This window comes from Rutidosis leptorrhynchoides, chromosome 4 (assembly GCF_046630445.1).
Source record: "Rutidosis leptorrhynchoides isolate AG116_Rl617_1_P2 chromosome 4, CSIRO_AGI_Rlap_v1, whole genome shotgun sequence".
Classification (NCBI taxonomy): domain Eukaryota; kingdom Viridiplantae; phylum Streptophyta; class Magnoliopsida; order Asterales; family Asteraceae; genus Rutidosis; species Rutidosis leptorrhynchoides.
This window is the reverse complement of record NC_092336.1, coordinates 530,148,247-530,220,335: the sequence shown is the minus strand read 5'-3', so window position 1 is coordinate 530,220,335 and position 72,089 is coordinate 530,148,247. Positions and strand designations below refer to the sequence as shown.

General features: G+C 33.5%; 3 protein-coding genes across 3 annotated transcripts; 2 read left to right on the top strand and 1 right to left on the bottom strand.

The window, feature by feature from the left end:
- The first annotated feature begins 12,878 nt into the window (after positions 1-12,878).
- LOC139845008 (nicotianamine aminotransferase 1-like) lies at positions 12,879-36,303 on the top strand. Its single transcript, XM_071835228.1, has 7 exons — positions 12,879-13,144; positions 30,031-30,370; positions 35,190-35,408; positions 35,536-35,595; positions 35,704-35,859; positions 35,942-36,035; positions 36,128-36,303. Exons 1-7 carry the CDS (start codon positions 12,879-12,881, stop codon positions 36,241-36,243), a joined length of 1,251 nt encoding a protein of 416 aa, XP_071691329.1. The 3' UTR covers positions 36,244-36,303.
- A 1,681-nt stretch (positions 36,304-37,984) lies between these two features.
- Positions 37,985-40,177, top strand: LOC139845007 (nicotianamine aminotransferase 1-like). The gene is made up of 7 exons (XM_071835227.1): positions 37,985-38,250; positions 38,391-38,730; positions 38,823-39,041; positions 39,141-39,200; positions 39,282-39,437; positions 39,859-39,952; positions 40,062-40,177. The coding sequence occupies exons 1-7, from the start codon at positions 37,985-37,987 to the stop codon at positions 40,175-40,177; spliced, it is 1,251 nt and encodes a 416-aa protein (XP_071691328.1).
- Positions 40,178-41,366: 1,189 nt separating this feature from the next.
- Positions 41,367-57,157, bottom strand: LOC139845006 (uncharacterized). The gene is made up of 8 exons (XM_071835226.1): positions 56,766-57,157; positions 56,079-56,214; positions 55,913-55,982; positions 50,275-50,368; positions 43,096-43,309; positions 42,764-42,905; positions 41,947-42,117; positions 41,367-41,723 (listed from the first exon to the last, which is right to left on the bottom strand). The coding sequence occupies exons 1-8, from the start codon at positions 57,088-57,090 to the stop codon at positions 41,532-41,534; spliced, it is 1,344 nt and encodes a 447-aa protein (XP_071691327.1). The 5' UTR covers positions 57,091-57,157; the 3' UTR covers positions 41,367-41,531.
- Positions 57,158-72,089: the final 14,932 nt, after the last annotated feature.

Below are 72,089 nucleotides of genomic sequence, written 5' to 3'. Positions count from 1 at the left end.
ATTTATTGTCATTTTAAATATTGTTATTTATTTTACGCATTTTAATTATCGTCATTTATCTTTACGCTTTATTTAAAATCGACAAACCGGTCATTAAACGGTAAAACCCCCCTTTTATAATATTACTACTTATATATATATATATATATATATATATATATATATATATATATATATATATATATATATATATATATATATATATATATATATATATATATATATATATATATATATATATATAGTTGCTAAAAATATAGTACGTATCACTAGCTCCCTGTGGAACGAACCGGACTTACTAAAAACTACCTGACTCTCTATAAGTGTTGTAGCAAGGTTTAGGTATATCCCAATCTATATAAATAAATAATAAAACTTGTGTAATTTTGTCGTATTCCATAGTAAACAATAATAGTATTTCGTATACCTCCGCTCGCACATCATGAGTCTCGTGTAGTTCGGATTCACGATGACACGTGTAGTTCGGTCATCTTATTAAGGTAGTGATCTCGTGTGGTTGCGGATTCACTAAGGCTCGTGTAGTTCGGCCAACCTCGATGTTGTTGTGATATTATAGATAGTAGTCTCGTGTGGATGCGGATTTACTAAGGCTCGTGTAGTTCGGCCAATCTTCTTTTGGTATTGGGTTAAGGGATTAACCTTGGGCGTTTTACGCTTTATTGTTATATATATATATCGTCGTATTGTTGTGATGTAGCTAGCCCTCCGGGTGTAGCTTATGGGTGTTGTTCATAGCGTCGTTGGTGAACTTACTTGTTGATTATTAGCTTGTTATATAGCAGTTGAACGGTATGCTTAGTTTGCCTTATACGTGGATGCTCCGGTATGTGTTATTTGATTATTTGTGTGGCGTGTCCATTTTATGCATATATATGTATGTAGTATATTCTCACTCACTAAGCGTTAGCTTACCCTCTCGTTGTTTACATTTTTTTATAGATTTGCATGGAGGCGGTGGCTCGGGTAAGCGTGGGAACTAGTGAACTTGCGTAGTTGCTTTAGAAGACGTGCTTTTGGATTGATTAGGATTGTGTAGCGTATCCCCAATCGCCATGCTCGGTCTTTATTTTGTGTTAAAAATCATGTGGTCAAAAACTTGTATTTTGGTACGAAAGTCGTTAAACGGCCGATGTGGGCCCGGTGTCGTAAAACTCATATTATTATTGGAATGTGTTAGTTTTAACAAATATTAAATGTTGTGAAAATCGTTTCGTCTAAAAGTGTCGGGAAGTGATAGATCTTTAACGCAAAAACGTAAAATTCGGACAGAAGCTGAATGGCCTTGTGCGCGCCGCGCACAAGGAGGGTTGCGCGCCGCGCACCCTATCTGTAAAAAAAAATTATTCCGCGTTTTTGGTTGGACAACGGGTTGGGTCGTTACATTGATATCCTATTGTTAACCAATAAATGTTGCTTATAATAGTTTGTAGTATTAATAATTCTTGAACAAGCATCACCCCAAATGCAGCTTATATATGCCGTAAAACATTCGGCATCAAATAGAGTGGTATCACAGGTTTCTCTAGATGTAGCACAAAATCCAAACGATACAGAGGAGTCGATTTGGTGTTTTCGATTACCTTGATAGGTACTTTCAGAAATAAAAGATTTAAGTTTTATTATTTAGTGACACTTCTTTATGTATTATTATTGTTAATTTGTGTAGATTCGAAGAAGGGGCCGAGCAATTTCGGATAGTTGTAGCACAAAATCCAAACGATACAGAGGAGTCGATTTGGTGTTTTCTATTACCTTGATAGGTACTTTCAGAAATAAAAGATTTAAGTTTCATAAATTAGTGACACTTCTTCATGTATTATTATTGTTTATTTGTGTAGATCCGAAGAAGGGGTTGAGCAATTTCGGGTATATGTAGCACAAAATCAAACGATACTGAGGAGTCGATTTGGTGTTTTCTTTGTGAAGCTCAACTTTATGGACCTGATGAAGCGAGAAAACGATTTCTAGAGGTCTATAGATGGTCCACATAGGAAAAAATTTGAACTTTTATTTTTCTGAATTCCAAAAAGTATATTCGATAAAAATGGTTTGCAGGTTGCAGGTTGGGAGAGATCCTAGACCTGTAATGAGAGAAGCTTATAACATGCTTAAAAATGCCGGTGACCCTGAAAAGGTATATTCGATAAAAATGGTGTATGTTATGCACTTATGTCTTATGCGATTTATCTTTTTTTTATGGATTATTTTGAGTAAAGAAGCTGAATTCTTATGAACAGTTTATTGAGGAGTTTTCTAAAGTACAAGAAAATGACGTACAAGAAAATGACTATTTTTATGCTTCATTGTATGCTTGCCTTTACTATGAATCTCAGGTCTGCATTCAAACCAATTCAACTTCCATTTATCAGATTCTTGAATATTGATATATCAAAATGTGTAGACTGGATAAAATGTGAAAATTAACATGTGATTTTTGGTGAAGGTTGGGTCGGGTTAACCCAAGACTTTGTTTTTCCAATAGTTTTGACCTTTTATAACTAATTGTATACTTGTATGCTAGCGAAATATGATAATAAGATCTTTAGTAATTCATTACATGTCTATTTTTTGGGATTGGATGATTTAGGAGGTTCTATGCATTAAAGTTAGACCTTTACCGACTTTTGGTTGAACCCATTTCCATTTAAGCAAATTCTTTTTTCTTACTCATTTGGCCGTTAAGATAACACATTATTTTTTGTGGCAAATACAATTACAAAACTTACTATATGTTTCTTGATTCATGCCACTTGCAGAAAGAAGCAGATAAGGCGAAGGTTCACTTGAGATAAGGCGAAGGTTCACTTGGTCGCTTCATGTAAATCATCTTATGAGGATAGGTTTGTCTTTTTTGATCATAACTTAAACTAAAAACATTCATATTTAACAAAGTTAATCTTGATCTTGATATATTATTTGATATTGCAGGCCTGATGATTATATGGCTTCCCTAGCCAAGGTTCATTGCAAATATCAAAATTGGGAATGATCATAGACTCATTCTCTGTGTTCTTAAGTGAAGTACATACGATAAAGGGATTTTTTTTTTTTTTTTTTTTTTTTGCATTAGCTACAGGATAAATTTGGTGATAGGAGGTACATTTAGTATGAAAAAAGATACAAATAGCTGACATATCATCAGTTGCAATTGCTTTCCTCTTGCGCTTCCATGCTCGAATTGCATAGTCTACTAATCGGTTGGTCGATTTAGCCTCGCATATGCTTTTTTGTTTTATTTTGTTTTAATTCTTGATTTGAATTGGATTTAATTAATATTGTGATTGTGATTTCTTTTTGTAGGGTTTGGTGATTTCGTGCGCTGAGCAACGAACAGCAACCTGGGCAGCTTGATTTGTTCATTTGCACTGCTCAGGTATACATTTGAGTTATCATTTGTATATATAGATATATAGTTAGATATGTTGTGGTTCAATTTTGTTTACTCCTTTTTGTTCAATTTCATGATTTTTTTAATTAACATTATGTTCCTCCTTTTTAAGAAGATAGATATTTCTTTGTTAGCATAACTAGGATTTCAAACCATAAAGACAGATTTGTTATGGCGGCCAGCTGATATAGGTTGTGGTAAGAAGATTTTGTTGTTGTGTCGTTTGTGGCAATTTAGTTGATTGTGAAAGATAAATTTTCGACGGCATCAGAGTTCGAAAAGGTTGAAGGCAGTGGCGGATGAAGACGTGGATTTGGTGGTCATTTGGTGGTGATGGCTAGCATTCTCTTGAGTTTTTTTCTACTTTCAATCATTATCATCATTAATAAACTCATTTCGAAAAGGTATTGATTTTAACTTCAAGCTGATTATGTTTATTACTGATTTATTTACACCTATTTCGTATTAACTGGTTTTATACTTCATGTTTCTCATTTCAGAGATTTTGTTTTTCTGATTTCGTTTTCGGTTACATTTGTTTGTTATTGAAATATTTCTATATTTCTTTACTTAGAATTTAATGGATGGTTTCTTTAAAACATGTAATACTTTCCTATGTAAACTGGTTATGTAATAGTTCCGGATGTGTGTTAACTTTATAATGAATACCTATAATGGTAAATTTTGAACTATATAATACTTTGACAATCTTTATCTTTATAGAATAGCAATCAATAATTCAAGTCGCGTAGCGCGCACCCCTCAATCTTGTTATTATCATTTACTTGCAAAGTTGCATGTGGATACACTTTTAGTGTTCAAATAAAAAAATTTATAACATTTACATCGTAAGTAATTTGCGAATCAAAATCCCGCGAATTAGCGGATATTAAACTAGTATATATATATATATATATATTGGGTAGTGTTCTCATGAGAACATTCTCACATATATATTTGGTGAGAACACTTCTAGACCATATATTTTTAAATTTGAAATTAAACATAATTAAATTTTAAATAATCTGTAAAGGATACAAGGGGAATTCAACAACACACTTATAAGTTTTCTATATTTACGCAACATAAATTTTGATGATCACATCATTCAACCGTATTCGGTCGTAATTTGGCATCCATCATCCTCACCAACATGAGTATCCATCAGCCGATATTCAATTGATCATTTAGATTTTTACATCCAATTCAATATTTTAGATGCCACTGACGATCGATTCCAAATAGTCGGAATCTCTGTATTTATTATTTCTACTTGCTTGAGCATCCAAATTTCGCATCACGATTGTCTCGTATTCGTTTAAGTATTGAAATCTAAAGAATAAGATGCATCCCTTAACATTTGTAATTCCGACAAAATTTTACAGCATCCAGTATTATGGATGTAATTTTACAACAAAGATGTATCACATATCCAATTTTAGAGCATTCCGAAAATGATATGATCAACAAAGACGAATCACAAAAGTTTAAACGAACAAAAATGCATACCAAATGTATGAATCGACAAAAAGTATTTTTTTAGTTTCTTATTCTCTATGAACTGAAATTTAATACATCACGGTTTCACTATATTTAACTGTTAATTTGATTTGTTACATCGTTAGTTCGTAAATTCAAATGAATACTAATGGGTATCCAGTAAGTAATTTAAGGGTCTGCATACATGATACATGTATATACATATATTTGTGGATGCATATAATAATCATCACCAATATTTTGTAGTGGCCATATAAATAAGTTTGACGATCATCATAACTATAACTATACGTTTAACATTTGATTGTTTTTTAAGAGATGATGGGATGATTTAATAAATGATACGGAGTTTATGGAGATAATGGTGGAAAAGTGATACTGGTTTTGACTTATTTGAGTAGTTTATTGGTAACTGATTTAATATAATTACTATAATTATAATTACTAGTATGCCTTTTGATTTAAATTAAATTAAAAATCATTATTAATTTGAAAAGTTAAATGTGTGGCTGAGATTTGTTCTCACCAAACTATTATTGTGAGAATGTTGTCAAGAGGGAAGTAACCAATCGGGGGAAAGCGGGGGAAGTAAAAACTTTTTTTTTTCGTTTTTTGAAAAAACTTTGTTCACGAACATTATAGATGGGATGAAAATATGAACATTTAGTAGAGACACTTTGTGATAAATGTTTTTATTTTGGCGGAAAAACGCTCGAAGAAGTAATATATAACAATTATCGTGTTTTTCGAGCGTATGTTGAGTTTTTAGCTATTGGGGTTTAGATATTAGGGTTTAGATATTAGGGTTTAGAAATTTAGGGTTTAGGGTTTAGATTTAGGGTTTAGATTTAGGATTTAGATTGAGTTTTTAACACGAACGGTTTAGAGTTTAGATTTAGGGTTTAGGGTTTGCTGTTTTGGGTTTATGGAATAAACCCCAAACACCAAACCCTAAACCCTAAACTCTAAATCGGGCTAAATTTTACTTCACAAAACATGAAAAAAAACGTTCATATTCTTCACGAACAATATTATCTTGAATGTTATTTTTGTCGATCGCTTTCCCGCCTAAATAATAACATTCATCACGAAGTGTCTCTTCTAAATGTTCATATTTTCGTGTGATCTTGATGCCGGAAAAAAAATTCCAAAAAAACGGAAAAAAAAAATTGCTTCCCCCGCTTCCCCCCGATTGGTTACTTCCCCATTGATCTTGCCCATATATATATATATATATATATATATATATATATATATATATATATATATATATATATATATATATATCAAGTTTTTGATTGCTTCTCGTAAGTTGACATACGGTAAACAACTTTTTTTACATACTGTTTCTAGTTTAAATGTGGGTCCTGTTCGAGGATTTAAGTTGATGAAAGAGATTCAAGGCGGCTTTGAACAAGTTGGTGCATCAGTTGTTGATTGTAATACCTATATAGGGTTAGGTTATTGTACAAAGAAGCTTAAAATAAAATAGGTAGGAGAGGATATGAGCCGTTAGGTCAATGAGATTTAAAATTAAATATTAATGGTTTTTGTTTTCTATTTAAATGACAGCTGAGGACATAAATGTAAATTTCACTTCTCCTAAAACTCTGTCTTTTTCATATATCCGCTGCTTATTTTTAGTTTTCGAAAACAAATCATATATATGAATAATATGATGCACATAATAAATTGTACAAAAGTTAAAAAAAAAAATTATTCACGAAGATTTATTATAGTAATACACAACGAATTTTTTTGTGCAGCTCGAATAAATAACCCTCTTAAATTGATACACTACTATGGTTCATTAATACAGTTGTATGGTTAAATTGATATACTACTATGATATTGATTTACAAGAGTAATTTAATACAGTACACAATAACAAATAACAACGTATAGTGATACACTGATACACTAATATAATATTGATATACAAGAGTAATTATTATAACAATAGCAACGTAAACAGTGATACAACAATTATATAGTGCAACATCCATTTTTCTACAACATTTGCATCATCAATGTTTAAACAAATAATAATAGTAGTATAAAATTTACAGAGACAGTACAACCTATTAAAAATGATACACATCAAAAAAATTTCCATGTAATTGATGATGCACAATTTGTATAGAAGTGATGCATAACGAGTATACATATAAAGACGTTTATGTATCAATTTCACCAACACTTTATGTATTAATCGATACACAGTTCTTATAAATGATGATGAAGAGTTGTTATATATTTGATACAATATATTTTATCCATTCATAACCCGTAGTGAAATGGATACATAAACGGTACTAATTACTACGGAGTATTACAATGATACATACTCTATTTTTACTACGTAAATTGCATGTAGTGCTATAATGAATTATTAGTGTTTTTTCAAATACGAGTTACAAATAAATATATGGAGTCAACATTTTTTCAAAAAGATATAACAATCATGACTATAATTACTCAAACAAGTAATAACTACGAATATATTAGTTTTGCAATCCACACATAACTATACATCTTCCTGAATGCTTTTGTTTGACATGTGACTTCCATTGGAATTAAAAAGATGGATTTCTCATGTTCAAAAACAACCAATACTATAATTAAGGAGGTACTCGGCCCTCCACGATCACTTCAATTACAAATAAGTAATATATAAATTAATTTTATGTAATTCTAAATTTACTGAACTGCCCTTTAGATTCTAAAACTAGTGTTTGAACCCTCGCTTCGCGCCGGGGGTTCGGTTTTTAATGTATTTTATTGCGTTTAGTTTGTAAAAATTTTTTGTGGCTAACGATGATGTTGTTGAAACGCAACTCGAGTCGAACTAAGGTATAACCCGTGAAAAATTTAAATGTTATTTAAAATTAACAATATATGTGCATCTCCGCATTTCGCTATGGAGTTGTCGACTTTTAAAAATTTAACGGGGAATTAACGTGTATGAAAAGTAGCACAAATATTTAGCATTTTTTAAAAAGCGTCCGTTTTGCGTATAGCTAGTGACATTGTGTTCCTAAAATTATTTCGAGTTTAACGATGGTGGCGGAAAAATTTAACTCGTTGCGAGTGCGAAGATATGGCCAGTTGAATATTTGGGTGGAGTTTGTTTAAGATTTTTTATGAGAATGGTTAATTGGCACTTTACCCCCCTGTTTGGGGGTGGATTTGATTTTTTGGATAAAGTGTGAGGTGGTTTGTGGTTGAATTTGAAAAAAAAAAAAGACAAAAAGTCGAAAATACCTCCGGGTACTATTCATTTCGCTTTTGTCTTTTAGAATATAGGTATAATATAATAATATAATATAATTTACCCTCATTTCTAGTGTACACATGTCCTCATTTCATTGCTTCCTACCTTAATGTATTATAAGACCTTTTGTTTTTTTTTTTTTTTTTTTTGTGAAAAGCAAGGTAATATTAAACAACCAAGATGTTACATGAGAGTTTAATTGTATCAGAAGGCCATACAAGAACCTATAGGCCATCTTTTACAGACATTAACACGAGATTATACATATGATGAGTTTGCGAGATGGCAAACAATTTAACAAAAAACTAGTACACGATCTATGCTACACAAAGATAGACTTTTGGATTGCTTATCCACGTTAGCCACTCGAGTTTCTTCCCTTTGATTCGTTGAGATATCCACTCAAATGACTTGATTTGAATTTCATTAAACGCCATCGGAGCGTTCAAAGAATTCCCTCGGAATACTTTGTTGTTTCCATTTTTCCAAATAAAGTATACACAAACCCAATGTATTGCCTGCCAAATTTTCCTACCAAGTGGAGACGTTTGACCCGAAACGAAACCTGAGATGACTTCATTGATGCTAAAGTTTGTGAAATTGCTGAATCCCCACCAACCGAATACCCGATTCCAAACCTCAATAGCATGCCGGCAAAAGATGATAGTATGATCAACCGTTTCGATGTCCTCGTCACACAAGGGACACCTAACGGAGTGCAAGTCGATACCCCTTTTGTCAAGCTCCTCCCTAACCGGTAACCTCTTTTTTCGAACCCTCCAAGCAAGTACCTCCAATTTTTTCGGCACTAAGTTGTTTCTCATCGTGCCAACCGATGAAAAGTGACACCCCAGTAGTTGTTCATCAATAATAGTATAAAGTTGCTTAACCGAAAACCTCCCGTAAGAATCAAGAGACCACCGCCATTCGTCGCCGTTGTTGATGTCGAACCTGTACCCAGCTAACAAGTCTTCAAGGGTTAATAATTCTGACCTCGTGCGACCTGTAGGGTCCCTTAGCCACTTAAAATTAGTGGTAGCCGAACCCGTAATGCTGTTGACATTTACACAATCCATTACCCGAGCCTCTTTATCACTTTCAAGCATGAAAAGTCTTGGGAATTGTTGCCGAAAGCTGCTGTCTCCCAACCATTTTTCTGACCAGAACACTGTTGAAGCACCATTCCGAACAGATTTGCACATAGAACCTGAAAAAGGAATGCCCAAGCCGTCGAGGCAATCACCTGCTAAAATAATATTGCCCCAAGTGCCAGTAAAATAAGAGCAAGAAAAATCACCCCCCCCCCCCGAACCGAGCCCCCCGTTAGGCCCGTAGATGCTACGGATAATTTTAACCCAAAGTGGGTTGGTTTCGGTTTTGAACCTCCACCACCATTTACCCAATAATGCCAAATTTTTACTTTTTAAAGACCTAAAATTTAACCCCCCATGCCCGTAAGGTGAGATCACACATTCCCATTTAACCCAAGGTATTTTGCAACCCGAATCCGACCCGCCCCAAAAAAACACACGCCTCACACTCTCAAGAAGTTTAAACACACAATGAGGAGCACGAAATAGCGAGAAGTAGTACAAAGGTAGACTATTTAGGACCGATTTAATAAGAGTTACCCTTCCACCAAATGACAACGTTCTCATTTTCCATTCCGACAACCTCGATTTAATTTTATCAATCACAACCTCCCAATCCTTTAGCTTTTTCATCTTGGAGCCAATTGGGATCCCAAGGTAAGTAAAAGGAAATTTTCCGAATCTTGCAACCAAAATTATTAGCAATCGACCCAAGTTCTTCATCTTTAACACCAATACCATAAATAAAACTCTTTTGGAAGTTCACTTTCAAGCCGGATGCGAGTTCAAAACATTTAAGGAGATTATGAAGATTATACATGTTTTCTTTACTCCAATCCCCAATAAAAATCGTGTCATCCGCGTATTGTAAATGCGACACCACCACCTTGTCATTACCAATTTCAACCCCTTTGAAGCACCCCTTTCCCATTGCCGCCTTAGTCAAAATATTAAGCCCCTCGGCCGCCAAAATAAAAAGAAAAGGGGAAAGGGGATCCCCTTGGCGTATACCCCTACCAAGAGAGAATTCCTTAGTCGGTGACCCGTTTACCAAAACCGATATAGAAGCCGATTTAAGACACGCAAGGATCCAATCCCTCCATTTATCCCGGAACCCCATGCTTTTCATAACTTCCAACAAAAAATCCCAATTGAGACTATCGAATGCCTTCTCGAAATTGACCTTAAACACAACACCTTTATGTTTTTTAGCTTTCATATAATCGATAGATTCGTTAACAATTAGAGCACCATCAAATATGAACCTACCTTTAAGGAACGCACTTTGCTCGTGTCCAACAAGGGATGGGACAACCTTCCTAAGCCTATTTGATAAAAGTTTAGCAAATATCTTGTAAAAGCTCCCGATAAGACTAATCAGCCGAAAATCACCGAGATTCAAAGAAACACTTTTCTTCGGGACAAGTGTGACAAACGAGGAATTATACCCTTTAGAGAATTCCGCCTTCTCCCAAAACCACATAATGGCATCGATAAGCTCCTGTTTGATGAGATCCCAATATTTTTTGAAAAAATTCAAGTTAAACTCGTCAGGACCCGGAGCTTTTGTGCCTCCGCAATCAAGAATGGCCTCGTGGATTTCTTTCTCGGTAAATGGCAGCTCAAGAGAACACGCATCAGTGACCGAGAGGCAGGGATAGTTTAGATCGGCTAGGCTTGGTCTGTCCACACATGGTTCCTCAAATAAACGCCTAAAATGATTATAAACCTCGAGCTTAACATCATACGGGTTTTCATTCCAAATTCCCCCAATGTGCAACCCCCGAATATTACTTTTGTTGTTTTTTTTTCCTAATGATGGAATGAAAAAAATCGGTGTTCTCATCCCCCTCAAGCCCACCTAACCCTCGCTTTTTGCTTTAGCATTTTAGTTTTCATAGCTTCTTTTTGTAGCCATAATCGGCGTGACTCGTTCCACATGTTTCTCTCACTGTCATCTAGAATACCTAGCTCCGCTTTCAATTCAAAGTTTGTTGCTGTGCGTTTCAAAACATCAATCTCACCGTCAATTTGCCCGAACTTTTTATTACTCCAAACTTTTAACGCTTCTTTGACCTTCTTTAGTTTGTTCCTAAAAACACAATCCCTCCTACTATACAATGGCACAGCCTCCTTCCAAGCATTTAACACTATCGAATCAATATCCTCATCTTCTAACCAAGCATCAAAGAATTTAAATGGTTTTGGCCCATAGTTTTTTTCATCATCCCTTAGCATTATCGGGCACTGATCAGAGTCTTTTCTATCAAGTGCAACAACCGAAATGTTGTTCCATGTTTCCAACAATACCTCTATATATATATATATATATATATATATATATATATATATATATATATATATATATATAAAATTTATCACTTAAGTTTAATAATGTTTGATTCTCAATGTTAGTATGTTTGTCGTGATATTACAAAGAATTTTTGTTATGCGATCTATAAAACATTTTTTTAAAAATTACATAGAAATCGATTTCTAAATAAAAAGGTGTCTCTTTAATCAAACATAGAAACTAATTTAATTTCAAGCAAAAATCGATTTCTAAAGCAAAGGCAGGGAAACCGTTTTTAAAACCGGGTCTTACTAACCAAATCCTGTTTTAAAAAGGTTTCAAAAGCTCTAAAAATGGGTTTCAAATGTCGATTTTTGTAGGAGTGCTTATGATTGAAGGTTTTCTTTTACTCCATTGAACCAAAGTCTTTTTTTTTCTTCATATTTTAATCCCTTCGATATTTAATTCCTATCTGATTAAAATCTTAAAAATGTAAGGGTACGTTTAATAAAACTGGATGATTTAGTGCTGAATGGTTCAGAATCTGAATAGTTCAGAGCCTCTGAATAAAGTTTGCTCTGAATGAAAATAAGCTGTTTGATAATTATTTAGAATGAACGATATGAACTGAGTAAAACTACCTTATTAACGTGTTACATTAATAAAAACTTTAATATACTTGTTAGTTAAGTGATCAGGATATGATTTCATGACAATTTTACAGAAAATTTAGGCTCTTAATGGTTAAGAGAGTGTTTCTGCTCTGAATGGTTCAGAGCTTAATTATGAATCATTCAGCACCATATGTCATTCAGAGGTCAGAAACAAACACACTGAATGCTGAATGGTTCAGCATTCAGTGCTGAACCGTTTCATTAAGAGGTAAACAAACGCACCCTAAAATTCACAAACTAAACGGCATGGTAGCGATTACAAAAAAAAAAAAAAAAAATCAAAAGAAATTTGCTTTAAACACGCTATAGCATACATTGAAAAAAAAAAAAAAAAAATATTAAATTTGCACGTGTAGTCCATGACAAATGAACCAATGTTTTTATCTGTAAATAAGATCATGACGTGTCATTAACATGTGAACTCTTGGCTAACAATTTGTTGGCTTGCTAGGTGCTACTTAATTTAGGAAACTCAACCCATTGCATGTCTTTCTAGAGGGACCCACCACCAGTCCGTAACGTACAACACACACAAAATGCCTATAAATAAATAAAGGCCATGCATATGATCGAGTATCACCTAGCTCATTGAAAACATAATAAACATATCAAAGAAAAAGGGTAGAATTAGTAAACGATGGTGAATCAGGAATGGGGTTTCAAGGAGAACAAAGATCTTCACGCTGCTGCAAACTTCACCATCAGAAACATTCTTGAAGCAATTATGGGGAACATCGATGAAACGCAAACTGGGAAGCAGATGGTTCATTTGGGACATGGTGATCCTTCTATTTATCCTTGTTTTCGAACATCCACTATTGTCGAAGATGCGCTAGTTGAATCCGTTCGATCCGCTAATTTCAACTGTTATCCAGCCGGTGTTGGGATTCATCCTGCTAGAAGGTCAACTGTAACCTTCCTTTTATTTGAGAGAGTTTTGTTCAAAAAAATAAAAATAAAATGAAAACAATAATAAATTAATAATACTCCCTAGTAAAAAAAATTATTTATCAATATATAATTTATAATTTTAAAAGAAAGATAGAAGATATAATATATAAAACTGGCCTAGAAAGCAATTTGAGAATTCTTCTGTTATATAATATATATATATATATATATATATATATATATATATATATATATATCTATATATATATATATATATATATATATATATATAGTGGACCAATCAATGGATAAGCACTAAATGGGGCACAAACTGGATAAGTAAAATTTCAAATTTTTTTTTTATAAAAAAAACGATCCTTTAATATGCAAATAGAAGAAAACGAAAAAATTTTAAAAAGTTTTTGAACAAAATCGTTCGAAAATCGATGATTAATGGTAAACATCGATGATGAATGGTAAAAATTGATGATGAATGGTAAAATTAACCATTCATCTGGTTAATTTATCATTCATTTTTGTTCGCGATGAATGATAAAATTAATCAATGCTAAAAAAAAGCAGATGAATGGTTAATTTAACCATTCATCTGTTTATGATGAATGATAAAAAAACAGATGAATGGTTAATTTAACCATTAATCTGGTTTTTTTTAGCATTGATTAATTTTATCATTAATCGTAAACAAGATGAATGATAAATTAACCCGATGAATGGTTAATTTTACCATTCATCATCGATTTTTGAAAGATTTTGAACTTTTTTTTTTATGAAAAAATTGATTAGAGGTGCATTTTAATGCAGATTTATGAATGTAAAAAAAAATTCAAAAAAAAAATTTATTTTGCTTATCCGGTTTGTACTCCTTTTAAGCTTATCCATGGATCGTGCCCCTATATATATATATATATATATATATATATATATATATATATATATATATATATATATATATATATATATATATATATATATATTCCGTGATGCAGAATGTGACGATTTCAGGATTACAATAAAAAGATGTCATATACAATTTATGTGTTACTTTATATATTTTTTTTTCAAAAGTTTACTGTTTATTTTTGGAAAAACATTAATTTTGAAAATAGATAGTCATATTCTTTAATTTAGTGGTGTCCAATAATTTATAAAAAAAAATATTAATTTTAGAATATAGATAGTCATATTCTTTAATTTAGTCGTGTCCAATAATTTATAAAAAAAATTCGATACTAGTAAAATACTTGGACCCCAAAAGTTATATAAAAAAAAAAAAAGATGAATCCAAGCTATTATAATCATTACAATATTTAATCTCATAGCCGATGTGGGATGAGACAACTCAACAACCTCACAACCATCAAGCTAAATTCGCATGTGGTTGCATAAATTAGAAAAGATATATGACAAAGTAGAATCATCTCTATCAAAAAATAATATAAAATATATCAAGATTTTGCTCAAGTATTATCATACGTATACGTATGAAAAGTATAACAACCATTAATGTGATATTGACAGATAAACTCGATAAAGGGATTTCCAAGACTTGAAATTAGAGTAGTAGTGGTGTAAACAAATCGAGTCGAGTTTGATTAGATACAAACTCAACTCGTCTAAAATTCAAATAGTTTGAGCTCGATTTGTTTGAAACTATACAAGCTCGAGCTCTGCTCAAGTTCGACTTGTTTGAAACTATACAAGCTCGAGCTTTGCTCAAGTTCGACTTCTTTGTATATAATATGTATTTATATTTATAGTTACTATTATATCATTGTACATTATATTTATTTATTATTTATTATTATTATTTTGTTATTATAATAACATTGATTGGTGATCAAGCATAAAATGGTTCAAAGGGTTCGGTTCATGCAAGATCAACAATAAATGGGGATTTAAGGGTTTCTTGAGTTTAAGTCTCCGGTTCGGAGTACCGTAAATAAACCTCATACGAGATGATGATCTCAGAAAGGGTGGTTAAACGTAACCCACCATCATTCGGGTTAACCGAAGACGATGGCTCATTAGACGGTGTTAGGATTTGATGTTCAAGGAACGTTACCTGAGAACTGTTATTATAACTGCGCAAATAAACTGTTGTGAAATATGAGTTTTTCCCTCTATCTTGAATTAAGTCCTTTGTGAGAAGCTGGATGTGTGTATTTATAGGCAAGAGTAGTTGTCCTTTTCTTTGCCACGTGCGTGACAAGAAAAGGAGGAGGGGACAGAATGGTACATAATTGTACTATTCTATTGCATTGGATCGTGCACACGCGTGGTCCCCTCCATATCGTGCTGTTTTGTCATGTCCTGCCACTCGTATGATTACTGAGATTTTGTCCTTGATGTCTTGTACTGTCTTTTGTCTTATTCAATCCCCGCACTTATTCAGCGCATTCCCTTGGTAGCGCTATACTCGACGCGCGATATATTAGCGTATTTTATGCGCGTCATTAATTGGATCTATATATCAACAGGTAAAACTAATACACAGAAAATCCACAACCTAGCCGATATAAACATTCGTAAATACTACCTAAATTAAATACCAACCAACACGTCAGAACGTAAAAGATTGAGAAAGTAACAACAAGCCTACCAAGATAACAACAGAAAACCTATAAACCAGTTACACTAAAAACATAAACAAAACGATAATAAACAACGACTACATTTGAGTAAATGAAGACCGCCACCACAACAGTAAAAAAAAAAACCGCAATGAAACAATGAAGTTTTATTATTTTGCCATTTTTTTAAAAGAAAAAAAATCAAAACCTATATAACTAAGACATTTTCATCAAACTATGAAAAACCCTATAAGTTTGACACTTAAAATTTTAGACCATCATTGACGAGGCAGCACCTCACATCTCCGACACCCCTAAAATATATGTGGCATCTCATGTGTCACCTCCCTGACGCCTGTAACGGGGCGTCACCCGTAACGTTTTTGGGGCGTCACTCACCAATCCGACGAAAAAGAGGTAGGCGTCAGAATTTTTTGTACCAAAAAGATTTCACCATTAATTTTTATTATATTATTATTATCTATAGTTAATATTAAAATGCTAAAATGATGATGTGATTATTAGGCTAATTCCTTTGTTAAGAAAAAAGAAAAAAAGAAAAAGAAAAAAATCTAAGCATTATGGGTGTAATGACCCGGAAAATTTCCGACCAAATTTAAACCTTATTCTTTATATATTTCCGACACGATAAGCAAAACCTTTGATGTTGAGTTTTGAAAGTTTGAAATCTATATTCATGAAATCCGTTACCCTTTGACCATGTTTGACGATTCACGAACTATTGTGTGTAAATAAATATATAAATATATATGAATATTTATATAAATATGGGTATAAGTACATATAATAATGATATAAAACAATTTAATCATTTGAATGAAATAGGTAAAGAAATATATAGAATAATAAGGTTGTGATTGAAATAAATCTATGTGATTTCTTTACATGTTCAATGATATATGTAATATATATATTAAGTGTCATATATATGTTAGTATATAAGTCATAAATAATAATATGTAATATTAAGTTAGATTGCTGGTTAAAAATATAGTTAAATATAAATGTGATAGTTGCTTCCAATATTTTTATCAATACAGGGTCAGAGTTGATTCCAAAATATATATATATACTTTGAGTTGTGATCGACACTGAGACCGGTACACGGGTCACGATACGTATTAATTAATTATGTATATTAAATTATATATGAATATATTGAACTGTTGAATTATTGGACCATTGGACAATCGGACTATTAGACTGCTAACTATGGACAAGTAAAATGAATTAAAATATTGATTATAACATATGAAACTAAACAATTCTTCAAGTTTGCCACTTGATTTCATCCTAAACCTCATTTGTATCTCGACGTTTACAATCCGCGTACAAACCTATCAGGATTCTTGAAAATACCTCAATCGAGAAGTTGAACCGACCGCACTTCATCTACAGAAGAAAAGATCTATACACATGAAAAACTCTTGAACCCAAAGTCATAGTTTAACACGTACCGCGACGAATTCTTTAGCATTTATTAGCAAAAACAACCTTACGATTCCTTTTCAAAGTAGCCAATTTTGTCACAGCTTCAGCAGAACAACTTCGACCTTTCATTCGAATAAGTCTTATTATAACTTTGATATATACGATTGGTTTTCCTCATCGTTACCTGGGAACCTTTCATACTCCGCCATGTTATCATCAGTATTTAATCATCTAAAAACACAATTCGCCCAAAAACACCTCGGATTGATAATCGACGATTCAGATATGACTGCATTAAATGCAGAGGAAACAGTAAAATTTTAGATGGCCTAAATGGCCAAAAGTTTGATGATAAAGAAGGGAATGTTAGGAACACTCGATAGAAAATTTGGTGCTGAAAAATGGATTGAGCTAACCGTGAAGGAAACAAAGAACAAATACAAGGAATGAACCTGCCTTCAAATAATGCAAATGATTCAGTGTCTGTTGAAACCGTCAGTATGAACCCTACTCCTTATTCTAAACTTTTTCAGATGATATTATTCATCATCATCTTATCTTAGATATTATAAGATATCTTCATATTTTCCGCTATACATATTCTCCATATTTCTAAAGATATTTTCACAACTATTCCTATCTGCAATCATCTATCTCCCCGTAATATCTGCGTTACAACATAAAAGAAACTGTGTTAGTTTTTAAATTCTGAAATCTTCAAGTTTAAAATATGAATGTTTTGAAGCAGTGTTGGGAACTGATGCGTGAATTAGTATAATATAATGAAACTTGATCAACTTCATTATATTACAGTAAGTCATGTTGAGTTTCTAACGGAATGTGATGATTCACAGTACCATCATCATGTACCATATTACACGACTCTTACATTCTACCTAATCTCTAAATCAAGAAAATATTTTTTTGATGATTCGGTCTTTTCCACGATATTCTGATAATTTGACAAATCAAAAATCGTGCCATTACCAATTCTTTCTTAGAGCATTAGCTATGCTCATTCCGAATTTCATACCTACGAACTCCAGACCGTTGCTCGCACGACTCGAGGACGGAAAGAGGAAACGAAAGAATAAAGCTCCAAAAATAGAAATTTGAGGTATAAATCGCAGCAAATAGGAGAGAGCATTAACTGTGGATGACAATGATTATAGAAGAAAGAAGCAGGACATCGAGGTATAAGGGAAGATATAAAACCCAACAACCACCCAGAAACTACAGACCGTGTATATCAATGCATATAACAATATAAAGACACGGGAGGACTAGAAACACTGTAAACCCAAGAGTATAGTAGAAGTAAATAGATTCTTCCGGTGGAAGATGAAAGAGAAGAATGACGGATGTGAAAATTTAGAGTATATCAATGATAAGAATGAGATGGAGCATATTGACGAATGTCTTAAATAAGAAATTAAGGAGAACGAGTAGAAGATGTGAGTTGTGGAAAATAAGGAAACGAAGGGGTAGATTTATAATAAAATATCCGGCAGAGGAATCGAAACAGATGGCCGTATTAAATCAAAGAAGATCCTGATCGCCGAAAAACCGAATCTTATTACGTAAGATCTTCATTAAATCCCTTAAAATCCGGAAATCAATCATAACCACGTCATCGGTTAAAACAATTCTATATTACCCATTTCACTCTTTTATGATAGCTTCACTCGTACGCTTCACATGGTCGAATCGTTTTATCTATATCTTTCAATAATGATAAAACTCTATTATTACCTCATATTTATCATGAAAACATCCCTATTGTTATTTATGACAACCTCTACTAAATTTCGAGGACGAAATTTCTTTAACGGGTAGGTACTGTAATGACCCGGAAAATTTCCGACCAAATTTAAACCTTATTCTTTATATATTTCCGACACGATAAGCAAAACCTTTGATGTTGAGTTTTGAAAGTTTGAAATCTATATTCATGAAATCCGTTACCCTTTGACCATGTTTGACGATTCACGAACTATTGTGTGTAAATAAATATATAAATATATATGAATATTTATATAAATATGGGTATAAGTACATATAATAATGATATAAAACAATTTAATCATTTGAATGAAATAGGTAAAGAAATATATAGAATAATAAGGTTGTGATTGAAATAAATCTATGTGATTTCTTTACATGTTCAATGATATATGTAATATATATATTAAGTGTCATATATATGTTAGTATATAAGTCATAAATAATAATATGTAATATTAAGTTAGATTGCTGGTTAAAAATATAGTTAAATATAAATGTGATAGTTGCTTCCAATATTTTTATCAATATCAATATTAGTATTATTAATCCTATCACTATTATTACTGTTATAATCACAAATTTTAATAATTGTAAGGTATATTTATCAAAACGAAAGCTAACAATGGAAGTATGATTAAATTTATAATCTATTTATGATTTAAATATTTATAGTAATTAAATTATCATTTATTATTATTATTATTATTATTATCATCCTTAATAACATTATTATTATTATTAGATTCATGTAACTTGTTACATCCTAATTATTTTACGTGTAAATATTATTAATATCCTTATCATTTAAAGTACTAATCTTTATAATTATCACCAATAATATTATTATAAAAATTGTTATTGTCAGTATTAGTATTATTATTAATTATTAATATTATTAACAATAGAATTATTAATCTATATAAATATCATACGAATTCAAATAAGAGATAATTCCAAAAATCAGTTCCATATTTTAATTAAACTGTATTTGATATTTTTCTTACAAATCAGATAACAATCGATTCCCATTTTGTTTTATAGTTGTTGTTTTATTTTTATTTTTCTTATTCGCTCCCTGTTCCTGATTTAATCTTGTCGAGCCAGTTGGACTACAAAACAGATTATGATTGAACGAATTTAGGGGTAACAATATCACTCGACCTATATATATTCATCTGGTTTATTATAGCAAAAGAATTACAGAAAAAAAAAAAAAATATGTTCGGTTCTCTGTTCTTGAACTGGAAATCAAAACGTTTGATTCTGAATCTAACTTAAAAATCTATAAATGCAGATGTGTTAGGAATCCTTCCTTCAATCTTTCTGAAAAATCTCATCTTCCAACTCTTTATATCGATGACGAATTTCGCAGTCAAAGTTTTGAACATAAAAAGTCAAACGTTGTTCAAGGATTAAATGGAAGTTTTTGGTTCCTCTTCTGTTGAAATTAATCATTTAGATAGTTTCCATGAATCATTTAACACATATTTCGTGTTGTAACATTAGTTCCAAAACGTCTTAAACTCGAAATCGAATTTTGTTTTTGTTCTTGGGTTGCGACAGCAGTAGCTGTAAAAATAAATATATATTTTTTTTTTTTTTCGTTTACCTTTTAACACAACCACATGAATCTGGTTATTTATGATTGATTTAAAATATCGAAATTAATGTTGGGTCGAGTTAAACTATATTGGTCGGGCTAAATGTTTTTTTTTCGATGGAGAAGATGAAGTCTATAAACAGAAAAGCCGATAGGGGATAAATATAACTGAGTCTTGGATTATAACAGAAAGACAGAAATGGTTTGAGGGTTCAAGGTGTTAGTGGGTATCCAGGGGGTCTCGGGTTCGAGTCCGGTCATGTGCAAATCTTTTTACAGCATCTTTTAAGGGGTATAAACTTTTATATTTCTATTTATCATGGTTGCTATTGATATGTTATTTTTATTATTAATAATTGTTATTAATACAAGTATTATTATTATTATTATTATTATTATTATTATTATTATTATTATTATTATTATTATTATTATTAAATATTAGGTATTATTATCAAAATCATTATTCTCATTACAATAATTACTAATTATTATTAAGACTATCATTTATATTAATGGAATTACTAATATTATTATCATTAATATTAATATTAGTACTATCATTACTATAACTACTTTTGCTAAAATTATATTAGTATTATTATAACTACTGTCATTATAAGCAATATATATATATATTCATCAATATATTTAATACATATAACCAAATAAATATTAATATCTTTAAGTATTTAAAATATATAGAATAAATATATGAGAACATAAAAATAACCTAATTAATAAAGTTATAATTATGTAACTTTAAATCAACTACAGTTGTGTGTATTAATAATTATCCAAATGATATAGAGCCTTTCACTAAAGGGAGGGTTCCCGAGCTTGGCCGAATCAAATCCTGGAAGTAGCACTGCTTTGGCGATTGGCAAGACATATCCGAGTAGCGCTGCCTGAACGAAGCGTAAAGCATCAAGTGGAGGCGCCGAATCCTTGCAAGAGGGGGACAGACCGGTCAAAGCCAAGTCCAGACGAGCTGGCCAAAAGGCATAGGGCCAAGGCGGAGCAGGCAGGCTCATGTCAGTTATTGTGTGCTTTGTTGGAATAGACTGAGATCAAGGGAAAGTGCACTTTATCTCGATTCCTCTCTTTCTACAACTCTTTCTTTCCAACCCACTGCTCAGCCCCCTCCAAACTATGGTATCAAGGTAGGAAAGCCCAAGGGTCGGGCCTCCACCGATCTACTGAGTTGGTAAGGGGAAAGAGAACTGAATAAAGGTTCGTGAATCCGAGGCCAACCTTATACGTGTTCAATGATGTTATATGTATTTTTACTACAAAATACATTAGGTGAGTATATAGTCCCTTTTAAACTCTAAATATTTTTGGGCTGAGAATACATGCGCTGTTTTTATAAATGATTTACCTTATGGACACAAGTGATCAAAATAAAACCTACGTTGAGTTGTACCATGGTATATTTCTTTATACTTGGTAGCTAATATTTACGTGAGGAGCGTAAACGCGAATCCTGTTGATAGATCTATCGGGCCTGACAACCCCAACCGGGCTGGACGACCAGTTTTAAACGGTTGCACAGTACTTCGTTTCATTACTACACTTGGTACGGTGTAGGGTTTATTTAAGAATATGCTGCTGTGATTTAAATGTTAAGTATGGTTACCAAGTGCTCAACGACTTTTCCATACACGAGGAGTGTATTATGTATAAACATGAAATCTTGTGGTCCATTGTTATAACGCTGCTAGCATCAAACCTATATATCTCACCAACTTTATGTTGACATTTTAAAGCATGTTATTCTCAGGTACGAATAAAGTCTTCCGCTGTGCATTTGCTCGTGTTAAGAACATTACTTGGAGTCGATAATCGCAATGGAACCAGATGTTGTTGATTTCGTCCAGGGGGATAAGGACGGGTCATCACAGATGGTATCAGAGCATTGGTCTTAGCGAACCAGGCCTTGCATTAGTGTGTCTGACTAGTAGTTGTTAGGATACATTAGTGAGTCTGGACTTTGACCGTGTCTACATGACAAAAAGTTTTGCTTATCATTTCTAGTCGGAAATCGTCTGCTTATCATCCTTAGGGAATTTCCCGCTTATCATCCTTAAGTCTAGACACGTCTTACTGCATTTAGTGCATCGATAGTGTATAGACGAAACTCATATCTTAGCGTATCTATTACTGTAGAATAGCCTGACATATGCCGCAAATTCCTCTGTAGTTTACGAAACCTTTGGTATTATAGATATTCTATACAGCCAGAATATCATCCGATATCCGAAAATCATCTCACATCGAAGATCCTTTCCATCCACCAAATTGCCTCTTGGTGATGAACCTGAAGCACTTACCGACGAACCTGCTCGAGAAACCATTTCTCTTCCATTTTCCGAGTATCTTGTCACGATTATATACTATCCAATATCTCGAATCTTATTCATTCACTCGCTTCAACCGTCAATCATCCCGTAGTACTAGAAGAAGTTAACGAACTACGCGCTCGTGTGATGACTTTGGAGAATCTGGTGCGAAGGTTACGAACACCAGCAACAGCACCATCAGCATAGTCAGTACCACCATCATCGACGTCGACAGTACCCTTAACATCCCTAAACCATAACCGCGCCGTAACTCTCAACATCACAATCTGTACCTCGAATATCAACATTTCATGCCTCAATAACATCATCTGTACCTCGGGTATGAACTTCGTTCTACACATCGATCTACATCGATTATCTTCGCTTTACGTATCATTCTACCTCATTATTCCTCGTTCGACATGGCGATTATATAATTTCTAAAGTTTTAGAGATTATGTAATCTAGCGTTAACAATAAATCAAATGAGTTTAATATTCTATTGACTCATTAAATTCATAATTACATCCGAAGAAAATATATATGCAAGTATATTTTCATAAAGATTGTAATTAAAAATTCTTTCGTACAAACTGTTAATGATGAAAATATTTTAACGGGTAGGTAGTACCTGAGGCATATTTCTAATTTCACATTAATAAGTTACATTGTACATTCCCCGAATCCGGATCAACGAACATTGCTATCCTACTTACAACCATCGATATACGTATCCGTTCATCACAGAACAACCATTTTCATTCAAATTACATATTTGGATTTTGACCTATCAGAATCCGACAAGTGGCATAAAGAAGAAAACATTGGATATAATAAAATTTGTTAGAAACATACGAATTAACTAATTGAAATATTGTTAGGAATCCACGCTAACTGTTCCTAGCTAACTTTTCCCGGCTAACATTTAATTTATCGCAATTTACATTATCGCAATTTACATTCTCGCAATTTTAATTTCTGCACTATACATACTGCCGGGACACATGTACAACAATACGTCGGATTAAATCTGAGACAACACGTTGTATAATGGGTCATGATATATATTTATTTATTTTACTCATTTTAAATAACGGGACACATATACAAGGTTTCGACTTATCATATTGACCCATCAATATATATATTTCGGAACAACCATGGACACTCTATATGTGAAGGTGGGAGTTGGCTATACAGGGTCAGAGTTGATTCCAAAATATATATATATACTTTGAGTTGTGATCGACACTGAGACCGGTACACGGGTCACGATACGTATTAATTAATTATGTATATTAAATTATATATGAATATATTGAACTGTTGAATTATTGGACCATTGGACAATCGGACTATTAGACTGCTAACTATGGACAAGTAAAATGAATTAAAATATTGATTATAACATATGAAACTAAACAATTCTTCAAGTTTGCCACTTGATTTCATCCTAAACCTCATTTGTATCTCGACGTTTACAATCCGCGTACAAACCTATCAGGATTCTTGAAAATACCTCAATCGAGAAGTTGAACCGACCGCACTTCATCTACAGAAGAAAAGATCTATACACATGAAAAACTCTTGAACCCAAAGTCATAGTTTAACACGTACCGCGACGAATTCTTTAGCATTTATTAGCAAAAACAACCTTACGATTCCTTTTCAAAGTAGCCAATTTTGTCACAGCTTCAGCAGAACAACTTCGACCTTTCATTCGAATAAGTCTTATTATAACTTTGATATATACGATTGGTTTTCCTCATCGTTACCTGGGAACCTTTCATACTCCGCCATGTTATCATCAGTATTTAATCATCTAAAAACACAATTCGCCCAAAAACACCTCGGATTGATAATCGACGATTCAGATATGACTGCATTAAATGCAGAGGAAACAGTAAAATTTTAGATGGCCTAAATGGCCAAAAGTTTGATGATAAAGAAGGGAATGTTAGGAACACTCGATAGAAAATTTGGTGCTGAAAAATGGATTGAGCTAACCGTGAAGGAAACAAAGAACAAATACAAGGAATGAACCTGCCTTCAAATAATGCAAATGATTCAGTGTCTGTTGAAACCGTCAGTATGAACCCTACTCCTTATTCTAAACTTTTTCAGATGATATTATTCATCATCATCTTATCTTAGATATTATAAGATATCTTCATATTTTCCGCTATACATATTCTCCATATTTCTAAAGATATTTTCACAACTATTCCTATCTGCAATCATCTATCTCCCCGTAATATCTGCGTTACAACATAAAAGAAACTGTGTTAGTTTTTAAATTCTGAAATCTTCAAGTTTAAAATATGAATGTTTTGAAGCAGTGTTGGGAACTGATGCGTGAATTAGTATAATATAATGAAACTTGATCAACTTCATTATATTACAGTAAGTCATGTTGAGTTTCTAACGGAATGTGATGATTCACAGTACCATCATCATGTACCATATTACACGACTCTTACATTCTACCTAATCTCTAAATCAAGAAAATATTTTTTTGATGATTCGGTCTTTTCCACGATATTCTGATAATTTGACAAATCAAAAATCGTGCCATTACCAATTCTTTCTTAGAGCATTAGCTATGCTCATTCCGAATTTCATACCTACGAACTCCAGACCGTTGCTCGCACGACTCGAGGACGGAAAGAGGAAACGAAAGAATAAAGCTCCAAAAATAGAAATTTGAGGTATAAATCGCAGCAAATAGGAGAGAGCATTAACTGTGGATGACAATGATTATAGAAGAAAGAAGCAGGACATCGAGGTATAAGGGAAGATATAAAACCCAACAACCACCCAGAAACTACAGACCGTGTATATCAATGCATATAACAATATAAAGACACGGGAGGACTAGAAACACTGTAAACCCAAGAGTATAGTAGAAGTAAATAGATTCTTCCGGTGGAAGATGAAAGAGAAGAATGACGGATGTGAAAATTTAGAGTATATCAATGATAAGAATGAGATGGAGCATATTGACGAATGTCTTAAATAAGAAATTAAGGAGAACGAGTAGAAGATGTGAGTTGTGGAAAATAAGGAAACGAAGGGGTAGATTTATAATAAAATATCCGGCAGAGGAATCGAAACAGATGGCCGTATTAAATCAAAGAAGATCCTGATCGCCGAAAAACCGAATCTTATTACGTAAGATCTTCATTAAATCCCTTAAAATCCGGAAATCAATCATAACCACGTCATCGGTTAAAACAATTCTATATTACCCATTTCACTCTTTTATGATAGCTTCACTCGTACGCTTCACATGGTCGAATCGTTTTATCTATATCTTTCAATAATGATAAAACTCTATTATTACCTCATATTTATCATGAAAACATCCCTATTGTTATTTATGACAACCTCTACTAAATTTCGAGGACGAAATTTCTTTAACGGGTAGGTACTGTAATGACCCGGAAAATTTCCGACCAAATTTAAACCTTATTCTTTATATATTTCCGACACGATAAGCAAAACCTTTGATGTTGAGTTTTGAAAGTTTGAAATCTATATTCATGAAATCCGTTACCCTTTGACCATGTTTGACGATTCACGAACTATTGTGTGTAAATAAATATATAAATATATATGAATATTTATATAAATATGGGTATAAGTACATATAATAATGATATAAAACAATTTAATCATTTGAATGAAATAGGTAAAGAAATATATAGAATAATAAGGTTGTGATTGAAATAAATCTATGTGATTTCTTTACATGTTCAATGATATATGTAATATATATATTAAGTGTCATATATGTGTTAGTATATAAGTCATAAATAATAATATGTAATATTAAGTTAGATTGCTGGTTAAAAATATAGTTAAATATAAATGTGATAGTTGCTTCCAATATTTTTATCAATATCAATATTAGTATTATTAATCCTATCACTATTATTACTGTTATAATCACAAATTTTAATAATTGTAAGGTATATTTATCAAAACGAAAGCTAACAATGGAAGTATGATTAAATTTATAATCTATTTATGATTTAAATATTTATAGTAATTAAATTATCATTTATTATTATTATTATTATTATTATTATCATCCTTAATAACATTATTATTATTATTAGATTCATGTAACTTGTTACATCCTAATTATTTTACTTGTAAATATTATTAATATCCTTATCATTTAAAGTACTAATCTTTATAATTATCACCAATAATATTATTATAAAAATTGTTATTGTCAGTATTAGTATTATTATTAATTATTAATATTATTAACAATAGAATTATTAATCTATATAAATATCATACGAATTCAAATAAGAGATAATTCCAAAAATCAGTTCCATATTTTAATTAAACTGTATTTGATATTTTTCTTACAAATCAGATAACAATCGATTCCCATTTTGTTTTATAGTTGTTGTTTTATTTTTATTTTTCTTATTCGCTCCCTGTTCCTGATTTAATCTTGTCGAGCCAGTTGGACTACAAAACAGATTATGATTGAACGAATTTAGGGGTAACAATATCACTCGACCTATATATATTTATCTGGTTTATTATAGCAAAAGAATTACAGAAAAAAAAAAATAAATAAATATGTTCGGTTCTCTGTTCTTGAACTGGAAATCAAAACGTTTGATTCTGAATCTAACTTAAAAATCTATAAATGCAGATGTGTTAGGAATCCTTCCTTCAATCTTTCTGAAAAATCTCATCTTCCAACTCTTTATATCGATGACGAATTTCGCAGTCAAAGTTTTGAACATAAAAAGTCAAACGTTGTTCAAGGATTAAATGGAAGTTTTTGGTTCCTCTTCTGTTGAAATTAATCATTTAGATAGTTTCCATGAATCGTTTAACACATATTTCGTGTTGTAACATTAGTTCCAAAACGTCTTAAACTCGAAATCGAATTTTGTTTTTGTTCTTGGGTTGCGACAGCAGTAGCTGTAAAAATAAATATATATATATTTTTTTTCGTTTACCTTTTAACACAACCACATGAATCTGGTTATTTATGATTGATTTAAAATATCGAAATTAATGTTGGGTCGAGTTAAACTATATTGGTCGGGCTAAATGTTTTTTTTCGATGGAGAAGATGAAGTCTATAAACAGAAAAGCAGATAGGGGATAAATATAACTGAGTCTTGGATTATAACAGAAAGACAGAAATGGTTTGAGGGTTCAAGGTGTTAGTGGGTATCCAGGGGGTCTCGGGTTCGAGTCCGGTCATGTGCAAATCTTTTTACAGCATCTTTTAAGGGGTATAAACTTTTATATTTCTATTTATCATGGTTGCTATTGATATGTTATTTTTATTATTAATAATTGTTATTAATACAAGTATTATTATTATTATTATTATTATTATTATTATTATTATTATTATTATTATTATTATTATTATTATTATTATTATTATTATTATCATCAAAATCATTATTCTCATTACAATAATTACTAATTATTATTAAGACTATCATTTATATTAATGGAATTACTAATATTATTATCATTAATATTAATATTAGTACTATCATTACTATAACTACTTTTGCTAAAATTATATTAGTATTATTATAACTACTGTCATTATAAGCAATATATATATATATTCATCAATATATTTAATACATATAACCAAATAAATATTAATATCTTTAAGTATTTAAAATATATAGAATAAATATATGAGAACATAAAAATAACCTAATTAATAAAGTTATAATTATGTAACTTTAAATCAACTACAGTTGTGTGTATTAATAATTATCCAAATGATATAGGTTCGTGAATCCGAGGCCAACCTTATACGTGTTCAATGATGTTATATGTATTTTTACTACAAAATACATTAGGTGAGTATATAGTCCCTTTTAAACTCTAAATATTTTTGGGCTGAGAATACATGCGCTGTTTTTATAAATGATTTACCTTATGGACACAAGTGATCAAAATAAAACCTACGTTGAGTTGTACCATGGCATATTTCTTTATACTTGGTAGCTAATATTTACGTGAGGAGCGTAAACGCGAATCCTGTTGATAGATCTATCGGGCCTGACAACCCCAACCGGGCTGGACGACCAGTTTTAAACGGTTGCACAGTACTTCGTTTCGTTACTACACTTGGTACGGTGTAGGGTTTATTTAAGAATATGCTGCTGTGATTTAAATGTTAAGTATGGTTACCAAGTGCTCAACGACTTTTCCATACACGAGGAGTGTATTATGTATAAACATGAAATCTTGTGGTCCATTGTTATAACGCTGCTAGCATCAAACCTATATATCTCACCAACTTTATGTTGACATTTTAAAGCATGTTATTCTCAGGTACGAATAAAGTCTTCCGCTGTGCATTTGCTCGTGTTAAGAACATTACTTGGAGTCGATAATCGCAATGGAACCAGATGTTGTTGATTTCGTCCAGGGGGATAAGGACGGGTCATCACAATGGGTGATGTCATTAATCTAAATAATTTTGAATTAAAATTAAATCTTATTAATTAATTATTATTATTATTAAATCTTATTAATAATTATTTTAATTATTAAAATTAAAAAATTAAAAAATTTTGAATTATTTTAATTAATTATTTGGAATTGAATACGAGAAGGTATAAAAGCTAGGCAGAAGGAAACCAATTCTAAATTTATATTTTAATTTACACTTTTAAAATAAAATGACAACCAATATCATCTCTTATGATTGGATGTTGATTGTTTAATATGCATTTTAGGTGTTTGATGAAATGTTCAGTTGACGAGTTTCTTAGTTGGACTCTGTGATTTCACGGGTCATTAAACTAAATAACTTTAGCATTTACGTTCACTTAATACCTAAAACATATCATTAAACTGTTTCGTTTAAACAAACCCGTAATTTTACGGGTCATTTCACTAGTTAATTAATATATTTTATATGCAATTACCAACAATATTTTAGCACATCCTAGCAAATTTAACACTATCATAAAAAATAAAAAAAATAAAAAAAAACTCCACTTCTTACCTTTCACATCAATCCCTCCAAATCGTTTTGATGAACCTAAACAACTTATTACAGTAATTAGTAAAGTGTTTTTAATTTTATTATTGTTAATTGTTAATTAACAGGGCTATTGCTGAGTATCTATCGAAAGACCTTCCCTACAAGTTATCTAGTGACGATGTTTTCCTAACTGCTGGAGCAAACCATGGTATCGAAGTAGTGCTAACACTTCTGGGCCGTCCTGGTGCAAATATTCTATTTCCAAGACCTAATTATCCAATTTATGAAGCTCGAGCCAGTTTTAGTCCACTTGAGGTTCGTCACTTTGATCTCCTCCCGGATAAAGGTTGGGAAGTTGATCTTGATGGTGTTAAAGCGTTGGCGGATCATAACACTGTCGCAATTGTTCTAATCAACCCAGGCAATCCTTGTGGAAATGTTTTCACTTTTGACCACATGAAAAAGGTATCATTACTTCTTCTAATTTCTATTTTTACCCCCCACAGCCTTGGTATAATTTTTTATTTTTTTATTTTTTTTTATATATTGAGAATTCAAACATAACTTGCAATTTTTCTAAAATAAAACAAGCACATTTTTTTACCGACGACATCGAATGCTCTCATTTGTCACTCACAGACGCATTAGGAGGAAACCCAATTCACGACGATGTTGGCAGTACCATCGAAGGTTGGGAAAACCCTCAGAGACATTCCCAAATCGCATTGATGTTGACAGTACCATCAAAGGTTGAAAACTCTCCGCATTGATGTTGGCAGTACCATCTAAGGTTGGAAACTCCCTGCTTGAGTGATAATCAAACCTGGGTTGTCAGAACCCCAAGTTGAATTCCACCCCCATACCACTCAAGCCAAGCTTCAGTGGTAAAACAAGCACATTTTATATTTTTATACATCATATCCATAAAATGTTCACTTATGAACATTTGTGTTAGACTGGCGTGTGCCTATCATACCTTTTTATTTTGTGTTGACTGTCTCCGAAGACGGTGTGATATACACCTCATATCGGGCGTCTATTATTAGGATTTGACAATCAACATTTATATCAAATCGTGATGTGATTAAGAAGAGTGACGAGCATCAAGCATAACGCACATCTAAGGCAGATTGTTAGGAATTGTTGACAATTGTAAAATCCTTATAATAAGATGTACGTTTAATGATTGTATAAGGGAACTTGGTATGTGATCGTACTAAATCCGGATCACGGATAAACTACGAGTGCAAATCACAATCACGTTAACGGTGAGCGGTTTTAGTCTTCTTGCACTCTCCGAATAACAATGATTACCGGATTTAAAAACAAGATGCGAATCTAGTCAGTGTCAAACTTGGTCAATCACTTTAGAGATAGAAAGCTCCTTTGTAGAGAGAGAAAGTTTCACTCTGACAAAATGATGTACTCTATCTATTAATCAAGTCGTGGCCTATTTATAGGCAGAAAAGTCAAAGGTTCTTCTTCAAAGATGGACACGCGTCATGTTCTGATTGGTGAGTCAACCCTTATTCTTTGAAAATTGACTTTTGTTCTTCACGCTATTCGCTCTTTATGACATATGTCCGCTGTCTGCTGAAACTTATACTTATGGTTTTTTATGCTTTCGTTCACGTTTATGGTGATCGGTTCTTCTTTGGATTGTGCTTTTCAGCTGCGTTTATGTACGCTAACCGAATAGCGTATCATTAGTATGAGTATAAATACCAAGTCTTTCCTTATTAGTCATTAACCCTATCTCACAATTACACACACTTGGTAGATGAATTCTCTTCCAAAACACTTGGTCCTAAGTAGATTATGATTAGATTTAAACCGAGTACAAGAGACTCGTGAATCTATTCAACAATTGTGAATTCGTTCACAACACGTTGGTATCAACATTTCATAATCGATATACAATTTGTCATTTTTGTATTTATTTCATCATATTCATGACCATCTTATAATCATCATCATCATACATCATCTTGTTCATAACAAACACATCCTCCACTTAAACTCTAATCACAATTATGCGAATTGAGGAATTTTTTGGCGGGATAATACATATATTAACCTCATTTGTAAAAAAGATATTTTCATGAGTTGAGATTGTAAAACCGGTGTATCCAGTGTTGCTAACACCGGTCTATAACCATATGGAAGACATTTTTGAAAGCCGGTCCTGCAATTTCTGACTTTAGTTAATAAGTGTACGTACACCTACTAACTCGACATCATTGCATGAAGTTGCATGAATCCTGGTTGACTGCATGGATGTCACGTATCTAAGCTGGCGGTGCCAACACCAGCTATGAAATGTGATATAAACCATCCTTCACAGCTTCGGTATCACAAATAGGGTCAACCTCATTCACATTTTATTATCCCCATTTAAAACTTATTATCAACCTTATTATCAACACAATTATTATCAACAAAAATTTGGCAAACATACTAGTTAATACTTGGTCGCAAAACGGTGAATTATTATGGTTACAAGGGCAACAAAGACACAGAACATATTCAATATTCACTGGTCATAGTGATGGTGCGGCAATGAAACCGAGAAAATGCGATAAACATCTTTAGGATCACATTAAGGCTCTTCCGAATGAAGCAATAAATGCGCATGTGTATCATTACATTAGACGAGGGGGTTTTGCCGGTGTTTTCAAGACCGGTTTTCACTAGTATGATTACGTTTCAATTACAACATTAGTTGAAAAGTAGCTTCCGGAGATATGTACATTTCATTTTCCTACTAGTAAAGCCACCATTACTTTGTAAGATGTGCAAGTTTTATGGGGTTTACCCATAAATGAACTAATTGTCTTCGGCACATGCAATTATTTTGAACCAGTTACTTGGGTTGTATGTTGCTATGATTTTGTTGGGATTGAAGTAGTAGAAGAAGAAATCAGAAGTGGCAAAATAAAAATTCCCACTTTGATTGAACATTTGAATGACTAGTTAGGAGAAAATGACGAGGGTTACCAATAAAAAGCTGGAATTTACATTTTAGCTTTAATTGGTGGTCATTTATTTGTCGATTCTAGCTCTTATGAGGTCTCGTTGTACTTTTTGTTCAACATTGAGGACCTTAGTATGGAAGATCGTAAAAGTTGAGGGAGTGTCGTTCTTGCATATTTGTACAGAAACTTGTGTAATGTTGCTAAAGATTCTGTACAAATATTAAAGAATTGCACTCTCTCAACTTTTACGACCTTCCATACTAAGGTCATCAATGTTGAACAGGAAGTTCAATAGACCTTTTAAGAGCTAGAATCGGCAAATAAATGATCACCAATTAAAGCTAAAATGTACATTCTAGCTCTTTGTTGGTAACCCTCGTCATTTTCTAATAACTAGTCATTCAAATGTTCAACCAAAGTGGGAATATTTATTTTGCCACTTCTGATTTCTTTTTCTTCTACTTCCATCCCAACAAAATCATAGCAATAGACAACCAAAGCAACTGGTTTAAAATAATTCCAATGTGCCGGAGACAACTAGTCCATTGACTGAAACCCGGTGTTGGCACACCCGAGTTCAGAACACGTCAGAAATTGTAGGCCTGACTTTCAAAAAGGAGCTCCAATGGGCATAAACCGGTCTTGGCAAGTGCAGTTTCATGCGAGGTGGACAAACCCGGTATTAGCAATACCGGCTATGCGAGGTGAGATATAGACAATCTCTCCTATGACTGACCTAGAATAGAAGAGAAGTCGTTTCTCCATCCACGCGGTTAATATATGTACTATCTCGCTATAAAATCTACGAATTGAGCCTTTTGATCGTTAAATACCAGCTATAGAGTGGCTCTGATACCACATGTAGGCCACATATTGCTTGAATTCTTGTAATAGTGATTTAGAGTTATAGTATGTGATGTGTTTGTTGTAAACAAGCTGATGTACGATGTACGATGATCATAACAGATGATGATGTATATGATATGAATAAAGGAATGATAAACTGTATATTAATGTTGATACATACGTGTTGTGTATCAATTCACAATTTTTGAATTGATCCACGGGTCTCTTGTACTCGGTTTAGATTACTTCTTAAAATAGTTAAGACCTAGTGGTAGTGGTTTGGGAGAGAATTCACCTAGCAAATGTGTGTCATTGTGAGCTATGGTTAATGACTAATGAGGTAAGGCTTGGTATTGATACTCATACCAAGTTCTCTTACAATCACTAAACGTGATTTTATAAGTATTAACATCCATATTTCTTTATTTTACTTGGCCTGTGGGCTACTCATGATAGGTCACTCTTATTGGAAAATTATTAATGGGCTTGGCCCACCTACCCATATATAAAGGGACACCACATGACACAACACACATAAGAGACCTAGGAGAGAGACAACACACCGGTTCTTAAAACCTCTCGTCTCTTTTCAATTCTACAAAACCACATCTTCTTAGATGGGTCTTTGTATCAACTATTTACCACCCTTGATGAGAACTATATCTGGCTGGCCTAAATTGAATTTCAGACTAGCTATAAAACTCATGGAAATTTGATCCCACAATTTCCATGAAGTCTTTTTATTTTTTATTTATCTATCTATTTATTTATCTACTTTTTTTTGCCAGAGGTCCTCACGGAAGCAATCTCTCTACCCTGGAGTAGAGAGGGGGACGACTTTTCTTCCAGCGGGTGCAGAAATTTTTTTCTCAACTCGTGGTTAGAAAGAAGATTTCTCTTTTATTCTATGGTAGAGGAATGATTGTCTACATTTCACCTTCCCCATACCTCGCATTTGTGGAATTGGATTTTGTTGTTGTTGTTGTTGTTGTTGTTGGGATTGAGTTTTGTTGTTGTTGATGTTGCTGCTGTTGCGATGAGAACTATATCGACAACTTCGCACAAGTATCAGAGTGTAAAGAGGTGCTTCCCCCGCAAGTCGCATTCAAGCCAAAATCTACTTGATCAATCGTCTAGTCTTGAAGGTAGGTCTAGGGCATTTCGCTTTGTACAAGACAATATGTCTTGTGTGTGTTTGTGTGGTTCATTATGTGTCAGTTCTCTGTTGTCACGGTATATAGGGTTCAGTTTTGAGTGAGTCATTCAGTCTTGGTGCTAATGTGTGTCGGTTAAGAAGTTCAGTCTTAGACGTCACGATAGTCGGTGCTCTTATTGACTACATGAAGTTTAGGCTTCAGTCTCCGTTTAACACGTAAAGTTAATACCGTTAGCTACAATCTACATTTCTCCAAAAATATGTGTATATATATTTTTACTAAATTTTTGTTCTTCCATGATTAAAGATTGCAGAAACAGCAAGAGACCTTGGGATTCTTGTGATTGCGGACGAAGTTTATGCCCATCAAGTTTTTGGAGATAAACCATTTATCCCCATGGGGGTGCTTGGGGATATAGCACCGGTCATGACTCTTGGGTCATTATCAAAACGTTGGATCGTTCCAGGTTGGCGTTTTGGTTGGATCGCATTAACTGATCCTACTGGTATTCTTCAAGAAACTGGGGTAATTTGTCTCTTTCATTCTCACTAGCTTTTGTGGTGTCTGTTTTTACATACACTATCAAGTTTTAAATTTTCTGCACTATCAAGTTTTGATTTTTGTTGTCTTACTAATTATACCATCCTCTCAGATTGCTAGTAGCCTAAAGAGTTGCCTCACCATAACTGCAGATCCTCCAACTGTTATTCAGGTTTTTGAATACTAATATAATTGACTAATTTAAACAATTAATGAATCTAATACGCTAATGATGTCATAATAACAAAACTAAATGCCTTATTATTGATCAATGTATCAGGGAGCAATTTCTAGTGTCATAAAGAAAACACCAGATTCTTTTTTCATAAATATCAACAAGTTACTAAAGGAGTCTGCAGACCTGTTTTATGAGAGAATTAAGGAGATTCCTCTTCTTACATGCCCACACAAACCCGAGGGATCAATGTTTGCCATGGTAAAGATTTAATTTATTAACTAGAACACCTAATTATCTTTATTTAGATATTGTTAAAATTGATTTGAGTTTGTTTGTACAGGTGAAGTTAAACCTGTCCGCTTTTAATGATGTTGTTGATGATACGGACTTCTGCATGAAGTTGGCAAAAGAGGAAACCATGGTTCTTTTTCCTGGTAAATAATCTCGAGGGGACATCTTGAAATAAAATAAACCTCATTTATTTTACTAATTGCGTTTACATTTTTTCGATACTATATCGTTATAGGGAATGCTGTTTGTTTGAAAAACTGGGTCCGGGTGAGTTTTGCGACAGATCCAGCAGTACTTGAAGATGCAATTGGGAGGCTCAAACAATTTTGCTTGAGACATGCAAAACCTTAATTAGTAGTAAAATGTATTCAGAATTTGGGAATAAAGACTTAAATAAAATATCCAAGTTATGGTTCATTAGAACTTTATAGTCTTTGTTATATGGTACGTGACTTTTGCTTTGGAAGTAATATTAAAATATCCATTTGGTATAACAAATTGTGGGAACTATATCATAATACTCTATACCTCTATCTACTATCATGAATTCTGTTATTTGATTCAAGTGTGATGAACCATCCTTTCTGTTTTGATGACCCATGAACCCACATCATTTCGACCGTAAACCAGTAGATATTGAACTGTGTGGTCAGTGGTCACAGTATCTTGTTTGGAAGCTATATTTGTGACCCAAGCTAGGCCAATTTCATAATAACTATAAGATAACTTATGTATGGATTATTGTTTCATATGATGACGATACTTAGTTTGCGTTTTATTACAGCCAAGGTTGGAGAATTCGGATCTCGGGGAGATCTCGTTTGGACTTTTTTTGGGAGATCTCGGCATCTCGGAATAATCTCGGGGAGATCTCGGACGTTGACTTACGTTGACTTTATAGTTTTTTAATAAAAATATACAGAAAAACATAAATATATGTATATTTATATACGTTTTTACGAGATTTTACAAAAATATCCAAGAAATGAGCGATAAAATCTTAGAAATTACGAATTTTACAAGAAAATATTACAAATTAGCAAGAAAGTCCGAGAAATCGTGGCTTTGACTAAGTTTGACCCTGTTGACCGAGAAATCTCAGGAGATGAACATCCCGTCTCGGTTGTCTTCTAAAAACGAGATCTCGGGGGAGATCTCGGGGAGATCTCGGGAGGATTACAACATTGATTACAGCTGAATGATTCATAATAAAATGTTACATGTAGCGTGTTTATTTGTAACTCGTGAATGAAAAATGGTGTTGAATGAGAAAAAATGTGTATTGAATAGAGTTGAAATACTCTCTTAACCCATTTAAAAGAGTGAGTTACAATCGAAATTGTTTTTCATTGAAAAGAAATTACTAGGATACAAACTGAAAATTGAGAAAACGTATACTTCTAATGCTTATCGTTAACAGCAAGCTTCTCGTCAACAACAAGCGTCGATTTATTGGCGACTTGACTGTCGCTTAGAGCCTAAATTGAACTTCAGCTATGATTTAAAACCCATGGAAATTTGATTCTACCATTTTCATGATGTCTCACACTTTTTTTATTAACCTACTTATTGGCTAGAGGTCCATTTGGAAGTAGTCTCTCTATCCATAGAACATTGAGAGGGGGGACTTTCTCTACTCTTGGGCGTTTCTTTTTCTCATGTGCAAAGGCTCTGTCTTTCAGCTGCTACCGGACCTTTTAAACTGGACTGATTTTGGGGTCAATTTGGGTTAGGTCAATTACTCTGTTCTGGACCAGCCCAAGTCCATCTTTAAGTTTTATTCAATATATTCGTATCAAAAATTATGTGGTTGGTGAGATTAAAACGATTTAGTATATTATTTCTTGTTTAACACACTGATTCAATGTATCAACAAGACCCACATAGCTAGTCAACGTACAGTAAATGCTAGGAAGGTGCAAAAAAAAAAAAAAATTTTGTGCTTGGGCTGCAAGTCCATGTACATGTAGTTATTTGGACCCACTTATTACCACCACCACGCATTTGAAAATTAGAACGCTTATATATATCACCTCAAGAGTCAAGACATTAACATTAACATTAACATAAATAATAAATACCAGAAATAAAAATGGAGTTGCAGAAATGGGGTTTTAAGGAAAACAAAGAAGTAAATGCTGCTGCAGCTTTAACAGTCAGACACATCCTTGAAGCCATCATTCAAAATGTGGATGAAACAAAAACTGGGAAACCAAAAATCCACCTGGGACATGGTGATCCATCTGTTTATCCTTGCTTTCAAACATCGACCGTTGTTGAAGACGCATTAGTTGAATCCATTCGATCCACTAAGTTCAACTGCTATGCACCTGGAGTTGGAATCGATCCTGCAAGAAGGTTCGCTATCTTTCATTAAAACCACCCCCCTATCATTACTTAAATTTTTATCATCCTAAGTGCCACATCAGCACCAAAATATTATATACTATAACTAACTCATAACTAAACACTATTGTATTTATTTTGGTTGTTAACAGGGCTATCGCGGAGCATTTGTCAAAAGATCTTCCCTACAGCTTAACAACTGATGATATATTCTTAACTGTTGGAGCAAATCATGCTATTGAAGTCTTACTAAAAGTTCTTGCTCAGCCTGGAGCTAATATACTTTTTCCTCGACCTAATTACTCATTATACGAAGCTCAAAGTAGTATTAGTCCACTCGAGGTCCGCCATTTTGATCTTCTCCCTGAAAAAAGTTGGGAAGTTGATCTTGATGGTGTCAAAGCATTAGCAGACGATAAAACTGTTGCTATCGTTCTAATCAACCCAGGCAATCCTTGTGGAAATGTGTTCACATCTGAGCATATGCAGAAGGTGTGATTATTATTGCATACAATAAGTTTTTTACATGTTTTTCATTATTAGATTTCTTGTTCTTATACATGTACAATAAATAAAAATAATAGATTGCAGAAACTGCAAAACAACTTGGGATTCTTATAATATCGGACGAAGTTTACGCGTATCAAGTTTTCGGAAATAAACCATTTATCCCCATGGGTGTATTTGGAAACATAGCACCAGTTATTACTCTTGGAACATTATCAAAACGATGGATCATTCCTGGTTGGCGTCTTGGTTGGATTGCAATAACTGATCCTATTGGCATTCTTCACAAAACCGGGGTCCTTTTTTTTCTTCTATATTCTTACCGTGATCTTGAACTTATATCATATATATCTAATCTTTTTTACCTTTTGATTTGTTATATATTAATTAATCAGATTGCTGCTTCCATAAAGAGTTGTCTAGATTTAACTGCAGATCCACCCACTATTATTCAGGTATATATTATTCAATCAACAATGTTTTTGAGTACATTATACAATATTTGCATCATCGTGCGATAAGTTAATAACCTGCAGGGAGCAGTTCCGCACATCATGGAGAAAACACCCGAATCTTTCTTCCTTAATATCAACAAGTTACTGAAGGAGGCGGCAGATTTGTTCTATGAGCGACTTAAGGATATACCGTTTGTTTCATGCCCACACAAACCCGAGGGATCAATGTTCGCCATGGTAATGAATATAATAAAAAATAATCCTATTTGCTTATTCGACCTTATGAAAAAAGAAAAAAAAAAAAAAAAAATTAATAGTAGTTAAAGATCACCCGGGGGACTAAACCACCCATGCGATCATCTCCTGCAGTTGCAAAACTCGCCCCCCAACTACTGCCTTGGAGAAAACTCGGACTAATCCGAGGGCATGGCTGGTAAAACCCCTCCCCGCTGCCCCCGCAACGCAATACGCGAAAGGCGACCTGGGTGGATTTCAAGGTCAGGGGATAACCTTGTGTGCAATGTTGTGGTCCCCGGAAGTCGAACTCCTGACCTCTAACAAAGAGTGTCAGACCACTACCACTTGAGCTACAACGCACAACAAGGTTTAACATTATGACATTATGAAATTTTTGAATACATGTGTTCTGTGTATATAGGTGAAGTTAAACTTATCAGCATTAGATGATGTGGTTGATGATAAGGACTTTTGTATGAAGTTGGCTAAAGAGGAATCCATAATCCTATTTCCAGGTGCCATAAACAACACTTTCAGCTCATTATCATTTATATTGTTAATCAATGTTAATGTTGAACTTATGTCAATTTCTTTTTTTTCTTTTTTCTTTTTTTGATATTTTAGGATATGCTGCTGAACTAAAGAATTGGGTTCGAGTTAGTTTTGCAGCAGATCCAAAAGTCATTGAAGATGCTACTGGGAGGATCAAAGCATTTTGCTTGAGACATGCAAAACGTTAAAATTGAGTTTCAAAATATCTATAAATATGTACAATTGGATTTTGTGCATCAAGAATATGTTTTTATGTGAAATAATCAGCCTGTAATCAGGTGGTATTATCCGTCTGTCCATCTTGTATGGAAATATTGCAAGCTTTAAAAGTAATGTTGTTTTCATTTGTGTTCGTTGTTTTCGAAGATACAATATAGTAACTAAGATTGTCGACCCGTTTCAGTTTTAGACCTATTTACCCAGGAGTGTAAATGAGTCTAGTTACTCGTGAGCTACTCGAACTCAAGTCGTTTAGATCTCAATTCAAGCCATGCTCAAATGTGTACATTTTCATAATGACACGCTCGATTGAAATCGATATGGGGAAATCAGAATTTCGATTACGCCGTGAGTTTATCTCGAGGTAGGTCTTGAGGTCTAGTTTCTTTGTGGGATCCGAATGCTTTTATCAAGAGCGACATTTGGTGCGATGATCATTATGTAATCGTTAAGGTAAGATGGGCTAGGGAGGAGTTGGAAGTCTATATGGTTACGCTCCGCAACCTGGACTTGGAATATATTATTCCACAATCTTCCTGAGTGCATTAAAAAAAATACTTGCATCATCGTGCGATAACTTAATAACCTGCAGGGAGCAATTCCGCATATCATGGAGAAAACACCTGAATCTTTCTTCCTTAATATCAACAAGTTAAATAAGGAGGCAGCGGACTTGTTTTATGAGCGACTCCAGGATATATTTTGTTTCATGCCTACACAAACCTGAGGGATCAATGTTTACCATGGTAATTAACAAAATAAAAAAGAAAACCATAAATCATCGGATAAGGTTTTCACTTTTCAGGCTACCCATATTTTTTATTAGATGTGCATGGCCTAACCCGGTCATCTCATGACTGTTTTTGAACCATAAATCATCAACATTAGTTGAATAGTTGAATAAACGTTATCGAAATTTTGAATACATGTATTGTGTATACATAGATGAAATTAAACTTATCAGCATTTGATAATGCGGTTGATGTTAAAGACTTTAGTATGAAGTTGGCTAAAGAAGAAATCCATAATCCTATTTCCAGGTAACATAAACAACACATTCAACTAACATTAATGCTGAATTTGTTAATATTTTTATATTTTTATTTTTTTTGGTATTTTACGGTATGCTGTTGAACTGAAGAATTGGGTTCGAGTTAGTTTTGCAGCAGATCCAAAAGTCATTGTTGACACACACTTAAAATTCTCAAGTTCTGTACAGCCAGCAAATCTACAACAGTTTCAGAAAACTAAAAGTCAAAGAGAAACAAGCAGTCAAATACTCAAATGAGAGTTAATCATTAACATTTGGAAGTTTAAAGTAAGTTACATTATCTCAACAACTGCACGGCCAATAATATTTCCCTTGTTTAGATCGTCATACGCTTCCCCTGCCTCCTCAAACTTGCATTTTCTTGAAACAGCTGCATCAAGATTAAAGATGCCACTTTCAGCCAGTTTTACCAACTTCGGAAGATCGTGCCTCGCCCTGCCTCCATACGACCCCATCACTTTTATCTGTTTCCCAAAATTAACATTGTTATAAACTTGAAAACACAAACAAAATCATATGTACCGTTGGTTTCATCGTGAATCGGTAATGAGGTTATTTTTTAAATTTAGCATTTAACATAACGCACTAAAAAGTTTAAGCATAATGCAATAAACACATTCATATTAGATCAAAAGGATATGTTTATAAACGATTAAAAAAAAGATGACAAGATATTGGCCAGTATACCTGTCTACGAACTAGATGGTTTATGTCTATTTCGCCTTTGGCTCCAGAGAGTGTTAGACCAATCATTACTGCTTTTCCACCATCTCGTACGCTTTGCACGCACTGATTAAATGTTTTTGGGTTTCCTAATGCTTCAATACAAGTATCAACACCCATCCCTCCAGTTATTTCCTGTTCAAAAAAATTGACAAATTTTCTTGAATGTCACAACTATATATTTTTATTTTTGAGCGGCGATTTTTTGACATCAGTAGATCATTTATTTCAACGACCCTCATCATTAGCACGTATCACACCACGTTCGGGCGGAAACCCGAACCCAATCGACGGTACCCGGGAACACATCCATTCGGGCAGTGTTCCTGGGTAGAGGTCCGTGAACGAATCCGGTAAAACCACCCTAATAGGGTCAATATATACCACTATTATTTGTGTTCAATTGGTTTAAAGAAAATCATGTCATCCCTAAGGATTGAACTCATGACCTCTCCCTATCCCATGACACAAAGAACATGGGCCGTTGGGCTATGCCCGCAAGTTCTGTCACAACTATATTTAGTTTGAAGTATTTAACACTATTGATCCATGAAAGGGTCAGAAACAGTCACGAGGATACTCTGGTTAAGCTGTTTAATAACTTTTTAAATTTACATTTAATGAAACAAAATGGTAATGATATTATAGTGGCCTGTAACTATTTTGGCTAGATTTCGTGCAAGTGACGCAGACTGTTGAGATGGCTCTTCTGAACTTTAACGGTCTAAATGACACAACTGCAATGGTTGAAACGCCCCAAATGATCAAAAAATATACTTACTTTGATCTTTGTAACTGCATCTTCAGTTCGAGCATTTACAACATGAGTGGCTCCAAGCAATTTAGCCTTCTCAAGTTTATCATCCTGTATATCCACAGCAATTATCTCAGACGCACCAAATGCACGTGCTATCTGCAAGCAACTGAAACGTATACCTAGTTATAAACTTATAATAATCTCAAAATAAGAAGCCCTTACTAATTAGATATAATCAGACTATTAAACATTTTAGGTGATTATATTCAGAATTTCAGATAACTACTTTCAAATCAAACATATGCTAAATCCTGCAAACAGAATTTTGAAGATATATATTATATTTATATTCTCACCTTGAACCTACACCACCAACACCAATGACAGCAACAGCATCACCAGGACGAACCTGGGCTGCATGAGCCATAGCACCATAAGCAGTAAAAACTGCGCAACCGATCAAAGCAGATTCGGAATACGGCAGAGAGTGGGGTAGAATAGCCAATCCGTGAGCCGGCACAACGGCGTATTCAGCAAGCCCTCCCATGCTGTACATATACACTGGTTTTCCTACATAAATGAGGCATAGATACAATCAAGTCAATTGACCAAAAGTCAAAGTATACAGCTGGAATACACTGAAATGAATAAGAGCATCAGAAATTTCGTAAGAAACTAAATATATTAATATTAATAATTAATAAATATTATACAAAAGACAGAGTATTAGGAACGATACTTGAATTCGTTTCAAACCAGGATTCCAATGGGGCATCAGGATGTAAATTTAAAAAATGATATTGGTTCATGATAATTTCATTTATTAGTGTCTGAATAAAGTTCTAACTCTGATAATCTTATTATTCAAAGTTTTAAAAAACTGTTTTGGATTATCACTTTCATAGTTTCATACATGCTGGTTGCTGCAAAAATACTGGTTATTTAGAAAGCATTGAAATAATATCTTTCCATCATTCTTTTTTACCCACATTTTACTTATTGAGATTGCAAATAAAAATATACAATTAGGAAATTAAATATAATAAACCTTTTCTACAAAAAGTTACCAAAATATTGATAAAAGATAATTATGTAGTTGCCCAATATTAATTTCCTGTTATAATAATAATAATAATATAGATATGGATAGTCAATTTTGGTGTATACATATAGTCAATTTTGGTACACAAAGTATGTATTTTTATATTGAGATTTTAGGCTATAAATACTCATGAATGCAAGCATTAAACTTGCACCATTTCTCACACTTACAAAGTGTTTCTTTCTTTCTCTCCATTATCATCTTTGTTCTTACACTTCATTATTAGTATTCTAAATCAAGAATCAAATCACTAAAGGTAGTTATAAGTCTACTGAATTATAACATCAAGAATCAAACCACTAAAGGTAGTTATAAGCCTACTGAATTATAACACGTTATCAGCACGATAATCTTAATACTAAATATGGTTGGCTCTGCCACCAAAATGATATATGGTCGGTTATACCACCAAAATGATATATGGTCGGTTATACCACCAAAATGATATATGGTCGGTTATACCACCAGAATGATATAGGTCGGTTATACCACCTGAAAAAATATATGGTCGACACTGTCGCCAAATTTTCATTTATGTTTACTAATATTTATATTTTTGTTATATAACATTTATTTATGATTGCTTACACATGGTCGACACTGTCACCTACTTATCATTTATGTTATATTAAATTTATGTTTAATGTTTATATACTTATGAATATAAATTGACTCTAATTTATCATGATGTTTGTTTTAATTTTTGATAATAGAAAATGTCGAATCTGGAAAAGCTTAAATTTACTCCTTTAGAATCAACTGGAAACAACTACATGCCATGGGTTATAAAAGTAAAAATGCATCTTAAATCAATGGGCATTCTTGAAACCATAAATGAAAACAACACTTGTTCTGAAAAAGAACAAGCTACGGCATGTTGCTTTATTCATCAACATATTGATGAATGCTTACAAAATAATTATGTGACTGTAGAAGATCCCCATATTTTATGGGAAGGTCTCAAAAGCAGATTCAATAATCAAAGAGAAATTTTACTTCCAGCTGCAATGGAACAATGGAGAACATTAAGGTTCCAAGACTTTAAGAAAGTAAATGAATACAGCTCAGCTCTGTATAATACATGTTCACAACTTAAATTCTGTGGACATGAAATTAGTGATGCAGACATGATGGAGAAAACTTTCTCCACAATGAATGCTGCAAACATCACAGTGCAAAGAAATTTGAGAATGCTAAAGTTCAAAACATATCCTGAACTTAATTCATATCTCTTAGTTGCAGAGCAAAATGATGAGCTATTAATGAAAAATCAGCAATCCCGTCCTACTGGTACACTTGCAATCCCTGAAGCAAATACTGCAAATAATTATAAACAGGGACAAGGACGCGGGCAAGGTCGTGGTTATAATAACCATCACCATCATCATGCCAAAAGCCATAACTATGGTAGAAACCATCCTTATGGTAATGGTAATGGGCATGGACGTGGTCGTGGTCGTGGCCGTGGTGGTCAAAGAAATAGTAATCCACGAAAATATAAATATCAACCACAAAACAAGCCCATTAAACAAGATGTTGAAGAAAATTCTTCTAAAAATTCTGAAGAATCTTGCTACAGATGTGGTAGAATGGGCCACTGGGCTAATACTTGCCGAACATCTAAACATCTTGTTAAGATGTATCAGGATTCGCTGAAAGGTAAAGAAAAGGAAGTAAATTTTGTGGATAATATTGATCCAACAGTCACTGAGAAACCATCTGATTTATATGAAGATTTCTTGAATGTTTAAGTTGTGTGTCTTTTGAAAAATAAACGATTTAATATCGTCTGTCTTTGTCATTATGTTTGCTAAATGTTTCAGTACTATCTATTTGCGTTTAAAATATTGTGTAATATTAATGTACTCACTATTTATTTCTTATATATGAAGTTCAATATGAATTTTGCTGGAATACAACATCAATCAAGTGGTGGAGATCTCTGTATAGCAGACAGTAGAACTACACACACTATACTTAAATCCGAGAAATATTTTATTGATCTAAAACCAACGGAAGGAACTATACATACAATATCAGGACCTGCTAACTTGATAAAAGGGATAGGAAAGGCAAATTTCATACTACCAAATGGTACAAAATTTTTAATAAATGATGCCTTATTTTCTCCCAAGTCAAGCAGAAATTTATTGAGTTTCTCCGACATATACCTTAACGGGTATGATTATCAGTCAGTGACAACAGAAAATGAGAAATATTTAAGTATCACTGACAAGAGTCATGTGGTTGAAAAACTGCCAAGACTTAGTTCTGGATTACATTATACACATATAAATGTACCAGAAATACATATGGTAGTTAACGAAAAATATATTGATCCTGGTGTATTCAGTTTATGGCATAACAGATTAGGCCATCCAGGATCAACAATGATGAAAAGGATTATTGAATGTACTCATGGACATCCACTAAAGGATAGAAAAATCCATCATGATACAATGGTTCCATGTACATCTTGCTCTCTTGGAAAATTGATAACTAGACCCTCACCACTTAAGGTTGAGAAAGAATCACCAATGTTTCTTGAAAGAATTCAAGGTGATATATGTGGACCAATTCATCCACCATGTGGACCATTTAGATATTTCATGGTTCTAATAGACGCATCTAGCAGATGGTCTCATGTTTGTCTGTTATCAAGCCGTAATGTGGCATTTGCAAAATTTCTTGCCCAAATTATTAAATTGAGAGCTCATTTTCCTGATTACACCATTAAAAGGGTGAGACTTGATAATGCTGGTGAATTTACATCTCAAGCATTTAATGACTATTGCATGTCTATAGGAATTGTTGTTGAACATTCTGTTGCTCATGTGCATACACAAAATGGTTTAGCCGAGTCATTGATTAAACGTTTACAGTTAATCGCTAGACCATTGATAATGAGAACAAAACTCCCTGTATCTATATGGGGTCATGCAATTTTACATGCTGCTGCATTGATTCGCATCAGACCAAGTGCAAGTCATAAATATTCCCCCATACAACTTGCTTTTGGTCAAGAGCCAAATATTTCCCATCTTAGAACATTTGGTTGTGCAGTGTATGTTCCAATTGCGACACCACAACGTACAAAAATGGGTCCTCAAAGGAGGTTGGGAATATATGTTGGATATGAAACATCTTCAATATTAAGGTATATTGAACCTATGACAGGTGACGTTTTTACAGCACGTTTTGCTGATTGTCATTTTAATGAAACATTGTTCCCTAGATTAGGGGGAGAAATGAAAAATAAAGAAAATGATGTTTCATGGTGTGAACCTCAATTAAAGTATCTTGATCCTCGCACAAAAGAATGCGAGACAGAAGTTCAAAAGATAATGCATATACAAGAACTTGCAAATCAATTGCCTGATGCATTTACAGATACAAAAACGGTGACAAAATCATATATACCAGCAGTAAATACTCCAGCTCGAATTGAAATTCCAAAAGCTGGCAATAACGTCACTCATGAATCTTTGCCACGTCAGAAACGTGGAAGACCAATCGGTTCAAAGGATAAAAATCCTCGAAAAAGAAAATCAGCTGATAATGAAGTAAAAGAAAGTGTTCAAGAAGAACCACAAATCAGTACTCCTACTGCAGAGGAGATTGATGATGTCAATACAGAAATTGCAATCAATTATGCATATTCAAAAATATTATGGAACCGAAATGAAATGAAAAATCTTGATGAGAAATTTTCATTTAATGTTGCATATGACATCATGAATAATGATGATGATCCAGAACCAACATCTATGGTTGAATGTCAAAATAGACATGATTGGGCTCAATGGAAAGAAGCAATACGAGCTGAATTAGAATCACTCAATAAAAGAAAAGTTTTCGGATCCATCATTCTCACTCCTAAAGATGTGAAACCTGTAGGATACAGATGGATTTTTGTCCGAAAAAGAAATGAGAAAAATGAAGTTACAAGGTATAAAGCTAGACTTGTAGCTCAAGGTTTTTCTCAAAGACCGGGAATTGATTATGAAGAAACTTATTCTCCTGTTATGGATGCAATTACTTTTAGGTACTTAATCAGTCTGGCAGTTTCTAAAAATTTAGAAATGCATCTCATGGATGTTGTGACTGCTTATCTATATGGATCACTTGATAGTGATATATATATGAAGATACCTGAAGGATTTAAGGTACCAGAAGCATCAAATGCAAAACCCAAAGAAATGTATTCGATTAAATTACAAAGATCTTTATATGGGTTAAAACAATCGGGACGTATGTGGTATAACCGATTAAGTGATTACTTGATAAGCAAAGGGTATACAAATAATCTTACTTGCCCTTGTGTTTTCATTAAGAAAACAACATCCGGATATGTGATCATAGCTGTTTATGTTGATGATCTTAACATCATAGGTACAAATAAAGAGATCCATGAAGCCATTCAACTTCTAAAGAAAGAATTTGAAATGAAAGATCTCGGAAAAACCAAGTATTGCCTTGGTTTACAAATTGAGCATATGCCTAATGGTTTACTTGTACATCAAACAACATATACTGAAAAGATTTTGAAACGTTTCAATATGGACAAGGCAAAACCATTAAGTACTCCTATGGTTGTTAGATCACTCAATGTTGAAGCTGATCCATTTCGTCCATGTGAAGATCAAGAAGACATTCTTGGACCAGAAGTACCATATCTTAGTGCAATTGGAGCTCTTATGTATCTTACAAATTGTACAAGACCTGACATTTCTTTTGCAGTTAATTTGTTGGCAAGGTTCAGCTCTGCTCCTACCAAAAGACACTGGAATGGGATCAAACACATATTTCGATACCTTCGAGGAACTACTGATTTAGGATTATTTTATTCTAACGAATCAAAACAAGATTTGGTTGGTTATGCAGATGCAGGTTATTTATCTGATCCACATAAAGCTAAATCTCAAACTGGATATGTATTCCTAAATGGAGGTACTGCAATATCATGGCGTTCTCAAAAACAAACACTTGTTGCTACATCGTCAAATCATGCCGAAGTGATTGCATTACATGAAGCTACTCGAGAATGTTTTTGGTTGAGATCAATGACACAACTCATTACTGATTCTTGTGGACTAGAACGCGATAAAAGTCCAACAACTATCTATGAAGATAATGCAGCTTGCATAGCACAGATGAAAGAAGGGTATATCAAAAGTGACCGAACAAAACACATACCACCTAGATTCTTCTCATACACTCAAAATCTCATTAAGGACAACCAGATTGAAATGAGATATGTGCAATCTAGCAAAAACTCTGCTGATCTTTTCACGAAAGCACTTCCAACTGCTATTTTCAGAACACACGTTCATAACATTGGCATGAGACATGTTCAAAAGATGTAACAGCTGAAGCGATGTCTACTTGAGGGGGAGTCAACTCCATGCTGCACTCTTTTTCCCTTAGCTAAAGTTTTTTCCCACTGGGTTTTCTTTAGCAAGGTTTTTAACGAGGCAGTAATTTATAGTTGATCTTCAACAAAATAAAATTGCTATCCAAGGGGGAGTGTTATAATAATAATAATAATATAGATATGGATAGTCAATTTTGGTGTATACATATAGTCAATTTTGGTACACAAAGTATGTATTTTTATATTGAGATTTTAGGCTATAAATACTCATGAATGCAAGCATTAAACTTGCACCATTTCTCACACTTACAAAGTGTTTCTTTCTTTCTCTCCATTATCATCTTTGTTCTTACACTTCATTATTAGTATTCTAAATCAAGAATCAAATCACTAAAGGTAGTTATAAGCCTACTGAATTATAACATCAAGAATCAAACCACTAAAGGTAGTTATAAGCCTACTGAATTATAACATTTCCATAATTTTATAATGTGAATACTTCACGATACATAAGAATGTCCCTATTGCTCATATTATCTACTAAAAAGAAATTTTCAAGAACTCAAACAACAACAACAAAACCCAATATCACATGAGTGGTGTATGGGGGAGGTAAGATGTAGACAATCCTTCCCCTATCCGAGAATAAAAACAAGTCATTTCTCCACCCAGAGTGAAAACACTCTCAAAAGTAGAAAAAGTCATCCCTCTCTCTATTCGACGAATAAAGAGATTGCTTCCGAGTGGACCTCCGGCCAATAAGTAGGAAAAAAAAATTTAAAAAGATAGTAAAAAAAAAATTGAGACGCCATGAAAATGGTAAAATTAAATTTTCATGGGTTTTAAATCCTGCCTGGAATTCAATTTAGGCTCTAAACGGTAGTCAAGACGCCAAGAACTCAAACAACTTGTATCTAATTCTCTAATTAATACAATGTTAAGCAGTAGACATAGATCAAAATTCAAAAACACCCTGAAACATAGATAAATAAAATCGAGCTGCAAACGTATATGCATAATATAAATGTGATGTATAAATTAAATGAAAATCACTATTACCACTGCCACGGAGAAAAAGCCGAGTTTCCCCATCATAGAGGGTTCCCTTCGCACGGTTATAAGCAAAGAAGGCTTCACATAAGTCATCTTGGCCCTATTTAACAGAAAAATTAGTATTATCATTCCAAAATATATATGTAATTATGTATAGTCACATTAGCAAGGTTACAATTCTGACCCACTTATAGGTTAATGTATGGAGTTGGATTAATCATCTCCAGCAGGTCAAATGGGTAATGGGTAAAATAAACAAGTCATGTGGGTTAAAAGTCACCCAAAGTGTACTCAAAGTGTATATAGCCTCAAAAAAACATTTTATTACAAAATTCAGATTAGTTCACAAATTTAACACCTCTGTAAGGATATTAGGACCCAAAACAACGCAAGTGATTCAACAAGATCACTCACCGATAGTAATTCTACAAGATTACTAACCCATTTAATGAACGAAAGATTATAAATGCAAGAAATGTAAATCGACACAAGAGATAACGTGGTTATATGCAATCGTTGTGATTGCTTTAGTCCACGGATCAACTAGAGAATGTATTTACTGAATATTTGTGGTGTGTTTACAATGAGTTACAAGAGGGTCTATTTATAGAATGATTTAAGGAGTAAGCTAAAAACAATTCCTTGAAGCTTCATGTGAGTTTCCTGACAGCTTCATGGAGACTACATGTGAGTTTCCTGACAGCTTCGTGAAAGCTACATGTGAATTTCCTCACAACTTCGTGGAAGCCACATGTGAGTTTCCTAACAACTTCGTAGAAGCTACATGTGAGTTTCCTAACAACTTCGTGGAAGCTTCGTGTGAGTTTTCTGGAATCTTCCCTCTAATTGTTTAAAGTTCTCCATATCTCCAACAATCTCCCACTTGGAGACTTTGAACAAACCCAACCTTCGTCAACCCAAAATATCAACGATCTAACCAAGAACGTTAAACCACCATTATACCGCCAAACTCCATTTGGGATACGCACACTCAACACATACTTCGGATGAGCAGACTTTCGATACAAGGTCTTCAACACTACTTGTTAGAATTGAAACATTAACTCTCTAATTCTCTAGTTGGGGTCTTCTCTCATCAATTCATTAGAAGACCAATTGAGGTAATGCAAAACCTCAATTTCTCTGTCGTAACAACCTTAGTAAACATATCAGCAGGATTCTTCGTACCAAGGATTTTCTCCAATAATAAAGTACCATCATTTATATGTTGTCGAATAAAATGATACCTTATATTGATGTGTTTCGTACGACTATGAAACACCGGATTCTTCCCAAGATGAACCGCACTTTGATTATCACAATTCAAGACGCAATAGTCTTGTCTTTTACCCAACTCACCTAAGAAGTTTTTCAACCAAACAAGCTCTTTAGAAGCTTCTGCAATAGCCATATATTCGGCTTCGGTGGTTGATAAAGCAATACTCTTTTGTAGTCGAGACATCCAACTAACCGCCGTCTTCCCTATTGTGAAAACATAACCCGTAGTGCTTTTCCCCGAATCGTCACATCCATCCAAATTAGCATCCGCATAACCTCTAAGTATGACATTGCTTTTAGAGAAGCACAATCCCATATTAGAAGTACCTTTCAAATAACGAAGTAACCATTTAACCGCTTCCCAATGCTCTTTCCCCGGATTAGACATATAACGACTTACAACTCCCACTGCGTGAGCAATATCGGGTCTTGTACAAACCATGGCATACATAACACTACCCACGGCCGATGCATATGGAACCTTTTCCATCTCCATTTTGTCTTCTTCCGTTTTAGGTGATTGACTTTTCGATAGCTTTATCGTGCTACCCAAAGGCATAGAACGAGCCTTTGAATTTTCCATGTTAAACCTCTCTACAACTTTCTCAATATATTTGGATTGAGACAAGTATAGAGTACCCTTCACACGATCACGCACAATACTCATGCCAAGTATTTGCCTAGCACCACCAAGATCTTTCATCTCGAACTCATGGGAAAGTAATCCCTTCAACTTGTTGATTTCGGACATGTTGGAAACTGCAAGTAACATGTCATCAACATACAACAATAAGATTATGTAAGAAGACTTGAATTTCTTCAAGTAGCAACAGTGATCCGCTTCACATCTTAAGAAACCAATCTTCTTCATAAACTCGTCAAACTTCAAGTACCATTGCCGAGGTGCTTGCTTCAATCCATACAAACTTTTCTTTAGCTTACAAACCCACTTCTCTTTACCCTTTACCTCAAAGCCCTCGGGTTGCCTCATATAGATCTCTTCATCAAGGTTACCATGTAAGAATGCGGTCTTCACATCTAGTTGCTCTAGATGTAAGTCCTCGGATGCAACTATAGAAAGTACCAAACGAATAGTAGTCATCTTCACCACCGGTGAAAATATCTCTTGGTAGTCAACTCCTTTCTTTTGTTGAAAGCCTTTAACCACCAAACGAGCCTTGTACCTTTTCTTGCCATCCAACTCATTCTTGATTCGATACACCCATTTACTTTGCAACGCCCTTTTATCATGAGGTAACTTCACTAGTGTCCAAGTTTTATTCTTCTCAAGTGACCCCATCTCTTCTTTCATGGCAAGCTCCCATTGTATGGATTCTTTTGTCTTTCTTGCCTCAAAGTAACTTTCGGGTTCACCATTCTCGGTATAGAGCAAGTAGTTTGCTGATGGAGAATACCTAGGATTAGGTTTGGGCACTCTAGTCGAGCGTCTTAGTGTAGGAGCAACCGAAATGGTTGGACCGGTTTTATTTGTGTCCTCCTCATCACTAGAACTCGCACTATGTTCGGAATCATCACCGCTTTCCGAACCATCCCCATCATTAGCATTTTCTGACGCCTCACCGTTTGTTGGTAATTCATTGTTTCTCGTACTCCCACTAGAACCTGTAAGATCATCAATAGAAACATAGTCAAAAGTAACATGACCCGGTTTTGGACTCCCCGTTTCCGGTTTGCCATAGACCGAATCTTCATCAAAAGTAACATCGCGAGAACGAATTACTTTTCTAGCCTCGTTATCCCAACAACGATAGCCCATTTCATCCGACCCGTAGCCTACGAAAATACACTTCTTTGACTTAGCTTCAAGCTTGTCTCTATCCGCATCTTTGGTCTTCACATAAGCATTACACCCAAAGATCCTAAGGTGATTATAACTCACTTTCTTACCTTGCCATTCTTCCTCGGGAATTCGGAAAACCAACGGTGTTGAGGGTCCCCTGTTTATCAAATAAGCCGCCGTATTAACCGCATCTGCCCAAAACATCTTAGGCAAACCGGCATGTAGTCTCATACTCTTAGCCCTTTCATTTAACATACGATTCATATGTTCGGCGACCCCATTGTGTTGCGGTGTTTCCGGTACTGTTTTCAACATTCTAATACCGAGCTTTGCACAGTGGTCTTTAAACTCAAGACTACCATATTCCCCTCCATTATCCGACTTCAAGCACTTGACTTTCAAATTAGTCTCATTTTCTACAATAGCTTTCCACTTCACAAAAGTATTAAATACATCGGATTTAGCTTTAAGAAAATAAACCCATACCTTTCGAGTGGAGTCGTCAATGAAGGTGACATAATAGCGAGAACCTCCATGTGATTCTACATTGGTTGGACCAAACACATCCGTATGAACGAGCTCCAATTTCTCCAACTTAGGTGCATTCCCTGATTTCCCAAAAGTCACCTTCTTTTGCTTCCCATATACACATGGTTCGCAAAACCCAAGTTCTACCTTTTTCAAATCCGGAATTCTCCCACTCGAAACAAGCATCTTCATACCCTTCTCACTCATATACCCGAGTCTTCGGTGCCATAGAGTTGATTCGGACTCAACATTAACCGTAGCAACCACCGTATCTTCATCAAACACTTCAACCATATAAAGAGTTCCCCTTTTATGTCCACGAACCACTACACAACTACCCTTAACCACCTTCCATTGACGGTTTTCAAAAGTAACCGCGTTACCTTCATCATCTAATTGACCAACCGAAATAAGTTTCCTTTTTAATTTAGGAATGTACCTTACGTTTTTCAAGGTCCAATTAGAGCCAAGAGTAGTCTTCAATACAACATCTCCAATGCCCTCTATATTGAGTTGTTTGTCGTCCGCCAATCTCACATTGCCTTGATATGAACAGAAATTCTTCATCATGCTTTTGACATGAGTAGCATGAAACGAAGCTCCCGAATCCAAAATCCAAGACTCCATAGAATTTTCAACACTACATAAAAGTGCATCATCACTTTCTTCCGCGGTCAAGTTCACACCTTTTGCCGGACCATTTTTACAATTCCTTTGAAAGTGCCCCTTTTGATTGCAACCCCAACAAACAGCTTCACTTCTATCTTTCGATGGATACCTCTTCTTAGACTTCTTTCTACCCTTCTTCTCACCGCGATCAAATTTCCTACCACGGTTGTCGGTACTTAACAAGGAACCAGATGTCGATTCCCCCGAGTTTCTCCTACGAGTATCTTCACCAAGAATCAAATCCCTTATTCCTTCAAACGCTAGCTTAGTAGTTCCCGTAGAGCTACTAACTGCGGTAACCGTACCCGACTAACTTTCCGGTAATGATGAAAGCAAGATTAGTGCCTTTAACTCATCATCAAACACAATATCTACCGATGCTAACCTCGATATGATGTTGTTGAACTCGTTGATATGATCCGTTGCACTCGTACCTTCCTTCATCTTCGTATTGAACAATTGTCGCATGAGAAAAACCTTATTAGAAGCGGTAGGTTTCTCATACATGTTAGAGAGTGCTTTCAAGCAAGCAAACGTCGTCTTCTCATTCACAACATTGTATGCTACGTTCTTAGCAAGTGAAAGACGAATCGCACCCAAAGCTTGGCGATCCAAAAGCGTCCAATCGGCATCGTTCATACCTTCGGGTTTGGTCTCTAACAGAGGTTGATGTAGCTTCTTTTGATACAAGTAGTCTTCGATTTGCATCTTCCAAAAGCCGAAGTCTCTCCCATCTAAACGGTCGATTCTAAACTTTCCGTCTTCCGCCATCGTTCCCTTAACGAAACCTTGAGCTCTGATACCAGTTGTAAGGATATTAGGACCCAAAACAACGCAAGTGATTCAACAAGATCACTCACCGATAGTAATTCTACAAGATTACTAACCCACTTAATGAACGAAAGATTATAAATGCAAGAAATGTAAATCGACACAAGAGATAACGTGGTTATATGCAATCGTTGTGATTGCTTTAGTCCACGGACCAACTAGAGAATGTATTTACTGAATATTTGTGGTGTGTTTACAATGAGTTACAAGAGGGTCTATTTATAGAATGATTTAAGGAGTAAGCTAAAAACAATTCCTTGAAGCTTCATGTGAGTTTCCTGACAGCTTCATGGAGACTACATGTGAGTTTCCTGACAGCTTCGTGGAAGCTACATGTGAATTTCCTCACAACTTCGTTTAAGCCACATGTGAGTTTCCTAACAACTTCGTAGAAGCTACATGTGAGTTTCCTAACAACTTCGTGGAAGCTTCGTGTGAGTTTCCTGGAATCTTCCCTCTAATTGTTTAAAGTTCTCCATATCTCCAACAACCTCTAACTCATTATGAAATAATACAACGTATGCTAAATCTCGTCACCTTAGTGCAGAAGAAACAGTTACCACAAGGCATGATGAATGCACCAACGACACGAGCTCCCACAGGAAGTCTGTAGAATAAATATACAACATCATGAGATGCATATTCAAGAAAGCAAATTTAGGCAGGCACCGTAACACGCATAAATAATGAAAAAATTATAAACCTTTCAATAGTCTTAGTATCAGTTAATGGACCGTGTTCGACGACCTCACCGGTGATCTCGTGCCCAACAACACATGGGCTAGGAAATGGAAGTTCACCCTTTATCACGTGCAGGTCAGAGTGGCAGACACCACAAGCTGCAGAATTCCAACATTCATCTCACTTCACTATTTTTAAACATATAATTAAATAATTATCTTTTCAAAGCAAGATTACAGGTGTGGTAGGCTAAAGCATATGTTATCTAATAAGTTATATATAAAATATAATTTAAGCAAGATATGGAGCTAGCTAGATGTATCCAAAACCAACTTTTGAGTACCAAGAAAATAATAATCAGTACACATCACATAACATAAAGCCCATAATTTTTCCAAACAATGAAAAATCACCAAGATATGTTATAAAAAGTTGCAATTGGATTTGTATACAAGAAAAAAATGCACAAAGTACAACAATGACTTGTTGGTATAGTTATAATACGTAGTAAAAGATTGTACAGTATTCACACAAAGAATCAAATTACAATAGCTACAACCAATTGAGGTGTGAATCAGTGATCAAATTCAACTTAGTTTTACATATATAAAGCACATTAGAATAACAAAAACACAATAAACTGATTTTAATATAATAAAATAAAATTAAAAAAAAAAAAAAAAACACTAAAATGAATCAAAAGAAATACCTTTAGTTTTGATAAGAACTTCGTTGACTTTAGGACGAGGCATGTCAAAGTCTTCAAAAGTCATAGGCTTATTAGGTTCCCAAAAAACAGCTCCACGCATATACGATGGTCCACCGTTTAGATGATACGATGAACTCGCAATTGTTGAAAACGACGTCGTTTGAGAATCAACATCATTTGCATTAGAAGAAGAAGTAGATGGTGACATCACTACTGATCTTCTCCATTGATTGCAATTAAATGATGAAGAAGCTCTTGCTGATGTTGTTGATCGAGATGAATTGATGAGATTTCGAAGTAATTGGTTGTATCGATTGAAACTCATTTTGTAATTATTTTTGGGTTGAATGATTGTTTTGTAGAATTAAGGAGGAGAAATGGTGTTGAAGTACAAGTTGATCGTTGGTAGGGATGCTGACTACTCACGTGTTTTTGTTTCAATGTTATCCAAATTTTTTATCAACTCCTTTTCAATGACATTATTAGCATTAAAATATTTTTTGTTGCCAATAATGATACTATCTTTTAACATGGGCAATTTCGATATAAACAAGACAAAATTAATTTATTTATCATTATTATATTACTTCATTTCATTTTATTTAGGGAGTTAATTCTCACACACTACATTTTGGTCCATGTATACCTAACTACCTAATCTACCCTTAATTATACTTATAATAATAATATAAGTTCAACTTTCTAGGGATATAACTGTCAACTTATGAGACAAAAGCCCTTTTATTTATACATATAAATATATATATAAATATAAATAAAAAATAAATATAGGTATGTTAAAAAGTAAAAATATATGATACCTGTAAATGAAAATATTGAAGATAAAAGTCCGCATTTCGCTGCGGGATAATTTTGATCGGTTAATGATTAATTAATTAAACGTTAAAAAGAAACGATTAACGATCGATTAAAAAATAAAACAAAGTAAAAAGAAGGAAAAAAGGGAAGTAAGAAAAAGTGATAAAAAAATAATACAAAAGAGGTTACCAAAATATCCACGAAGTTGATGATATTACGATGATGTCACAGTGAACAATGGCCTCTCATCACATTTATTATTATTATTATTGGTAATGGTAATAAAGGTTGAATTTATTTGGTTATCGAAAACAAAAGTACAAAGAATCAACAATAGTCATTACAATCTCAGAGACAATGATCATAATCGCGAAACCTTTGGGTTGTTTTTAGTTATTTTGGCATGTTTCTTGCGTACTTCGTGTTTTTCGGAAAAGGAAAAACATAACAACTTTAAAACTTTCTAATCTAAGCGAAAATTTAATTAAGTAAAACATTAAATCACCATGATTAGAAAAACTTTACAAAACAAGTCAATGGTTTGGCAGTATTTGTGACGATCGCTCAAAATCCATATGGACGAACACGTCATTCATCGATTTCATTGCGAGGTATTTGACCTCTATATGATACGTTTTATAAGCATTGCATTCTTTTGAAAAGGCAAACCATATATGAATATTTAAATCAAAGGTTTTCGACATATGATGATTTCTACATATAGACAATCACCGTAAATAATAGTTTACAACAGTACTTCCGTTGACAATGCAGTCAAAATAAGATACATGGTGATGATTTGGTGAATGCAACGTTTTCTTGAAAAATATGCCATGTAAGACTCCATGCACATAGCTTGTCTATCATATAAGCAAACAGCGGAAGACTTCTAGGGAACCTGAGAATAAACATGCTAACAAGTGTCAACACAAAGGTTGGTGAGTTCATAGTTTTAGTGTTTCGCATAATCTGTATATAAAGGTGGATCACAAGATTTCAGTTGTATCATCCAGAAACGTTTATCAAAATATTCTACGAAATTGAGCACCCTGGTAACTAAACTTAACGTATATATAATTTGTACCCTTTGTATAATCATCTTAATAATACACGCAAACCAACGTGTACGCTTCTCAAATAGCATACGTCCGTTAAAAGGCTAGTGCTCTAGCTCGGACGGGGATATCAAGCCCTATGGATCCATATACTACTACTCGCGCCCACCAGTTCTTATAACTGGCAGTTACTAGTTACCAAAGCTAAGGGATTTTCGGTTCAAAATCGGTGTAGAATTTAGTATGTACTTGTATCCATTGCGTTTAAAATAAAGTGCATGTATTCTCAGCCCAAAAATATAGATTGCAAAAGCAATTAAAAAGGGAGCAAATGAAACTCACCTTAGCAGCACATAAAGTTGTTCACCGAAATGTGACCAAAACTCGGAATACCAAATAATCGTAGATCTCAACCTAGAGAACATATGTTGGTCAATAAATGTCTATCAAGCTAGGTCTGGTCATAGTGTATCACAATCCTAATGCTCGAGATTGACATACAGAAGTTATCCAAAGTCGTTTCAAAAAGTCAATTTTGACAGTTGTTTAACAAAACAAGACGTGTCTTATATAAGGATTCATTTACTCGGTTGATAATATTCAAAAATCCATTTTATCAATCTCGTATACAAGTTGTTTAAATCTTAATTACAGATTCAAAAGCAATTTCAATTAACGTCAATCGTAATTCAGTTGATCATATCTTTTAATCCGTTCATCGAAACTATTCGATATCTAAATGAAAAGTTATTGATTTTTCGCCAGCTTTCCAAAAACATGTATATCATATACCTTTTACCAGTAATATATGTATTTAATTCGTGATTCATTATAAACTGTTTAGCGATGAAATTTAGCATACAAGCATGTATAAATATATATACTCGAGCACTAGACATGGATACACAATTAATATATAAAAGATAAAATATGAGTGCTTACGTATCAATATTGAGATTCAATATTGTAGGACAGTACGTAGACGTAACGGAGATGATAAACACTAGGTTTGACTTGCGAACAATACCCATGAATATTTCCCATAACCTCCATAGCTATAACTCATGATTTTCTTAGCTCTATCCCGCTCGAAAAATCCATTTTGAAAACATTTGGACATAACCTCGTCGTAGTATTTTATTTATAATACTAATAATTATTATACTACTGATAATAATAATATTAATCTTAATAATAATAATAATAATAATAATAATAATAATAATAATAAATATAAATATAAGAGTGTGAGAGAGAGATGGATGGAATGCATCAAAAATCAGAAACGGTTGAGCTTTTATACATGTTTGCTGAATCTGATGCCCATGAAATCGCATGGGCTTTCAGTGCAAATGCCATGCGATCGCATGGCCTGTCTGGACATCTCACTTTCGTTTGTTTTCTTGCTTGTCGACATATTATTTAATTATATATATAATATATTTAATTTATATAATTAATTATATATTATATTAAATTCACATGCATAGTTGACTTGTAATTTTTGTTCCGATAAGTCGTACATCATCACTCGACTTATGTCCCGGTTCCAGTTTTTCGAACGTCCTTTCGTACGCTGAGAAAACTTGTACATTACGTTTCGCGACTCGTACCTTTGTCAAAATATAGTCTTAAATTGTTCATAAACTATACCACTCAAAGTATATCTTAAACTTTCGAGTATTTTGGTCATTTACTTCTATAAATCATCATCTCGCTGTTTGTTAATATATATATAATAACAATTCGTTTTTATGACCAAGTTAATATTATATTTTATCGTATTGTTAAATATATATTTTCAATATTAATAAACACATTTTAAAATACATATCGCAAGTTATTCATATATCTAATTCCAACAGTTAATATTCCTTATTATTGTATGTCTCCAAATTACGTTATTTAAACAAACACTTTACCATTTATTCTGAATACCATTAAAAAGGAATAATTTCTCAAATAAGTGTGGACCTCACAACAGAGACCCGTAACAATATCATAATCATTAAGAGACCTAATAAATATATTTTAATTCAATCGTTTGGCATAATATTTTAACTTCGTAGTTGAATATATCAATCAGATAATCAAACCAATAAGTTTAATGCACAGTATCATTTACTTAACACTTTGTTACGTTTTCAAGTTATAGTATATGTATCTATTTACATATAATTGTTCGCGAATCGTTGAGAACAATCGAAGGGTAACTGAATAGTTCAAGAATTTTAGGATTCAACTTCATAGACTTTGCTTATCGTGTCGGAAACGTTAAAGATTAAGTTTAAATTTGGTCAGAAATTTCCGGGTCGTCACAGTACCTCCCCGTTAAAGAAATTTCGTCCCGAAATTTGAGTGAGGTCGTCATGGCTAACAATAAAAATGTTTTCATGACGAATATGAGTTGATAAATGGAATTTTTATCACCATTGAATAATATGGATAAAACAATTCGATTACTCGAAGCGTATGAGGGAAGTTATCGTAAAATAGTGAATTGAAGGAATAGAGATTCACCTTAACTGTTTACGTAGTAACGATTGATTTTCGGAATTTAAGGAATAGAAAATCTTCATTATCTAAATAAGATTTGATTCTTCGGAATTTGCGGAAATTAGGATTTTCTTTGATTAAATGCGTAATCTGCCTCGATTGCTATGTCTGATATTTCGCTATAAATTGACCTATTCCGTTTCATTTATTTTCACCACTCCTATAATCTTCTTCCTTATTTAATACTTCTTAATAGATTGTGAAAATGCTCCATCCAGTTCTGATTCTTGATATACTCCTAACTTTCATATCTATCATTCTTCTTTTTCATCTGCCACCAGAGGAGGTTATTTTCTTCTACTATTACCTTGGGGTTATATTGTTTTTCATTCTCCCGTGCCTTTATATTGCTATACGCATTGATATACACGGTTTGTAATTTCGGGGTTGTTTTCGGGCTTTATATTTTCCATTATATTTCGGAGCTTCATGCTTTCGTTTTCTCTTCCCGACTTTAAGTCAAGCAAATAATGGTCCAGAATTCGTAGGTATGAATTTCGGAATGAATATAATTAATATTCTAAGAAAGAAACGGTAATGGCACAATCTGACTTGTCAAATTACCAGAATACCTCGAAAAAAAACCGAATCATTAAGAAAAATATTTTCTTGATATGTTTTAGAGGTTAAATAGAATGAAAGAGTTATGTAACATGGTTCATGATGAGGGTATGATCTGTGAACATTTATCACGTTCCATTAGAAACTCAGCATGACTTACTGTAATATAATCACATTGATCAAGTGTCATTATATTATACTAACTCATGCTTCAGCTCCCAACACCACTTCAAAAATATTCATATTTTAAACTCGAAGGTTTCAGAATTTAGAAACTAAAATAGTTTCTTTTATGGTGTTACACAGATATCGCAAGGAGAAAATTGATTTTCGATAAGAATGATTATGGAATTATCTCCAGAAATATGTAGGATATTTATAATGAAAGATACGATGATATCTTAGAATTTCTAATATCAGAGGATGATGAAGAATATTGTCCGCAAGGGTTTAGATTCGGAGGCAAGGTATTCATTGATGGCTTCAGCAGATACTGAATAATTTGGATTCTTTGAAGGCAGGTTTAGTCTTTGTGATTTATTCACAGCCTCCTTCATACTTTGCTCAATCCGTTTTCCAGTTCCAAACCTTCTCTTTTTCTGAGCTTTGCCAACACACTATTCTTTATCATCAAACTTTGGCTGTTAAGGTCGTTTACAGTTTTTGCTGCTTCATCAGCATTCAAAGTTATCATAACCGAATCGTTGGTTATCAATCCGAGGTGTTTTCAAAAGTTTGAAGGGTTTGCATGAAGATTGTAATTGTCAAGATACATATGATGTTCTAGAATTTTGAACGATACAATTTTTTTCTTCTTCTGGGTTTATGAATAGAAGTGATGTTCTAGCACAGTTTTGAAGTTAAAGTATAGCATTTGAAAGATGTAAGAATCTAAGAGTGATGTTTTCTGTTAAATCTTGGCTTGGATTCTGATTTTTCAAAATCAGAATATGTAATTGAATTTGTATGGAAACGATTGTATATCGCTGTGAGCATAGTTAATAATTTTTCAATCAAAGTTGAAGAATGTACAGTATAACATATTAATTGTGAACTTATATATTTCCCGAGTATTACCTACCCGTTAAAGATTTCACAATTAATACTTTGTACAAAAGAATTTTTTTTTTATTACCGTCTTTATGAAAATATATGTATGTATATTTTCTTCAGATGTAATACAGATTTGATGAGTTAATATCATATTAAGCTCATTTGATTTTTGAATTGAATGAATAATCTCTAAAACATTAAGGATTACATAATCTTCGCGGAGTATTTCACTAATGAAATTGATAATGCTAAAAACGAACATATATTTCATAGCATTATTCCTCAAGAAAGACAAGCTTTTAGTTGCAATTGTTCTATTTACAAGTGATATTCGTTTAAATAATAAAAGGTGAAGACAAAAGACAGATTCGACGAATTGAAGACGCAAACGACCAAAAAGCTCAAAAGTACAAAAGACAATCAAAGAGGTTCCAATTATTGATAAGAAACGTCTCGAAATTACAAGAGTACAAGATTCAAAACACAAAGTACAAGATATTAAATTGTACGCAAGGACGTTCGAAAATCCGAAACCGGGACATGAGTCAACTCTCAACGCTCGACGCAACGGACTAAAAATTACAAGTCAACTATGCACATAAATATAATATAATATTTAAATAATTCTTATAATTATTTATATATTATATAAATAAATAAAAACCATCGGCAAGAAAGACTCCAAATTGTGTGAGCTGTATTTACAAACTCCGCGACTCGCGGAGTTTGAAGGCAAAAAGGGCCGCGAGTCGCGGAGCCCCAAAGTTTGAAACTCCCTATAAAGCCAACCGAATTCTGATCATTTTTCATAACTCATATATCCATCTCTCTATCTATATCGTATATATTTATATTTATATTTTAATTTTAATTTTAATTTTAATTTTAATCATAATAATAAGGGTATGTTAGCGAATGTTGTAAGGGTGTAAGTCGAAATTCTGTCCGTGTAACGCTACGCTATTTTTAATCATTGTAAGTTATGTTCAACCTTTTTAATTTAATGTCTCGTAGCTAAGTTATTATTATGCTTATTTAATCCGAAGTAATCATGATGTTGGGCTAATTACTAAAATTGGGTAATTGGGCTTTGTACCATAATTAGGGTTTGGACAAAAGAACGACACTTGTGGAAATTAGACTATGGGCTATTAATGGGCTTTATATTTGTTTAACTAAATGATAGTTTGTTAATGTTAATATAAAGATTTACAATTGGGCGTCCCTAAATTACCATATACACTCGATCGGACACGATGGGCGGGGTATTTATATGTACGAATAATCGTTCATTTAACCGGACACGGGAATGGATTAATAGCCACTAGAATAATTAAAACAGGGGTGAAATTATGTACAAGGACACTTGGTATAATTGATAACAAAATATTAAAACCTTGGATTACACTCAGTCGACATCCTGGTGTAATTATTAAACAAAGTATTAAAATCTTGTTACAGTTTAAATCCCCAATTAGTTGGAATATTTAACTTCGGGTATAAGGATAATTTGACGAGGATACTCGCACTTTATATTTATGACTGATGGACTGTTATGGACAAAAACCAGACGGACATATTAAATAATCCAGGACAAAGGACAATTAACCCATGGGCATAAAACTAAAATCAACACGTCAAACATCATGATTACGGAAGTTTAAATAAGCATAATTCTTTTATTTCATATTTAATTTCCTTTATTTTATATTTAATTGCACTTCTAATTATCGCATTTTTATTGTTATTTTATTTAATTGCACTTTTAATTATCGTACTTTTTAATTATCGCAAGTTTATTTTATCGCACTTTTATTATTCGCAATTTCATTATCGTTATTTACTTTACGCTTTAATTTAAGTCTTGTATTTATTTTTAATATTTTACATTTGGTTTTAACTGTGACTAAAGTTTTAAAATCGACAAACCGGTCATTAAACGGTAAAAACCCCCCCTTTTATAATAATATTACTTATATATATATATTTGTATTTTTATAAAAGTAAACTAATATAGCGTTAAGCTTTGTTTAAAAAGATTCCCTGTGGAACGAACCGGACTTACTAAAAACTACACTACTGTACGATTAGGTACACTGCCTATAAGTGTTGTAGCAAGGTTTAAGTATATCCATTCTATAAATAAATAAATATCTTGTGTAAAAATGTATCGTATTTAATAGTATTTTCTTGTAACATTTAATAGTATTTCGTATACACCTCGCATAACATCAAGTATATTTTTTGGCGCCGCTGCCGGGGAACACTCTTAAACGCCGGAAGCGCAACGCTAATATAAAAAAAAAAAAGATTTTTAGTTTACTTTTATTAAAATTCGCTTTTGTAAAAATACGTTTTAAATATTCGAAAATATAAAAAGAAAAAACAAAAATATAAGTATTTTTAAGATTTTGTTAAATATTTAAGTTTTATAAAGTTTCTTTATTTTTATATAAGTTTTATTTAAGTATTTTGTTTTCATTTAAAACATAAAAAGAAAAAAAAACGCGTCAAATAAAAAACTGTACCTGAGTTGAATTCGGGAACCCCGCGACTCGCGGAGTTTTCTGCTTCGGGCACCGCGACTCGCGGAGCTACTCTGACACCGACAGAACCCTAATTCAGCATTAATTACGGGTAATTATTAATTATTATTATTATTAACCCTAACTAATTATTATTATTATAATTACTTTTACTTTTTATTTAATTTATATATTTTAGTTAAATTAGTTTAATTAAATTGTAAAATTAATAGTTTTAATAAATAAATAATATAAAATAATATTTTTATAAAAATTGTAATTTTTACAACTTTTTGTATATTTTTATATTTTGTCCCTTTTTAATCGTTTTAGCGTAATATTTGTATTTTTAGCTCATATTTAGTTTTAAACTTAGTTTTTGCCATAGTTATTTTTACTTCTAGATTTTTAGACTTTGCCGTAGAATTTCTTTAGTGCTTTTTCTTTAGACTGAGATTTAGGTACTCTAGAATTTTGCGACGCCTTTTTAAGTTTTAGTTTCTTTTTAAGTTATTTCCATTTGGGATTTAGTTTTTCTTGTAAGCTTTAATATTTTTAGACGACTTTTACCTATGTATCAATTATCATTCCAATTAGTAATCTCAATTTGCGATTATAATTTTAAGTTAGTTGTAGTAATAAGGTTAGGTTAGTCAAGTGTTTTTAAGTTTTATAAGTTTCTTTTATTTTTCCGTCACCTTTTATTTTTCAACCATTTTTCTTTTTCGACCTTTTTCCGACGAACTCTTTTTCTTTCTTATTTCTCGCTATTCTATTTTTTAGGACATAGATTTTTATTCTATTTCTTATCTAAATTTCTTAAAATTACAAAAATTTATTTTAAGTGGTTAAATTGATAGACATCAAAATTTTCTGGTTCGTAGTAATAGTTGGATTTGTACGTGGACCGGGTTATTGGAGCCAAACAGTCCTCAATTATATTGAGACCAAACGAATCCTGCCCCTCTGCTGCATCTTTTGGCTATTCGAAACGTGGGCAAAATCAGAAAAAGTCTATTGATTGGATAACTTATTATAATTTTTCTTTCCTTTTAAAAACTAATAGGATATTCAGTGAATGCACCGAGCAAGACGTTCACCACCTTTTGTACGTTCACCACCTGTAACTAGATCAAGACATTTAGCAAATATTACTGCCGTTGATTTTTCTTTAGAATCGTCATGCAGTCGACCAAGTACTTCAGTTCAAATTTCCGACAATCCATTTTTTGAACCCAACCTCACAATTGAGAATCCGGAGAATATTCAGGAACGATTCGTAGATCCTGAACCACTAAACTTTCCTCCGGAACCACCAATCATTCAAACAGAGATTGTTGAGGAACGAACCATTAAATCAGAATCCTCTAGTGATTCCGATTCAACAAATTCAATTATGGAGAATCTGGAACCTTTAAGTATGGAAGACCGAATGAGAGCTAAATGCACTGGCCAAGGTCACGCAATTACTCATCCAGACATTAATGCGTCAGATTATGAAATCAAAGGACAAATTCTACACATGGTGACTAATCAATGCCAATTTAGTGGTGCGCCGAAGGAAGATCCAAATGAACATCTACGTACCTTTAATAGGATCTGCACACTATTTAAAATCCGAGAAGTGGAGGATGAACAGATATATCTCATGTTATTTCCCTGGACTTTAAAGGGAGAAGCCAAAGATTGGTTGGAATCGTTACCTGAAGGGGCGATTGATACATGGGATGTTTTAGTTGAAAAATTTCTTAAACAATTCTTTCCTGCATCTAAAGCCGTAAGACTTCAAGCAGAAATTGTTACGTTCACACAGAAGCCGAATGAAACTCTATATGAGGCGTGGACAAGATATGGAAAGTTATTAAGAGGATGTCTGCAACATGGTTTAGACACCTGTCAAATAGTACAAATATTCTACCAAGGATGCGACATCACTACAAGGAAAGACATAGATATAGCAGCTGGTGGTTCTATTATGAAGAAAACCGAAACTGATGCTTACAAAATTATTAATAACACTGCTTCCCACTCACATGAGTGGCACCAAGAAAAAGATATCGTTAGATCATCTAAAGCAGCTAGAGCCGATTCTAGCCATGACTTAGATTCCATTTCCGCAAAGATAGATGTTGTGGAGAGACGAATGGAAAAGATGACTAAGGATATTCACTCAATACGAATTAGTTGTGAGCAGTGTGGAGGACCACATTTGACAAAAGATTGTCTCAGTATTGAATTAACAATGGAACAAAGAGAGAATATTTCATACATAAACCAAAGGCCTGGAAATAATTATCAGAATAATTATCAACCGCCAAGACCGATTTACAATCAAAACCAAAATTATAACAGAAATATTCCATACAACAACCGACAAGGTCCTAGCAATCAACAAGTATCCAATAATACTTATAATCAGCAAAGACCTAATTTTCACAACAAACCAATGATAAAAAGCCGAATTTAGAAGATATGATGACGAAGCTAGTTGAAACTCAAACGCAGTTTTTCACATCTCAGAAACAAACTAATGAACAAAATGCTCAAGCATTTAAAAATCAACAAGCTTCTATTCAAAATCTGGAACAAGAAGTAAGTAACCTAGCAAGGTTAATAGGTGAAAGAAAACCGGGAAGTCTACCTAGTGATACAAATGCTAACCCCCAGAATGAAACAGCTAAAGCCATTACCACAAGAAGTGGTACAACACTTAAACCACCTGAAATACCTGTAACTTCTGATGAAGCTATTCCTACTCCACAAGAACCACAACCTGATCAAGATAAGGAAAAAGAACCGATAGTTGAAAAGGTTAATGAAGATAACACAGTTAAGGCTAAACCTTATGTTAAACCATACCAACCACCACTTCCTTACCCGAGTAAAATGAAGAAAGAGAAACTTGAAGCCGAGCAATCCAAATTCTTGGATATGTTTAAACAGATAAATGTAAATCTTCCTTTCATTGATGTGATTTCAGGAATGCCTAGATATGCTAAATTCTTGAAAGATCTAATCTCAAATAGAAAGAAAATGGAAGAACTCTCGGCTGTTACCATGAATGCTAATTGTTCAGCAGTGCTGTTGAATAAGATACCAGAAAAATTATCTGATCCAGGAAGTTTCACAATTCCATGTTTTCTGGGTAGTCTTAGTTCAATAGAAGCATTGGCAGACTTAGGTGCTAGTATAAATCTAATGCCATATTCACTATACGCTAAACTAGACCTTGGAGAATTGAAACCAACCAGAATAAGCATACAACTAGCCGATAGATCAATAAAATATCCTAGAGGGATAATGGAGAACATGCTAGTTAAAGTTGGTACTTTAGTATTTCCAGTAGATTTTGTTGTTTTGGACATGGAAGAAGATTCTCAAGTTCCTCTCATATTAGGAAGACCATTCTTAAACACGGCTAAAGCAATGATAGACGTGTTCGGTAAGAAACTGACCCTAAGTATAGAGGATGAGAGTGTTACCTTTTCAGTTGATAGATCAATGCAACAATCACAATCTGCAGATGATACATGTTATTATATTCAAACTATAGATGCACATGCAGAATTATTAGAAGAATTTCCAGAATTACAAGGAACAGGAGAATATTCTTTAGGAGAAGGTAATGAACCAATTGATGAAGCTGAAATGTTAGCTACACTTATAGCTAATGGATATGAACCAACAACAGAAGAAAATCAAATGCTAAAAGAAGAAGACAGATATCGATACAAATTATCGATAGAAGAACCTCCGAAATTAGAGTTAAAGCCACTTCCAAACCATTTGGAATACGCTTATTTACATGGTGAATCTGAATTACCTGTAATAATATCGTCTTCTCTTACTGAAAATGAGAAATCACAACTCATTTCTGTGTTGAAAGCTCATAAACCAGCCATTGCATGGAAGATTCATGATATTAAAGGAATAAGTCCTTCGTATTGCACACATAAAATCCTTATGGAAGAAGGTCATAAAACGTATGTGCAACGCCAACGAAGACTAAATCCTAATATGCAAGATGTAGTTAAGAAAGAGATTATTAAACTGCTAGATGCAGGTCTAATTTATCCAATTTCTGATAGTCCATGGGTAAGCCCAGTTCAATGCGTGCCTAAGAAGGGTGGCATGACTGTCATTACAAATGAGAAAAATGAGCTTATTCCTACTAGGACTGTAACAGGATGGCGTGTATGTATTGATTATAGAAAATTAAATGACGCCACCAGAAAAGATCACTTTCCCTTACCTTTCATTGATCAAATGTTGGAAAGATTAGCCAGAAATAGTTACTATTGTTTTCTAGATGGATTTTCCGGATATTTTCAAATTCCAATAGCACCCGAAGATCAAGAGAAAACCACATTCACGTGCCCTTATGGTACTTTTGCTTACAAACGCATGCCATTTGGACTTTGCAACGCCCCTGCAACCTTTCAAAGGTGTATGATGGCGATTTTTCACGACATGATAGAAGAATGCATGGAAGTTTTCATGGATGACTTTTCAGTCTTCGGTGATACATTTGAATCATGTCTAGTTAATCTGGAACGAATGCTTATTAGATGCGAACAATCAAATCTAGTACTTAATTGGGAGAAATGCCATTTCATGGTTAAAGAAGGCATCGTTCTTGGACATAAAATTTCAAAAGAAGGAATTGAAGTGGATAGAGCTAAAGTAGATGTAATTGCTAAACTTCCACATCCCACCAATGTTAGAGTAATTAGGAGTTTTCTAGGGCATGCCGGTTTTTACCGACGTTTCATAAAATTTTTTCTAAAATTGCCACTCCTATGAATAAACTCCTAGAAAAGGATGCTCCATTCATCTTTTCAGATGAGTGTATCAAATCTTTTAATATTCTTAAAGAAAAACTCACTAATGCGCCGATCATGATAACACCAAATTGGAATCTACCATTTGAATTAATGTGCGATGCAAGTGATTTTGCAATGGGAGCCGTTTTAGGACAAAGGATTGAAAAACGATTTCAACCTATATATTATGCTAGTAAGACGTTACAAGGAGCACAAACGAACTATACAACTACTGAAAAAGAACTCCTTGCTATTGTCTTTGCTTTTGACAAATTTCGATCATATCTCGTTCTACCAAAAACGGTGGTCTATACCGACCATTCTGCTCTTAGATACCTATTTTCAAAACAAGATGCTAAACTAAGATTAATCCGTTGGATCTTACTCTTACAAGAGTTTGATATTGAAATCCGAGATAAAAGAGGAGCAGAAAATCTCGCTGCTGATCATCTTTCTCGTCTTGAAAATCCCGAATTAGAAGTTCTAAATGAATCGGCCATACAAGACAACTTTCCTGATGAATATCTATTGAAGATAGATTATAAAGAAATTCCATGGTTTGCAGACTATGCAAACTACTTAGTTTGTGGATTCCTTGAAAAAGGATTATCGTACCAAAGACGAAAGAAATTCTTCAGTGATATAAAACACTATTTTTGGGAAGATCCACATCTGTTTAAAAGTTGTCCCGATGGAATAATACGCCGATGTGTATTTAGAGATGAAGCTAGTAAAATTTTAAACCATTGTCACACAGGACCAACTGGAGGGCATTATGGGCCTCAACTAACAGCAAGAAAAGTTTATGATGCTGGATTCTATTGGCCTACAATTTACAAAGACGCACACCTTCTTTGCAAATCCTGTGATGCTTGTCAAAGGGCCGGAAAAATAAGTCAACGTGATGAAATGCCACAAAATGTCATCCAAGTATGTGAAGTATTTGACATTTGGGGTATTGACTTTATGGGTCCATTTCCAAAATCTCATAATAATCTATATATACTCGTAGCCATTGATTATGTATCTAAATGGGCGGAAGCACAAGCTCTCCCAACTAACGATGCACGAGTTGTAGTCAACTTTTTAAAACGTCTTTTTGCAAGGTTTGGAACACCGAAAGCTTTAATAAGTGATCGGGGTACTCATTTCTGTAATAATCAACTTGAGAAAGTTCTTAAAAGATATGGAGTAACTCATAAAATCTCCACCGCATATCATCCACAAACAAGTGGACAAGTTGAAAATACCAACCGAGCTTTAAAACGTATTCTAGAGAAAACCGTAGGATCAAATCTGAAGGAATGGTCCATTAAATTGGAGGATGCACTCTGGGCTTTTAGAACAGCCTACAAAACTCCAATTGGAACCACACCTTTTAGACTTGTTTATGGAAAAGCATGTCATCTTCCAGTAGAAATTGAACACAAAGCATTTTGGGCTTTGAAGACATGTAATCTTGATTTACATGAAGCCGGACGTCTACGATTAAGTCAACTAAACGAATTAGAAGAATTAAGACATGAAGCATACGAAAATTCGTTAATCTATAAAGAAAGAACGAAGAAATGGCATGATAAAAGAATCAGAAGTTCAAAAGAATTTAAAGAAGGAGACAGAGTTCTTCTTTTCAATTCACGATTCAAGCTATTTCCTGGAAAATTGAAATCAAGATGGTCTGGACCATTCATAGTTAAAAGAGTTTTTCCATACGGAACGATAGAATTAATAAATTCAAATGGGATTGAATTTAAAGTTAATGGTCACAGAGTTAAACACTACATAGATAGTCCGATGGAAGTCGACAACGAAGTTAATCACAATTTCGACACCACAGCTAACTAAGTGTGGGGAGAATCAAGTCTTTAAAGGATAGTATGTATTTATGTTAGAGTTAGATTGTCTGTTTTCGTGTAGTTCTCGAAAATGGAA

Excerpts from the sequence above, each read along its gene's own strand:
- LOC139845008 (XM_071835228.1), top strand. The coding sequence starts at position 12,879 with ATGGTGAATCAGGAATGGGGTTTCAAGGAGAACAAAGATCTTCACGCT. Across the intron at positions 35,596-35,703 it reads ATCCTCCAACTGTTATTCAG|GGAGCAATTTCTAGTGTCAT; the intron begins GTTTTTGAATAC and ends TCAATGTATCAG. Across the intron at positions 35,860-35,941 it reads AGGGATCAATGTTTGCCATG|GTGAAGTTAAACCTGTCCGC; the intron begins GTAAAGATTTAA and ends TTGTTTGTACAG.
- LOC139845007 (XM_071835227.1), top strand. The coding sequence starts at position 37,985 with ATGGAGTTGCAGAAATGGGGTTTTAAGGAAAACAAAGAAGTAAATGCT. Across the intron at positions 39,438-39,858 it reads AGGGATCAATGTTCGCCATG|GTGAAGTTAAACTTATCAGC; the intron begins GTAATGAATATA and ends CTGTGTATATAG. Across the intron at positions 39,953-40,061 it reads ATCCATAATCCTATTTCCAG|GATATGCTGCTGAACTAAAG; the intron begins GTGCCATAAACA and ends TTGATATTTTAG.
- LOC139845006 (XM_071835226.1), bottom strand. The coding sequence starts at position 57,090 with ATGAGTTTCAATCGATACAACCAATTACTTCGAAATCTCATCAATTCA. Across the intron at positions 55,983-56,078 it reads GATACTAAGACTATTGAAAG|ACTTCCTGTGGGAGCTCGTG; the intron begins GTTTATAATTTT and ends TTTATTCTACAG. Across the intron at positions 43,310-50,274 it reads GCTTTTTCTCCGTGGCAGTG|GAAAACCAGTGTATATGTAC; the intron begins GTAATAGTGATT and ends TCATTTATGTAG.